Genomic DNA, 72,089 nt, shown 5'->3' with positions numbered 1-72,089 from the left:
TGTGTCTGTGTGTGTTTGTGTGTGCAATCATTCAGCTGTCACCAAGCAGAAATGTTGATGCTAAACTGCATCTGTGTGGAGAGAGCTTCAAACTTACTGAGTGATCACCACCATGTGATCACCTGTTCTGGCATCAGAAAGAGACAGACACACAAAAACACACACACAGAGACAGACACAGGCAGGCGGGCAGGCAGGCAGGCAGGCAGGCAGGCAGGCAGGCAGGCAGGCAGGCAGGCAGGCAGGCAGGCAGGCAGGCAGGCAGGCAGGCAGGCAGGCAGGCAGGCAGGCAGGCAAGCAGGCAGGCAGGCGGGCAGGCAGGCAGGCAGGCAGGCAGGCAGGCAGGCAGGCAGGCAGGCAGGCAGGCAGGCAGGCAGGCAGGCAGGCAGGCAGGCAACAAGACAGACCAGCGTCCTTGGGCCAATCATCAATTAGCTTGTTGAAGAAATCCTTGCCCCCCCTCCACCCCCCAACTGTGTGCAATTGCAAGCATTCAGCCAGCACATAGCTTAATTCTCCCTTTCCATGGGAGAGATTGCAATTAGAAAAGAAGTATGTGAGAATGTGAATGTGAATGCATGAAGAGCATGACAGAGTATGGAGGACAGATGGAGAGTCTAATTGCAAAGCGAGGCGGAGAAGCCTGTCTGTCTGTTTGTCTGTCAGTCTCTGGAAGAGAAGGGGGGCTGGATAAGGGGGATGGGTGTGTGACTGGGTGGGGGTGGGGGGGTAATGTATGGAAGGAGTGGATGGAGAGGTTGAAGTAGGGGTAGGCAGTTGGAAGGGTTGTGGAGGTTTTTGTTTCCCCTGCTAGGTGGTGCCCACATCCTGTGGCCGGGTGGGCCTAAGAGGCTTTGAGGGAAGAAGGGCCTGATGGGTACCCAGTGTGCAACAGTGGGGCTTTGGCAAGTGCAGGCATATCGCGCTTCCTGTGGCGCAGCGTAAAAACACCACCCGCTGAACACTCCTCTCAATAATGACTTCTCCCCCACCAAAATATTTAGTCAAGCGCAGGGACGAGGAGTTCAGCCTCTAAATCAACACGTCTCTCTCTCCCTCTCTCTTCCTCTCCCTCTCTCTTCCTCTCCCTCTCTCTTTCTCTCCGTCTCTCTTCCTCTCTCTCTCTCTCTCTCTCTCTCTCTCTCTCTCTCTCTCTCTCTCTCTCTCTCTCCATCTCCCTCTCTCCATCTCCCTTTCTCCATCTCCCTCTCTCCTTCCTTCTCTCCTTCCCTCTCTCCCTCTCCCTATTTCTCCTTTTCTTTCCCTATCTCCCTCAGTCAATTTATTTGGCTCTCTGGCTGTCTCCACAAGACAGAAAGAAGATAACGCTTCCCCTTTTGTCTCTGTTTCATTCACACACACACACACACACATACACATGCACACACACGCACGCACACGCACACACACACACACACACACACACAAGCAGCAGTAGAGGTAGGAGATGGAGACCGAGGGTGAGAATGCTGTTCAGTAACCCTCAGCTTGTCCTTGTGGTGACACAGACGATTGATGTCTGATACACCACAAATGGATTCTCCTGTTGAAACAAACACACACTCTTCATCCCTTACTTCTCTCTCTCTCTGTTTTGGAAAAACTGACAATATGTTCTTACACGTGATTCCACTCAGTTAACCACTAAAGGTTCTCAGATGAATTAGCAAGGATGGATGTGTCTTAGCACTCAGGCATGTCTACAGATTGACTCTGACTGGTGGCAGATCATATGCAAATGTCATATTCTAAGTATAAATCATGTCTTCGGATCCACAGACATGTAATGGATTGGGGTTTGTGTTTGTAATGTCTATAATTTATGGGCTGTATTTAGAAAATATATTTGCTATATTTGTTAGAAGAATAAGTGAAATATACACAGACTAAACATATATTACTAAACTATGTGAATGAGATTCTTGCACACCAAATTTACTGTAAGCAAGTGCAGCACAGTTGTGACTGCAAGCACACCATCTAATGGTGAAAATGATGCACAGCATAGCAGAGGTTAGACCCCCCTCTCTCTCTCTCTCTCCCTCTTCTCTCCCCCTGCACCCCTGTGCGCCCCTCCCTGCCCTTGCCCCCACGACCCAAACTAATATAATACCCGTTCAATCCCCCCCCTCCCACCCTGAAGCCTCTGCTCCAACCCTCCTTTTCACCATCCCCTCTCCGGGCTTACCCTTGCCCTTCACTCCTCCCTCCTTCCCCCTCTGAATCTGCATGTGCTTGTCGACTGACTGACTGACATTTGTTTATGTTATTGTTTACTCTCATAAATTAATATTTGTGTTGCCGTGGGCGACAGCGTGAGCGGCAACAAGCGTCTGGGGACTCCTGGGAGGACGGCTGACAGCGGCCAGCGTTGCTAAGGCATTGCCGAGGCGAAGTTCCAATCACGAACATGCCTGTCTTGGTGACGTACCCCCACGGCACTCAGGTAATCATACTGCTCTGGTGGAATCCAAACAAGGTAACCCCCCCCCCCCCCCCCCACAGCAGTCCCACATCATCCCCACCCTACGTCCTCTTTGTAATGTTTGCCTAGTGGTTAGCGTCTGCTAGCTTGAGTCCTTGAATGGCACTGAGATATGCGGCTCCACTATCAGGCTGTGGCTTTCAGAGATTTCAAGAGGAGGAGGAGGAGGAGAAGAAAGAGGAGGAGGAGGAAGGAAAGAAGGAGAAGTACTCATTATGGAAACAGAGAAAGTGAAGGTGTGTGTCAGAGGAGATGAGCAGACCTCAGAGTGGCAATGGAGAGGAGGAGGAGGAACACCACTTATCTCAGCCCTCCCCTGAGTGCAGGGTCTGATGGGAGATCAGAGAGGCAGGCTGGGAGTCGTAGTGTTAGCGATGGTGGTGGTGTGGGCTGTTGTAATCATAGTGTCATTTCACAGCCAACTAATTCCTGGCTTCTCTCGCCCTCAAATGGACTAAATACCATAGGTAAACCCAACAACAAACAAAAGGGAATGGAATTACGTGGCTGGCATGCAGCCACTTAGAGACTCCATTCAGAGCACGAACAACCCTGACTGAAAAACATGCTTTCACTCTGTTTGACTGGAAACTGACTTATAGTGGAGACTCACACAATATACCATCCCAACTGTATTCAAGTTTTTACACAAATTTAAAAATCCACAGCTGTCGACAAAATATCACAATCAGTAAGATGAACATTATCTTGACTTGATTGTATTGACTGTGTTCTTCTCGAGTCCGACCCACCAAGGTAGACGTATATGTCTGACAGTAATAGAATAGGTTGTGTAAGCAGTGAACCCTTGGACCAGTGTTGTTGAAAGTGGATGGGAAGCCCAGACTAGCTGTTGACACAGACTCATCCAGCTGTTCTAGAAACAGGGAGTCGGAGAGCCAGGGAAAGAGAGAGAGAGAGAGAGAGAGAGAGAGAAAGAGAGAGAAATAGAGAGAGCGAAGGGGAGAGAGAGGGAGAGGAGAGAGAGAAATAGAGAGAGAGGGAGAGAGGGAGAGAGAGGAGAAAGGTAGAAAGAGAGAGAGAGAGAGAGAGAGAGAGAGAAGGAGAGCTAGAAAGAGAGCGAGAAAGAGAGAGAAATAGAGAGCGAGAGGCAGAGAGAGAGGGAGAAATAGAGGGAGAGAGAGACAAACAGGCCTGGGAGCTCCACTCATACCTCACTGTCAGGGCCCTCAACCCAGTGTGACAGCCCTATACTGCCTGGGTGAAAACAAAGCATGTTGACACTTAACTGAAGCAGCAACACATGCCTGAACGCTAACAAGTAGTGCAAAATGGACATTGAGTATACACTAGCTAAGTGCTGTGCAATCAGCAGAGAGTCAAGCCCAGGTGTTCAGGTTGGCACGGCAAGGTGTCTGTCGTTAGTCCAAGAGGACATTATTTTTGTGTAAAATAACCATCTGGCCTTACCAGAAGTCAGAAGTCAAACCACCCCACACAAGAAGCCACCGTCACAGGATGAAGTCACAAACTAAATAGTGTCAATTGACTGGACAACAAACTGTTGTAAAATCAATAATCTATTGAATTCCACTATAGTAATATCCCGGGAAGACATTTATTAAGATAATACACAGAGAGGGATCGATATCAGCAGAACCAGCAGCAGTAGAAACATAATGAGATCAGGACGGCAAAGTGGTGAGACCAGCTTCAGAACAGGGTTACGTCATGACACTAGGCAGAAGCCTGACATACAGAAACTCATTAAACATGCCGTGTTCCTGCCACTCAACCTCTGGCTGCTGTGGACAGGAAGAGAGGTGTGTGTGTGTGTGTGTGTGGACATTTCTGTCTGCATTTGCCATGTGTGCGTGCAGAAATGCATTCATGTGTGCTTCTATTTTCATGCAGGTTCCAAGTTGTGCCAAGCTGGGACTTGAGCTCATAGGTCTCTAATGTATAACAGGCATGTTGAGACTCGCTTCACTTTGCTTTGCGTGCATCTATCACAAGTATCAGCCAGGGATAGCTCTCACTCACCGAACCAGCTCTGTTACATAGACAGACCGGTGTGGTCTTCACTTCCCCTATAGCAGAGAGAGGTCAGCCATGACTAACATGTCTGACTTCGTGTGGACAGGTAGACTCTTGGAGGGCCAACATAAACACTCATCATTTATTCACCAAGCACATCTCTTAAACATGAACGAGCCGATGTTGTGAATACCAGTCCTTAGTGAGCCGTCAGCCAAGGCCAACTGTTTTAACTCTGTGACCTCACAGAGACAAACGGACACACACACACACACAGACACACACAGACACGTACACACACAGACACATACACACACAGACACACACAGACACACACACACACAGACACACACACACACACACCTCTCGGGTGTCTCTCATCACTGGTGGTTAATTTCGAGTGAGAAATTGCCATTGTGACACTGCCCTGTGTAAGGAGCCATCACTCTGCAGCAGAAATATAAACACATTAAAATGTCTGAGAGACCAGAGAGAACTAGGCCGTGCCAGACCAGGCCAGAGATTGGGCTAGGCTGGGGAAAACGGAGCTGGGCCGGGCTGTGAGCTGGGCTAGCTCATGCTGGGGCTGTGCTGAAACTAGGGCTAGGTGTGGGCGTCTGGGGCTGAGGCAGGGGCAGGGGCACGGTTGTGTGCTGGGCCTGGGTGTTTGTCTATGTATGTTTACAACAACTGTCATTAAAGGCACAAGAAACAAGAGGGCCTAATGTAAGATGATCCCTCCCCTTTTGTTGAATATTTAATGTGGACTGCGAGGAAGAAAGGCACGCAGATTCTTCCTGGCTCGCCGTTCGTCTCTCCTGCCCTCTTCTAAACGTCTCTAGGGGGAGATGGGTTTCCTCAGGGTCACCACCAGGAGCCCATTTATCGCCTCGTATCCCCTCTCCGCACCCACTCTCTTCCTCTCCACTCTCCCTCTCTAACACCCCCTCCCCCCCACTCCTCCTCCCAAACCAGATTTGCCTCATTTTTAGTCACCTCAAAGCAGACGTGTATGTATATATTTTCAAGGGGAAATTTGATTGCCAATATGGTTTTCGAAATCAGTTTTTCTGCATCGGGTTTTAGAAATAACAGTAAACTGTTGTGTTATTTCATCAAGCCTTTCTAGTGGAACACACACCTCAGACACTGCAACATCCAATCCGCAGAAGCGATCTTTACACAAGACAACTGCCACGTTAAGTGGATTAAAGAAACCATAATGGGAAAACAAGTGGCAATTTCAAGTGCAGTCGGCGGAAATTTAAGACTAGGAAAGTCGCATTATAAATTTTTTATCAAATTGAGGATATTTTCACACTCAGCGAAGGCTGAAACATGAGTCTATATTTTCTGTCTTTGGTTTCCTTCCTTGAAGTACCCTTAATGTGCCAAAGATGTGATCCTTCAGCTCTGGTTACTGTTGGCGGTTTGTACGTTAATGTCTAAAAAGTTCTGATTGGATTTGGATCGACCAATGTGCATTAAAACCACTGTTCTTTAATCAGAATCTTGTGTGATGTGAAAGTGAATGTAACAAAACCTTCCAGTTCAGCCAACATCCTGCCTTCTCTGGCCAGGGTAATCCACTTGTGGACAGAATGCTGCCTTTCTACAGTTACACATGGAGAAGGTTGCAGTACTTTGCAAGATGGATGAATTAGCTTACGTCTCATTTCTCTCTCTTTCTCGCTCTCGCTCTCTCTTTCCCTCTCCCCGTCTCTTTCTTTCTCTCTCTATCTTTGTCATGTTTGAGATCAGTCTTGATAAACAGAGGGCGTGCAAGATTAGGTTCAACAAAACATCATGTCTGTTAAACAAACTTAAACCCACATTATGGATAAAACCTATTTTAATCATACACATCTAGCAAGAGCAAGTATGGCATTTTAATACAGTTGTATTATAATTTGTGTTACATTTCTTTATGAAAAGCTATATTTCTAAAAGCAATTCTATCATCTTGTCAAGATGTTTTGTTTATTCTATAATTGATCATGTCACAAAAACATTATATTAAAATTATATATTAATAATGATCAAAACTGCTCAATCTGAGCTGTTAAAAACAATCCAAAATAAAGCCAAACTTTCATTAAAATGACCCAAATAATTGATTTATTTTTCCAATGAACAGTAAAAACAGACGCTTATGTTACTTGTGTTAAACAGATCTCAAATCTATTGACTTGTCACCCTATTCCCTCCTCTCCTTAGCCCACGGCTGCTAAGAATCAATACAAAGAAATAAACTTTCCACAGCAATCAATTATGACGCCTCCCAACAGTACTTCATTTTCATAACTGGCGCAGCCTGTCCGGATCTGTAGTCAATGTTTTGGTCGGGTCTCAGATGGTATGCTTGTGTTTCTTCCCCAACAGAAGCGACTAGGGAGCGTATCACAAATGCTGGCTGCATTAGGGCCTCTGAATTGTAAATGACCACGACCCCACCTACAGAACCAACTCCCCCCAGCACACACACTTAAAAACTGACACAGAAAACCCCCAAGAAAATTACTTAACGGATCGGTTACATCTAAAATGATGGAATCAATAACAATATTTTCCCTTGGACCCTTGGCTCACTGATAAGCTAAATCTTCCCCTTAAAAGCCTGCATTAATGTTTAATGTGGAACAGTTTGCTGCAGCGATTGGTAATATCTGGACAGCTGTCCCCTGCCCTGTTGCAGTCTTGTTTCCTTGGACGTTTCAGTGTCAGAGACTAATTGCTCTTTCTTTGCGACACTTGATCCCAAAGAACTGAATGAGAGGAGAATGAGGAAGAAGTCACTGGAGCTCGGACGTAAACACAGCGCTCATTGTGAGCGAAGGAGCACTCTCTCTCTCTTTACTCTCTCTCTCTCTCTCTTTACTCTCTCTCTCTCTCTTTACTCTCTCTCTCTCTCTCTCTCTCTTTACTCTCTCTCTCTCTCTTTACTCTCTCTCTCTCTCTCTCTCTCTCTTTACTCTCTCTCTCTCTCTCTCTCTCTTTACTCTCTCTCTCTCTCTCTCTCTCTCTCTCTCTCTCTCTCTCTTTACTCTCTCTCTCTCTCTCTCTCTCTCTCTTACTCTCTCTCTCTCTCTCTCTCTCTTTACTCTCTCTCTCTCTCTTTACTCTCTCTCTCTCTCTCTCTCTCTCTTTACTCTCTCTCTCTCTCTCTCTCTCTCTCTCTACCCTCTACTCTATATATCTCTCTCTTTACTCTCTCTCTCTCTCTTTCTCTCTTTCTACCCTCTACTCTATCTCTCTCTCTCTCTCTCTCTCTCTCTCTCTCTCTCTCTCTCTCTCTCTCTCTCTCTCTCTACTCCCTCTCCACTCTCTCTCTATCTCTCTCTCTCTCTCTCTCTCTCTATCTCTCTACTCTCTCTCTATCTCTCTCTCTATCTCTCTTTCTCTCTCTATCTCACTATCTCTCTCTCTCACTCTCTGCTTTCTTTCTCTCTTACTACTCTCTCTCTATCTCTCTCTCTCTACTCTCTCTTCTCTCTTTACTTCATCTCTCTCTATCTCTCTACTCTCTCTCTTTCTTATGCGTGATCACTGTCGATGGCTGCTCATGTAATGTAAGTATGTGGTATCCTACAAAACAGACCAGCATCCATGTGTAGCAGAGGTGGTTCAGACTGGGACTCAGTCCCTACCTGGCATGATCAGCGATTGGTTTACCTGGAGTGGTCAGGGTTAGAGTCAGGATTAGTACAAGAATACAAAAAACTAAAAATAAGTCTGAAATCTGCAATAAATCAAAAACTGTAAATTGCACATACAGCAGTGAGTCGATGAGCTGTGAGTCGACCATAACAGATGCACCAAATCTCCTGGGAAATAGATGGATCTAAATAGCTGGTTTCTGGTTTACATTGTAAATGTTGTTAAATCGCCCATTTTGTTGAATAGTTTGGTGATTTGTGTGGATTTCAGCCTGTCAATGAATGTGTTGTAGTGTAATAGCCAGAGTGTCAGCCTGCATGAACCAGCCTCCACAGACTCACAGACCCAATCAGTACTGCGTCTGGCAGGCAGCAGACCCAGAGGAGCAGAGAGGTTTCTCCATCTCCTTCAGGCCGGGCCGTGCACTGAGCAGAGCGCGCCATGCCGAGGCCTGATTTCACAAGTGCAGCCCGAGCAATCACACACACACACATACACACACATACCGCTCTTCATCACAATCACACACACATCTCCTCATCACCCACCCTACCCCCCCCCCCCCCACACACACACACACACATGCACGCAGAGAAAGTCTGCTCTCCATTTCTGTCTGATTGCCTGGCCCCTGCACTGGATCTGCCAAGGATGCAAAGAGCCAAAGATTATCTCCTCTCGCTCCCGAACTCTCTCTGATTACACTCCTGCAGAGGCCTGCCCTCGTCAGCTGGTGAGACAAGCCTAGACCTCTGCTCCCAGCAGCTCCTGATGCTGTGTTTATCAACGGCAGGGCTGTTCGCACCGATCAATACACCCAATCTCTCTGTCGCTGTGATGTCGGGCGGTGAAGGTAAGGAAAGCTGACAGAGAGGACACACTATAGCAGGCTTGTGGTTAAACATCCTTTGCCTGGCGTTTTAATGTGCTTCATTGGAGCCAAATACGGATCCATGTATCGGCTGGTGCAACCGGTTAGAGACACATCCTGCCAGAAAGTTGTCTCTCTGGATGGTCAATAAAGGTATTATCTGTCTGTCGGCCATTGGGACAGTGCCACTACTAGTGCTCACAGAGAACCAAATGAACAGAATCCATTCATCACAGCATCCGTTTCCTGTTTTCTTTCCACCCAGTAACCTATCTCAGACTGCAATGAGACTGCACGCTTTCCTCTGGGGTCATGCCTAAGTTTTTGACTAAAGTCATGGTTCTAATCCTCCACTGGAACACTTTGCTTCATGAGTATGTGATAGTCCCACATAGGCCTTTCCATACTTTTGTACTTATTGGTGTTAAGTTCTTATCTGTTCTGTTTGGTTGTAGCAGGGAGTATTATATTTCTCCCTAGTATGAAACCCCTCGGCCGGTACAAAGACTGCCACAGTGAAACCTCATAGCCAGGAACAAACAGACCTAATTGGCCTTAATATTTCCTCCCTGCTCAAGCCTTGTTCTGAACATGGGTGGAGGAAGAGGATGGGGGGGAGGGAAGGAGGGGGAGGGAGAGAAGAGGAGGGGAGAGGGTGTAATGGGGCCTTGATGGATAGGTCGACCTGTCTGCTCTTGACTGGCCCCTCCAGCTCCAGCAAGGTATGAAGATGTTATCAAGCCACTTCAGCCACAGCTAGCCCTGGGCCCCTCTCCTCTTTCCAGCTCCTCTCCCAAGCCCCTCTCCTCTAATCTGCCCCTCTCCCTCCTCTCCCCACCCATCCCCTCTCCCCACCCATCTCTACCCTGCCCCACTACTCTCCCTTGCCCTTCTCCACAGCCCCAGCCACTCCATGCAGACCCCAGTCCTGTCCCAACCACAGCCATGTTCCCCAGCTCCAGTAAACTTTAAGTCCGTAGAGTAGCAGGACTCTGTGATACTGATATCCTGGCTGACTGTCCACTCGATAAACAGGACGACTGCTCCAGAAGCCTGTTTTTAAATGATCGAAAAGTAAAACGCTAGATACAGAACTACAACCCAATTATTATTTTTTACATTCGTGCAACTGCTCCAAAGTCATCATAAAAAACATATCTAGAGAACAGCCTCCCACATACTTCTCCTAATAGAGATTACGATTGGAGGACAGCGATGGAAGCCATGTGTTAGACCTCAGTTGACGTCCTGGCTCAGGTCTCTCAGGTTACAGCGTGTTGACAGGACGACTGGGAGGGCTGAGAGGGAACCCTCCACAGCCTCATCATCATCATCATCATCACCAGACACTTTGTGAAAGTCCCTGTTCAAGTGCACTGTGACGAGTCAGAGAGGCCTGGCACTCCAAGTCTCTGAGTACGGTCATCAGTGTCCTAATGGCCTGACAAACGTCTGGATTACCGTCTCCACCCGGAGACAAATAGCTGCTACAAAGAGGCCGGCCTCTAAGCCTCTTGAAGATCCGCCACCAAAACAAGATGATTCCAACAGGCCATTATCCTGTGTCTTTGTTAGCGGGCTAGGGAGTTCAGTCCTCTCAATGGGGGCATTACCCCTTCTTAAGCCCGAATGAGAGAGATTAATTGATCAGTTCCTGTTGAGGTCTAAACCAGGTGGGCTCAGCTATGCAGGGGTCTTGGGGTGGGGGGGTGGGGGGTGGGGGGGACCACAATCTCAGTTAGTTGGTTTTCCATGGTCTACCAGACTCCCTTACGTTAAAATTTAATTAGATTGTGAATGAGGAATGACTCCGATTTCAGTGACTAGAAGTGGATCGTTTTAAGGTTATCCTTCCTTCAATCTGTCCTCACGCCTGTTTATTTAGTCCCTAGTCAGATCTGACGACATCGATGGTAAGAAATGCCGGTAGTTGTGTAGGAACAGCAGGCCGCGCGCTGTCTGATGCATCAACAACATCACTGACTCGACAGATTGAGCCTTACCCTTCAAAGAGTCGCGACACACAGAGTTCATTGTCAGCAATTAGCCTAGAGTTTAACACTTTTTTTTTGTCTTATCGCAAATTAGTAGTCACAGTGGTATCAATTTACTTATTTCTGCTGTCTTGGTGGTGTGTGACTCTAATAGTAAATGAAGTATAGAAATCCTGAAGAAGCCCTGAGCCCTCCAGCTGTGGTCTTTAGGAGACATTCAATACATCCAGCCTGCCAACACTCCACTAGGCTAGGCTGAGAGGCAATAAAGTCATTAAACCACCGGGGGTTCAAATATTCAATTTCATTTTCCAAAACGTGTTTAATTAAAATTAATAATCGGCTGCATTATATCGCTACCTGCGGTGAAAAGTGCTACACTGCTTCATTTTTTCATTGAGCAGCCTCTTTGAAATGAGTAGAGTGAGTGAGTGAGCTAGCATGGAGGTGAAAAGACCATCAAGTCAAAAGATTTTACTTATACATGTAACTATCGTCACATGTGCTCAACATTTTAAAGCATTTAAAGCAGGCCATGTACTGATTGAAATAGTCCAGAGTAAAACAGACACACACACAGAAACATGCATACAGAAACGCACACACGTGTTCCAACTCCAATCACAACACCCGGATCATCTCTTGATGGAAGCTTCATCCGTATCCTGCTACTCTGCGCTGGTTTACGTAATCTTACACTCTCCCTTTTTTACACACAGCTAAAAGTCAGCACATACATTTGAAGAAACAAATACTCTCTCTGTCTCTCTCTCTGTCTCTCTCTGTCTCTCTCTGTCTCACTCTCTCTCTCTCTCTCTCTCTCTCTCTCTCTCTCTCTCTCTCTCTCTCTCTCTCTCTCTCTCTCTCTGTCTCTCTGTCACTTTCCAACTCAAACAAACAATTCCCCCCAACAACCGCTGCATCGGTCCTCTTTGACCTGGCTGCCGTTACCTCTGGTGCTGGTGGTTGACCTCCCAGGGTCATCTCCCTAAAGCTGCTTCCTGTCTGCCAGAGGAAGTCCATTGTGTGCAGCAGTGTCCTGTGGTCTCCCAGGCTCTGACCTGGCCCGCACTAATTAGGCCTTTTGTTGATCTGCCAAGGAGCTTTATGAGCGTGTGAGGACCGGGTGTAAAACAAACGGGCATGTGTTTGCAACAAACAAATTGTTTTTAGAGCAGGTGCACATGTGTGTTTTTGGCCTGTGTGTGTTTATCCATGTGTATGTATCTGTGGGGACGTTTCTGGCCCGTACAGGAATGTTTTACAATGTTGTGCCTATCAAACTTAGACTGTGAAAGCAAACACACACACACACACACATGCACTTGACCTCTCTTGCTCAGTCACCGGTGCTATGCCAGTGCACATCTCTGCTGGGCAGATATCATAGCATCTCTCTATCATGTCTGGACACTTGCTGTCACTCCAAATCAGCACAGCTGGTCTGAGGCCAGCTACTAGGGCCCTCCAGGCCAGCACACCTGTCGACACAATGCCATCCAGGCTGTCTCTGTACTCCAGCCTGCTGCAGTCAGACTCCCTCAACGGTCCCATACAACACCATGCTTTTGTGTACTAGCCCCTGACTCTGAAAGACAGACACACTGACAGGTACAGACACACAGACATATACACACACATGCATGCATACAGACACACACACGCACACACACACATATACATGCAGACACACACAACTTTGTGGGAAGTTAGCTGACAGTGGTTTGACCACAATCCCCAACAGTTCAGTTGTTAAATATTAGTCCATGTTTGAAGGGATTATCAGGGGACCTGGCAACCTTTCACAGCTGCGACTCCAACATTGCTGCTGTGTTCTGATCGTAAAACATGCCATCGAGTTGAAGAGGCTTCTGCTGCCTCTGCACTATTTTTATCCATCTATCTATATATATCTATATCTATATATATTTATATATATATATATATATATATATATATATATATATATATATATATATATATATATATATATATATATATATATATATATAAATATAAAAACAATCAGATTGAAAGGACTAATCAGTCTTTTACTATGACATGTCTTTACAATACATCTCCTTCCCTGTCTTCTCCCTCCTCCTTCTCCTCTCCTCCTTCCCCTTCTTTCCCCGCAGGCCTCATTCACAGTCATGAGCTTGTTGTCTTAGCCCTACTGTGCTAGCACACAGAGCTGGAACAAGAGGAAGAATAGGTCCATCATTGATTTCATCTCTTCCACCTCCTTTTCCTTGGGTCATTAATGAGGTAGAGTGGAGGTGTGTGTGTGTGACCTGTGTTTGTGTGTGTGTGTGTGTGTGTGTGCGTAGGTGAGTGTGTGTTTGTGTATGTGTGTGTGACCTGTGTGTGTATCGGACACACAGCAGATGGTGGAGACAGAGGATAACCATTATCTGGTGTCCAGGAGCCTAGTGTCTGCTGAGAGCTTCCCACAGTGCTTCTTCTTCTCCTGTCTACATGCTGTCTGGAGGACGTCACACATGACCTCCCTTGTAAGCACAAGTGGACTCGCAGGCATAGATTAAACCTAATCCTAGAGTACGAAAAAAAAAGCCTATACGACCATAGGGATTTTTGTCCTGGATCAGGCTCCTTCACTTTCACCGAGTGAACGGAGTACAGGACGGCTCCTGGACCCGAGTCTTGGGTCAGCAGTAGAATCACTTCAGCTGATCCCAGACCCGCCCAGAAAAGCTTGTTCACACCAGATCTGTTACACCATCACATTTCAAACATTCAGTTCCAAATGGTATGTTGAACGTGACCTGTATATCATCTCTGTCCTATTTTTAAAGGGATGGGATCCTGTGTTACTGGAGAGGAAATGTCTTTAGTGTCATGACTCATTGGAAGGGGGGCTTTTGAGGACACGTCCTGGTCATTCAGGTGTGCAGGACATTTGCCCCATTGGGGGCCTATTGTAGCAGATCCTATGGAGTGTTTAGGGCACAGGAATGCTCCCAACAGGCAGAGAGAATACAGGGTCAGAACGGAGCTGTAGGGGACAGCAGGGGGGCATGGGGGAGGGGCAGAAGGGATGTGGAGAGGTAGGGGGGGCTCTTACTTGCTCACTGAGGTGTGAGGCCTTTAGTAAGACGTGGGCTGTGTCTCAACTCAAAAGTTGCTTCATGTTGATCTCTCACATCCTCTCCTCATGCCCCTTGGACTGTCTAAATCCTCTCTCTGTGCCCTTTATCTGTGTTAAAGGTCAGGTGAGGGGAGGTGAGGTGAGGTGAGGGGAGGGGAGGGGAGGGGAGGGGAGGGGAGGTGAGGTGAGGGGAGGGGAGGGGAGGGGAGGTGAGGGGAGGTGAGGTGAGGGGAGGTGAGGTGAGGGGAGGGGGGGATGAGTAGAAGAGAAGGAGTGGGAGAGGAGTGCTCTCAGAGATGCTGAGAAGAGAGCATGTTGCTTTGATGCTGATATTAAAGTGTTTGCATGCAAACCAAACATATGGGACATATATGACTTTTTGGGGTTAGGGCAAGTACTTTTAGACAGGCTATGTAAGGTTAGGTTACTGTAATGCTAGTGGAAACCAACCACTGTCCTGTTATGGTTCTCACTGTGCATTGCTGATTTCTTGATACAATCCAGAATTCAGCGCTTTAGTTGTCTAATGGTGGAGCTTTTGCCTGTAGAACATTCCGGCACACCAAGGCCACATTTCTGCTGCATGGGTTTAAAATTCCAACCCCCGACACTGCCAAATGTTCCTCTGTCTTCTTGTCCTCCTTGTCTGGCTTTCTCCTTTCATTTCTCCTTTCTTGTCTTATAATCATTCTCTTTTCTGCTGAAATACCAGAGCCGTGATGAGGGGCTTTATAGTGTCACGCCCATGTACAGCTACATCCAAGATAAGAAACTCCATGTTCTACAGACGGTTACATAACAATCCAATTCAATTTTGAAACTGCTTACAGTCAAATCAGTCTTGGCAGTTGTACCTTAACCCTGCTTGAAGATATAGAACCACACAGTCTGTACAATCTAAACAAGCACAGAAAGTTATGCTCCTGAATCAACTTGATTGATGGATTTCAAATCTTCAAGTGCAACAAAAAGTTTGGCAGACGCTGTCCCTGAAATGATCAATGGTAATTCCTGTTGCCCAGTTTTTCCTTGTCTGTGTGTGAATCTGCAACAAAGAAAGATTTGATCCCCATGCCTCACAGCCTAGCTCCACTAACCCATCAATGCTTTCATGTTAGAAGAGTTCCCCATGGTCGTAATCAAAACATTACCACAATTATGTTTTTTGCCTCTCAGCTCGCAGCGAGAGGCCTAGACTGTCAATAGCAGTTTCTGTCTCCTTTATTTAAACCAACAGTGGGCGGTGTACTAATTACTTTGACTAGCGTCTCATCTGAAATCGTTTCACAGTTCTAACTTCCTGAGGTAAATGTGAACGTGTGGATGGCCAAACAAAAAACATCTACAGGAGGATTATCAAAAATGTCTGTGAGAAATGTGTGACGAATCGTGTTTAGTCTGTAGGAATTCATTAACGTATGAGCTTTATATATAGTTAAGCATACAAGAGAGAAAATGAATTTATCAGGCAAGCCCGAACACTTACTTCAAGCAACATTGTGACTTTGAGTGGTTAAACAGATTTTCTCTGCAAAGTCTGTGGGCTAATTTGATTTGACAGCAGGGAAACAAAGAACAGGTGATGTATGGTTACATAGTGACCTGGAGAAATAAACTGTTCTAAAACACATCCATTTATTAGGATAATATATCCCACACTTCTACTTCAACAAGTGATGTGTGTGTGTGAAGGGAGGGAGTCTTGGGTAGAGGAAAGTGTGGTTCTGTGGACGTGTGTGTGTGTGTGTGTGTGTGTGTGTGTGAGAGAGAGAGAGAGAGAGAGAGAGAGAGAGAGAGAGAGAGAGAGAGAGAGAGAGAAAAAGAGAGAGAATCCTCCAGATTTCTCTCAGGTTTCTCCAGTTGGAGCATGTCTATCAGCAAGCTCCAATTATCCCGCTCCTGTCCCCTCTCTATTAAAACACAACCTTGTTGATCCTGCTCTAATACACTGTTTACCCACCAGCATTGACGACCAAACACAACACAGCCTTCCGTTTGTTTACTGTACCAGTTCCACCTTAAGAAAACCAAACCTCTGGATCAGCGGGGCAATTCATACAATATCGTTTAACTGTATATTCTGCTATATCTCGTGCCAAAAGCACTCTCAAAAGCTAAACTGTGCTAATTCTCTTCTTTCTCAAGTGGGTCAGATTGGTCCCTGGAGACCATGCTCAAGGTAACATTGACAGACGGAACAGGATTAGAAAGGGGAACATAGTAACACACACACGGCAACAGAAGTCACTCAATACACACAGAGACACACAGATTCACACACACACAGCCACCAAAACAGACCTAAGAGTCATGGTCTGAATGTGAGAAAGACAGGACAAAGCCAAATAAAGTTTTAAATACTCAATACAAGTGATACTTTAAATTTCCATATATTTTATAGCATGAATGATTAGCACCTCTCCACAGGGAACAAAATAATAAAATGTACAGTGTTCTGTATATACTTTGTCTAAAATCATTACATAAATAGTATTCTTGGTGAGAAAACTCTGGAAAAATGAAATGGCACTCGGATATTGATGTGTCTTTGTCTGTGACTGAACAGAGTGGGACTGGTCACCAGGCCTGCAGAGAGGCCAGTCAAACACTGGGATTCCCTGCGATCATGGAAGACTGAGAAAGGGTTTGAGTGTGTGTGCGCATTCCGTGTATGTTTTTCTACGTGCTTTGCATGCGTTCCTCCGTGTGTTTGTGTGAGTACGTATTTTCATGTGCGCGCGCGTGTTTACTCAGTAAGTGTGCATTCCGACAGCGACTGTTTCTCCGGCCTTGCAGGCTTATGCCGTGTGATTGTGCTTGTCCATGCATTTGTGTGCGTGTGTGTAAGTGTGTGTGCGTTCGTGTGACAGTGTGCGTGTGCTCAGGACTGATAATTGTGACCATTGATGTGCGTTTCCCGATAACGATGGATCGTAGCAACGATCGAGCAAAAAACGAAACCATCGATATTTCTTATGTGCGTTTCCCAAATATGCTCGTAAGGAGTAGGGTAACCTATGCGCTTTAAAGAGTTACACATTTTCAAGAGACACTTTAGCTACGATGTCTTTGGGAACGGCCCGTAAAACTAAGATTCGTCCGACGATGGATTCTACGATCAACTTAGGCTTACGACGCTTTCGGGAAACGCAGCCCAAGAAAGGTCCATCTGCTTGGCAGAGGGGTGAATGCACAACCATCTGTGCTGTCGCATGTGCTGGAGGACTGACATGGATAGGTATTGTCTGGCTAGGATCACCTCAGGGCTGCGGGCTGGTTCCAGCATCCCACCTCGGGCCCCACGCGCTCACACGTACACACACGGACACCACATCATTAGCCAGCTCAAAGACAACACTGTAGGAGTAAACTGTGGTGAAATATGCCGGACAAAGGTGGCTGTCACCGAGTTCTCACCTCCCCTGAACAGACAGACTGGGTTAGTCATCGTTGTCAGACACAGACAGTGTGTGTGTGTGTCTGTGTGTGTGTGTGTTTGTGTGTGTGTGCTGTATGCGTACGTACTGTGTGTGTGCGTGTGTGTATGTGTGAGAAAGAGAGAGACAGACAGACAGAAAGAAAGAAAGAATGAGAGCAAACAACATTAACGAACACAGTATAAAAAATTTTCATCCAATTCTACTATCTCTATCAAAAGGGACGATTAACATGGTTTGGCAGTTTAACGCGTGGCTTGGTTTGACTCCAGCCCTGACTGACCCAGTCTGGTGAATATACTCTCCCGAGTGGGCAGTGTGTGTGCATGTGTGTGCGTGTGCGTGTGTGTGCGTGTGTGTGTGCGTGTGTGTGCGTGCGTGTGCGTGCGTGCGCGCGTGGCTTGGTTAGCATCCAGCTCTGACTGACCCACTGTGCCCTGAGTGGGCAGTGGCCCCCCTGGAGGGCTGAGATAGTAACACATGCGGTAACACAGGCCATCCACATCGTGGTGATTAGCATTGGGACTGGTCCTAATAAATGCTTGGAGGATTTATTTTCTTAGGGATATGTGAGCTGGTGTGAGGTTGGGAGTGTTTGGAGAAGAGTGTTAGACCAGGCCAGCTGTCTCCCGGGGAAACCTGTGTAGCGTGGTTTGTTTATACACACAGACTCAACCATTAAGCAACAGTCTTTCACGTTCTCCTCTCCTCAAACAGCCATGTCTGGAAACCCATCGTTTTCTTAACCTCCCGGTACACTCCTGCTCTCTCTCTGCTCTCTCTCTTTCCTCTTTCCTCCTCTCTCTTTCTCACTCCCCTCCTCTCTCCCTCTCTCTCTCCTCTTTCCCCCTCTGTCTTTGTCTCTTTCTCTTTCTTCTCTCTCCAACTCTCTCTTTCTCACTCCCCTCCTTCTCTCCCTATCTCTCCCTCTCGCTATCTCTCTCTCTCTCCCTCTCCATCCCTTAACTGCTCGTAGTTTTGACATGATGGTGAGGCTCACTACAGGGAACATTTCAGGGAACATCTGTAAACAGGGAGTGTGTGTGGATATGTGTTTGTGTGTGCACACATGCGTTTAGTGTGAGTGTGTGTTAGTGCACACTTGCGTTTGGTGTGTGTGTAGATGTTGACAGTGTAACGGGGGGGGGGGGGCAGCATCTCAGATTGAACAAACACCCTCCTCGACCTCCTACCCCCTGGCCCCCTCCCTTCATCCAGCCATTTTTACCAAGGACTAAAGACATCCAATGGGTGTGCTAACATCCCTGCTGTGTCCGGTCCTTTAGCAGGGGGGACAAAGCCTCACACCTCCCGGTCTGCCTCGATGCGGCTGGGCTCCGAGGAGACCCAGAGAGGCCCATCTCTGGCAGCCATCTCTGCCTCTTCGCTGACATCTGCTCGGGGGTGAGGTTTCCTCTGAGAGGGGGGCGCGGGGAGTCAATCTGCTCTTTTCAAACACAGTGGCTCGCAGACAGACAGACAGACAGATAGACAGACAGAGATGGGGGTGATGGAGGATGGTAAAATCTGCAGCACCACATTGCCTTCTTGTTCTTTAGCTGGCAGTCATGGGGTGCAAGGCCCCCCCTCCTCCCTCTTCCTCCTCCTCGCCCCCCCCCCCCCTCGCTAGCTGTCTCTCAGGGCTTCCCACTGCAGTCAGATTGACAGGCCTCAGACAGCTCAGGTGATGAAGAGGAGAGAGTGAGAATAGAGACCGGGAGAGGAGAGAGAAAGAGGTGCCGTGTTTGAACACTTTTCCTAAAGAGGAAAGAACAAACGAGGAAAGGAGAGAGGAAGGAGGTGGCTGAGGAGGCGGTGTGATACCTATACAACAGCTATCAGTCTGTCAGTGGGTCCGTCAGTTGGTCTTTGGGCTTCGCTGGCACACGAGGCAGATCTAGAAACACAGACTGGGACAGGGAGAAGAGAGCAGGATTATTTGAGGATTTGACAGATTGTGTTATTGTTTCTTACATGCCACTTATCAAATTTGAGTATTATTTTTGCGAGGGGTTAACACGTTTATTGATAGACAAGGAGAGAAGAGAGTAGATGAGAGGATATGGGAGGAGAGGTGAGGAAGTGGTGAGGAGAGGAGAGACGAAAAGAGGAAAGGAGGGGAGTCCAACCTGGTGCATGCAAGTGTGTGTGTGCTTGTGTGTGCATGTGTGTGTATGTGTGTTTGTGGAAAGACAAGCACTATAAACCATGTTCCTGTCATATGCCAGATGAATCATATCTGGAGAGATAAAGCTGTACCATAGCATCTCCAGGAATAGTTCTGTTGGCTGGAGATCAGACGGTTCATAGACGTTTGGAGGATCATTGATCAACTTCTTGCTAGACTATTTTTTTTTTACAATGTTGAAATATTATTTTGAAACCATCGTTTTTGAAACCACCTTCCATTTCTCATCATTTGCACATTTACATCTCTGCCAGAACTATGGTTTTAAGAAACCTTGTGCACCTTTAAAAACAACAGAAAAATTGCTCCATACAGTATTTCCTCCAATTAAAGTTAGCTCTCACATGCATCCTACCCCCACTGGGTAAGCAGGAGTAATAGCAGCTGAGATCAGGTCTAATAAGGGAGACAGAGTTCTCCTTGTTCTGGACAAAATATCACTTCTCTTCCTCAATAAAAGTATCTTTTTGATGCCATCATTAAGCCTTGGTAAGTCGTTAAGAAGCTTCTGTACGCTTACGGGGCAGGAGTGGAGGAAGGGATGGAGGGAGAGAGAGAGAGCTATCCGGCCAGGACCCAGAAGCAGGGGATTGTTCCAGGCTTGTAACCCCTGTCCTGGTCACTGGCTCCACTGTGAACACAAGTGTCTTTATTCTCCCTGGGAGAAATGGCTGTGAAACATTTGTCGGGCATGTAGCAGATTACACACATTGAGAGATTAGCCTTCGGAGCAGAGTGACTTCCACACCAGGCCTTTCTCATTCTCAACTCACTAGTGGATCAGGTTTAAATCATACGCCCCTTTGATGGTTTAACAGAAAATAACTTGCTGCTTTAAACGTTATGTAACATAATGAACATTTAGTTATAGTCTTTCATCCAAACATCCACACAAATACATTTTTTTATACATATATAAAATTATAGAAATGCACTGGTGTGGTATTATTTATATTGTATTTAAGCAAATTATAATTTCTGTGTAATGTATTATGTTTATGTGTGTTGATAAAAACTGACAAACATGTTTATCAATAATTACACTTATGCAACAATTATAAACAGGCAAGTTTGTCATGCATAATTAGTTCAATTTTCATCCTGATGATGAACTGGATTTCTATGCACTTTGTACAAGAAGTTTGTTTTGATATATTAAAAACATCACTATGGTAACATGGTTTCTGTGCACTGCGGTCTGTCATTTTTTAAGCAATTTCAACATGGTGTTCAGCAGTTACTGCATTCAAGGATTTAATAAAACATCATACATTCCATACCACTGTGGTACGGGAGTAGTTAAAACACAAGAATAATTCCGTTAGATGAAGAGTTTAGCTGCTAATTATTCTCAAGATAGATTTTTCTTAGCTGAATGTGTTGATTGCAAATGAATGTGAAAAAACAACTGCATTCATCTCTAATTCTGTTATTAATACTAATTGGGTTAATAGGGCACATCACACACCAACTAAGATACCTTGTTTACTAAATGTGTTTCCTTTCTTGAATTCACATCTTTGTTACTGTGCAGTACATTATGCACAGTGGGGGTTGTGGGGGACAATTGTTAGTTGCGTAGTTATAAATGTTTGTTAGTAATGAAATAATGAAATCACAGAAAGCTTTTAAACGACTATGTTATTATGAGGCTGGAATTAAATGCGCTTTGCAAGTTGCAACACTGAGCTGTATTTACACTATACATTTCACCCTATTGAAAACATTTCAGGCTGGTTTCATTGGTTTGTGTACTCTAGCATAGCCTACCATTTTATGCAGTTTCATTCCACATATTTTTGCTGAATCAATTTATTACATCAATTTTTTTTTTAAATCTAATCTGGTCTCATGGGTTGTTTCTCCTTCACTTCTTGTAGATGTTGTTGACTGTGTGTCAGCTTGTTTTAATAGGTTGAGTCAACACTGTGTTGTCATATCCAGGTGACCCTCCAGCCTGTGATGTCACCTCCTGTACAAGATTAGTAGCAGATCTATTTGGACTACAGACCACTAATGATCTTTATTACACGAACACATACACGCACACACGCACACACACAGAGATGGGAAACGTGTTGCATGAGCACTAGACAAAAAAAAACTGTGTTCATAGGTCCATGTACCTGCTACGCTTTCATACTCTGCTAACTGCAAGGTTCTGGGCTAAACATCAGATATTAGACTAACCATCAGATAATAGATTAATGATCAGATACTAACCATCAGATACAAGATTAATCATCAGATAGTAGATTAATCATCAGGCACCATACTAACCATCAGGTACTAGGCTAACCATTAGCCACTGAGCTAACCATTAGCCACTGAGTTAAATAGGCTACTGTATAATGTACTGGGCTGACAGCCACAACTAGGTTAGCAATGTAGCATGCTAGCAGTAGAGTTTGGCTGTGCTGTGTGATGCAGTAAGACCACATTTTGTCCAGGGGAGGTCTCTACCAGGGTCCTGTACAGCTACTGCCCCCTAGAGGACAACCTCAGAAGCACAGACAGGCCTGCTGGTCCGACATTGCCAGTATATCACAAAGTCGAATTTAACAGATGAGCAACTCATCAAATAAAACATTATAAAAAGAAGAAAAATCTAAATATGACGGCATCCTTTTAGGAGTGTGGACCATGTTTTATCCTTACAAAAACATCTTTACAAATGCAATTCATTATTGTTCAGTTAAACCTTCTGTCAACAGACCAAACAAAGAGGATCAAAACCTGCAATGAAAACCATTGAAATGTTTTCACATTAAGTTTAGAACAGGGATGCCTATGTTGGGCCCTAAGCCCCTGGCCTGAGGGGAAAGGGGGCCATGGTGCCGATGCCAGGGGTTAGAGGGTGAGGTGGGCCAGAGTGTGAGGAAGGTGAGGGAGATGAGGGGGTGAGGGGGCTGAGGGGGGAGCTGGGCTACAGAGTATATTCCGGAGTTTGAGGTGTCAGGACAGAAGCTGAGAGAATGTACTCAGGTTGTGTTTAATTAGGGAGGGTTCCTTTACAAGGTGCCCAGGCCATGTCTGTGTTGCAGCCCAGCGCATGTTCCTCTCACTCTGCCGCTTTTGTCTGCCGGACAGAGAGCGGATCTGGCTCCTTTTAGGACACTAAATAGAAGGCTAATTCAGTTGGAGGGCTCTCTCTCCCTCTCTTTATATCTTGCATCCCCTCATTCTCTCTCTCTCTCTCTCTCTCTCTCTCTCTCTCTCTCTCTCTCTCTCTCTCTCTCTCTCTCTCTCTCTCTCTCTCTCTCTTTCTCTATACTACCCCCTCACTCGCTTTCCTCTCTCTGTGTCCCTCCCTCCCTCCCTCCCTCCCTCCCTCCCTCCCTCCCTCCCTCCCTCCCTCCCTCCCTCCCTCCCTCCCTCCCTCCCTGCTCTCTCTCCCTCAGCCGTCCTTCTCTCCCTACCTCTCTCTCTCCGTTTGTATGTCCAGGCTGCCCCAGGCCTCTCCAGGTCCATTGTACCCTGGCCTCCCGGCATGGGTCTCCTCTCCCCAGGCTGTCCAGAGGGAATCTGCAGCCTGTAAGGACAATCAGCCTGTCAGGCAGCCAGCCCTGGTGGTGGGAACAGAGGCAGACCAGGACTCCTCTCTTCAAGGTGTTTGTTGTTAAATACAACAATGCAGCTGTCTCTTCAGAAAGTTTGACAAAAGCAAATACTCCCCGCTGAACATTTTCTTAGCCCCTCTTACAAAGGCTCAAGTTTGTTTAAGAAATTGCGGCTAAAGAAAGCGTCAACCCATTAAGGTAATTATATGGAACCTGTGTCGTATAAAGGCTTAATTGATGTTAATGTTTGTCTAATTGGGGATTCAGGGAGAGTAAAGGACTAAAGGTCTTCATAGCACTTTCAGGCAAGCTTCTGAAAAGGGTCCTTCTGGTTTTCACACTTCCTACAATGGCTGCCCGTCTTTCTCACATTACGGCCCAGTCTCTGCTCCCTGCAGCATTCTGCCGCTCTGCTTAAAGGACAGAATATGGGTGAAGAGCCATTGTCTAGTGCAAGCACTTCTCAAAGAGTCTTCCTGACAAGGATTGTGTGAGTGCTGATGGCAGTGGTGGGGGGGAGTGAGGGTGAAAGCCACTGTCATCTAGACCTGCCATGTCCTCAGCGCAGGCAGACACCAATAGGACCCTAATTACTACAGCGTTTTTTTTCCATTTCTCTCCATTCTCTTTAAACAAATACTTCCCCCCAGGCTGCTTGTGTTCCTCACACTCTACGGCCTACACAAGTTATCTATTGTGACTGTCAATGAATTTGCTTTTTTTTTTTTTGCGTGTTTTTGTGCGAGTGCATGTGTGAGTGAGCATTTTCTTTAAAAGGTGCATTTTTATCTCCAGATTTACGTCTTTTTACATCTATCTCTCTCTGTTTCTTTCTGTCTCTCTCTCTCCCTTTTATCTGCGTCTCTCTCCTTTTCTCTCTCGCCTGTTCCCTCTCTCTCTTTCACTGTATAACCCTAATAAGGGAATTGTTGAGCTGTAAAACAATACTACACAATTCGTCTGTCATGATCCATTTCTAAGTTTTTGTTTATTTGTGGAAGCCACTGAGGTTTCATGCCATGATGTTTGTGACACGCCTGTTAAAGTATGTTCATCAACAGTTATTCCACAAGGCTAGGGATAAATCTCGGTCAATCAATTATTAATCTCACATCTCAGAAATTCTTCCTGTTGGATACAAAAGAAACCGCTGGCAAGAGAGAGCACTGCTTTAGAGAGCTCATTCTACTTTTACTCTTGACTGTGAAACACTCGACTCAACACTCTTTCTTGTCGACAAATTAACCAGACCCCCACCCCCCCACCCCCCCCACATCACCACCACCTCCTCACACCCCTGTGGGCTTAACAGACCCATGATGGACAGACGGAGTCAGGAGACAACACAGAAATAACGTCAGTCCCACATATCTCACCCCCAAACCTGTCCCTCTAAAAACACCTGTAAAAACCAATAGACTCTTTGTCTCTTTCAAATATTTCCCCTGGGCCTAATTGCACTGGGCGGTGCAGCGGAGCGGGCTCTCTATGCAGAGCTCCAATAGGCCCTGGCGCTCAATGGAGATGTGATTGTGTGGCTGTCAAGGCTTCGGTGTGAGCCCCCTTTTCTGAGGAGAGGAAGTGTGAAGGGGACGAAGAGGGAGAAGTACTTCATCTAACATCCACCAAGCTGATTGGAGTGGAGAAGGCAATTCACATCTTAAGTGGAGTTCCCATCACAAACCTGCCCCCCCCTGCACCCCCCCTGCACCCCCCTCTGCTTCCTCCCCCTTTCCAACCACCACCACCACCTCTCCTCCTCCACCCTCCCCACTGTTCTTCCCCCTCTTCTGCCAGCCCCAGCTGTCAATCAGAGCACAAGGCAACGCTGACAGAGTTCTAGACTTGATAAGGGGCCGTAATGGAACGAGAGGAGAGGCCCTGGCTACCACCGAGACCTGGTGAAGTCCAGGCACTGAGACCTCACTAATGAAAACCCCATCCTAAAGAGAGACTTGACAAGAAGCTCTTCTGACCCTTCACCTCTCTCTCAATTCTCTCCCTGGTCTCTCCCCCGGTGTCTGTCTCTTTCCCTCTCTTTCCCTCTCTCTCCCTCTCTTTCCCTCTTTTTCCCTCTCTCTCTCTCTCCCTCTCTTTCCCTCTCTCTCCCTCTCTTTCCCTCTTTTTCCCTCTCTCTCTCTCTCTCTCTCTCTCTCTCTCTCTCTCTCTCTATCTCTCTCTCTCTCTCTCTCTCTCTCTCTCTCTCTCTCTCTCTCTCTCTCTCTCTCTCTCTCTTTCTCTCTCTCTCTCTCTCTCTCTCTCTCTCTCTCTCTAGTCCAAAACAATGATGTCAGAACGTGTGTCCTTCGCCATGTCAGCTCTTAGCAGAATGAGGGTCTCTATGTTTCCACTTCCTTGTTCACCTTTTCCATAGCCTCCGTTCACCTCCTCCTCTGCACTCATCTTTTCTCCCCTCCCCGCCCTACTCTTACCCTCACCTGCAACCCCCCCCAACCCAACTTTCAAGTGTCATTCGTCACCTCCCTCACGCAGTCACAATGACCAAATAACCAAGTACATTCAGCCTGGAGGATAATACAGCCGACCATGTGTGATTACACGCAGACATTTTCAATTTCCAAGACAGAAAAGCAAGCCTGTGGCTCCTGTGCCGAATGCAGGTTTATAATCACCCCGGTCATTAGCTGACTGCTATTCAAACACCACTTCCTCGTGTGTGACCAAGCCGGCGTCTTTCTGCCTCCTCGCGTCCAGGCCACCTCCCAGACTCAGACTCCAGCAGCCTCTGCCATTATTACCAGTAGGCCCCAGCCTTCAAACACAATGGCGCATGTTGGAGCGGAGGGAGGAGTGGTCTGACATGTTCATAAAGCCTGATTGGTGGACAGATGGGGTCAGTGTGGACTACTTCTCAGTGTAAAGTGCTCCTATCAAAAATGTAATCCCTGCAAGGCGGTAACACAATCAGCGTTTTCCAGAGAAACAATTATCTGAGAACCGCCGACCACCAGGGGTCACGTTACCCATCAAAGTATCTCCGGGGCTGAGTAATGACCGGGGGCCGTGACCCCTGACCTTTGATGCTGACCTCTGAGAGTCTCCGAGTCCATTTCTACCTTCCCCTCTCCGTGGCAGTGCCGAGTTCCCTTCTCCCCTCTCTTCTCCTCCCTCACCTCTCCTTTTCCTCCCCCCACCCTGCCGTCCTCTCTTCTCCTCCCTGATGGAAACTTGACTCCGCTGCTGTAATCACTTTACCACTGTTTTTGTTCATGGTAAGTGGACAAAATATTTAGATGATCTTAAGCAAGCACAATAATTGAATATGTGATTTGCTGGTAGCAGGTGTTTGCAACCTTGTGAGCTCGTCTACACATAATGAAGCAGGCGATAAACAAAAGCAAGTTGTTATGTTTCCTCCTTCGCTCCCTCCCCCATGCCGAGGGGATATGAGACGAAGAAACAACTAATTTTCTTGATAGCATACTGTAATCATGGCGTTGTGGCGCCGCGCGCTGAGCTGAGTACCGTCAGCCTTATTAATCCCTTCTCCTCCTGCCTCTCCAGTGAGAGAGGGAGAGGGCCCTCCTTCCCACGCTAAGCTGCTATTACCCCTCACACCTCCGGGAGGCTCAACAATCAACAGCCGTGTTATTATTATTGCTATTATTATTATTATCATTTATTTATTTATATGCAAACTCGATATGTTAGAGTTTTTTTTTTCCTCTTCCAGGGCACTTCTGAGGGCAGTTCCTACAGACTCCGCTGGTTAGGCCCTGTGTTGTAGAGCTTGAGTTTCTGGGTTGATGTACTGTATATTGTAATTGCAACATTCACATACTATATTTTACATCAATCTTGAATGTGATAAAAAAAAAGTTCAGAAACACTATTTTACTTTTAAAATTCTGACAGATTTTTCTATTTATATTTTTTTGTTTGTTTTTGTGTGTTTGTATGTTTGTGGGACTATATAAGTGTTTGTATGTGTGTGTGTCTGTGTGTGTGTGTCTGCATGTGTGTCTGTGTGTGTGTCTGCGTGTCTACGTGTGTGTGTCTGCGTGTGTGTTTGTGTGTCTCACAGTCTTCGTGCCCCACAACCTCTGATCTCCAGAGGACGTCCACAGCCCAGCCTCTCCACCTCTCTTCAGATAGTCCCGGTTTAGACTGCAGTCCTTCAGAACAATACATCACTGGCCACTTATCTTGACCCCTGACCCCTGACCCCTGCTCCCTCTTTGTCCTGCACCTGTGGACAACAGCCTGAGAGGGACAAGAGTTGGGCAGGAGGTCAGAGGTCACAGCACTGTCATGAGGAAGTAGTTTCACCCAATAGAGAGCCACTTATCACTCTCATCTAATGTGACAGCCATCTGTCAATCATGGAATTACAGCCACCACAGACCAGCCACTCAGACTAGTCTCCTCACAGCGGAGGCCTTTCTGCATGGTGCTAATGCCCTCAATACATTACTTCCTGGAAGCAAAGGATTCAGGGCAGAGGATTTCCTGTTTGGATCTTGGCCTAAGAAGCCATAAACGAGCTCATGAAAGGTCCTGCTGGATTGGCTTGTTGTCGCTGGACTGAGGATGTCCTTTTGTGTGAGCTATACACTTGGGCTTGACGGGTGGGCTATTGGGTTCAATCCCCAATAGATGGGAATATAGAACATTAGTGGAAATACAGAACCCTGTTCTGGTTGAGGGGCACTTCTATGGGCGTATGTGAAGCCCTCTGTGACATGCTTGCGTGTAAAAAGGGCTATACAAATACATTTGATTTGATTTGTTCTGGTTGGGTTGACTCTTATCTGGTCTATTCTTGTCTTGGTCTAGATTGGTCTGGTCTGTTGTGGTCTGGTCTGTTATGGTGTGGTGTGGTCTGGGATAATAGCTTAGTTAAGCTTCTCACCCTCCTGGAGGTTGGGCCCCCAGGTCTACCTGAAGCCCAGCCCTAGATGGCCAGTCAAGACAGCTCCTCCCAGGGGCAACATGCCCATAAGGGACTTGGGGACAAGGGGAGGCCCTGGAAGAAATTGAAAAACCACCTATTCTTCAGACAGGTAGGTAGGTAAACAGCCAGGTAGTGAGACTGGTAGATATACACGTATGGGAACCAGCCAACCCTGTAAGTAGACAGGTGTGTCCCCAGGTGGACAGATAGACAGGTGAGCAGCTGGGCTTGTTCTGTGTGTTGACTCAGGTGTTGTGCTGGTGTCGGGTATCATCTTGACAAAAGCTGGTGTTTGGAAACAAACAGGGCTCTCCTGCAGTTCAGGTGAACGCTCAGACAATGGTGTTAGAGATCCAACCAACAATACACACGCATAATGATAGGGTCCATGAACACACATCTGGCCTCAACTTAAAACCACACACACACAAACACCTACTCCTTGATAATCTCATGGATCAAAAACAGAACTACTTTCTACACACTCACCTGTCCCTTTTTTCTGTTTACAGTAAAAGCTACTGTAGTGTTTTATTGCTGATAATTAATTTATTTTGTTTTGATCGGTCGTTCCTACCTCATTTTCTTATCTCCATCCCTGAATAGATGATTAAAATAGACGTGACTGTAATTATTTTTGAGGGCCTCCATTGTTTGAAATTTATATCATCTACATGTATGTGTGTGTGACTGCATGCGCATGTCTAGAACTGTGTGTGAAGATTTACGGTAAGAGTGACCATAACAAACAGATGTGTGGTGAGAGAGTCAGAGAGAGAGAGAGAGAGAGAGAGAGAGAGAGAGAGAGAAAGAGATAGAGAGAGGGAGAGAGAGAGAGAGAGAGAGAGAGAGAGAGAGAGGGAGAGGAGAGAGAGAGAGAGAGAGAGAGAGAGAGAGAGAGAGAGAGAGAGAGAGAGTCAGAGAGAGAGAGAGAGAGAGAGAGAGAGAGAGGGAGAGGGAGAGAGAAGCAAGAACAAGCGAGAACACTAAGGCATTATTTCATTAGATTGGTTTCCATGCAGGAAACGTTTGTTTCAGTTATGCGCCAGGCAACTCAAAATGGTTCACCCAATGTTCCACCCCAGTGTTTCATGAAGGAACCAATCAGAATGTGGCGTGTGGTGAGGACCAGAGCCCAGGGAGGGCCCTAATTGGGGAACCAGAACTGAGGGTTGGTTCCTAATTGGGGCAAATGCAGTTTCAGTTGCCTCTCTCCCACTGGCCTCACGCACCTCAGATTAGACATCATGGATGAAATATCGTGGAAAGAGGAAAACACTCACTTTCCTCACTCCCTCTCTCCCCAGCTCACTGTGTGTGTGTGTGTTTCTGTGGGTGTGTAAGAGAGACAGTTGGACAATGAGTGTGTGTGTGTGTGTGTCAGTTGTTAGAGTGGGTGGAGTAAGGGTCTCTAACACCTGCAGCTCCCTATGAAAAGCATGCCGTTCCTGTAGACTGAGAAGGAGAGCAGCACTCCACACATTGTGGTAGGAGGAGGGAGGAGGAGGAGGAAAAAGGAAGAGAAGGGAGGAGGAGGAGTGAATAGGAGGAAAAAGGAAGAGGAGGGAGGAGGAGGAGGGAAGACTTTACCTGAATAAGTTGATGAACTGAATTCACACTGGAACTTCCCTGATTTGTAATAAGCACACAAACACACACACTTAAACAAACACACACACTTACATACACAGGCAGGCTCCTGTATCTGTCCATTAACATTCACAGGTTACACTCCCCCCTCCCCCTCCACCAGCCCCCCCAATGAGAGACACGGAGGGGGGATAATGAGAGGCCTTGGGACCCTCAGTGAGGCCATGATTCACACAGAACCACCCGTCCGCGGTACCTTTCTCACCACACATACAATGCTGCACCAGGATTCCCAGGGTCTGGAACAACACTGGCAGATTGGCCAGGCTCACCCCCAAGGGAGAGGGCTTTCCCCTGGGTAAAAACACTAGCGGCTGCCCCACCAGCTAACCACCTAACCACATAGAGAACCATAAATACCTGTTGGTCACTAGAATAGAGGGGTGGGCAAGCTCAGGTTGGAGGTTGGAACACAAACACTGAGAGAAGGAAACACACACAAACAGTCACACATGCTCAACACACACACCCAAACACACACACACACCTGCCTAAATGAGAGGGGAAAGAACAATGCATTGGAACTGATTCCCACAATGTGGGTCGACAGGTGGCAAGAATGAATTGTTCTAAAGTTAGCAAGTTTAGTTTATCAAACTGAAAGAAAACTTATGTTGGTGACAAAAATGTGGATTCTTGGTCGGTTTCCTTTTTCAGACCATCTGTCATAAAATATATGAATCTCAATACCTTACAGTGGATGTTGCAGTATTATCTAAGACATCAGGCAGTGCAATATGTGCTAACTAGGGAGTTGAAAGGAGTTGAAAAATATGTTTCTCACAATCAGCTTAAAAACACATTATTAATGCTTAAGATCTCACATATAAGAATATTATATTATTATATCATTTTAATTTTTTTATCAAGGCTTTGTATATGTATTTAAAATATTTTATATTTTTAAACCCACTTTACACTTATTAAGGTGTTTAAATATAATTTGATACGATTTTCATTGATGTTCAAAACACAATTAGCTTCTTTCAAGCTAACAACAGCTCTTTAAAACATGCCAATCATAAGACCACTCTGTACCTTAGGGAAGAAAGGAATGTAATATAAAATAAAACTGTCAATAAGCTGTAAACTCCACCAATCCTTGGTTAGAACACACTCCCTTGGTAGTTCTGAAAGTGTCATAATTTTAAGATGACTTTTGTTTATGAAATTTACTTTTTTTGATTTTACATTGTAAAGTGCAACCAACTCATTATTAATGAATAGAAACTGTTCTGTTGTATTATAAGCATTAACATATTGTTATATTTTAACTATTTTAACATTTATTATAAATATCTGATATTTACAACCTTTTATTAAAATCATTCAGTCTTTGAACTGTACATTTCATGCAAAAATACTGTACCTCATTTCTGCCAGACACTATCAATCTTCCTTTTATTGCATAATTAAAAGGAAAAACAGTGAATATTTTTTGTAAACCTTAAAAACCAGCCTGATTGCATGACTGCCTCCATCTGTCTTTAGTGCCACTCATTTGATGAATGTATGATAATTTATCCACCGCTCTCTCTCTCTCTCTCTCTCTCTCTCTCTCTCTCTCTCTCTCTCTCTCTCTCTCTCTCTCTCTCTCTCTCTCTCTCTCTCGCTCCAGGACTAAATGGATTCTCTGATTAGCTCTGATTGGCTCAGAGAGCCATAGAGAAAGGGACAGTGAAATATTATGATATGCAGGCTTCGTTCCTAAATCTCCTAATAGCCTGTTATCAGACTAAGAGCTCTAGTTTAGAGTGTCCCTAAGCTCACAGACAAACTTTGCTCACTGACGATACCTGTTTAGATCACAACACTGGACACAGCAATCATTACACCTTGGATAAACTCTCCAACACAACACTCAACCTCTCCTTCCCTGCACAGCCCATCTTCACTGATGAAGCAATTGAAGCCATGTTTTTAATCACAACACCCCTTTACTCTGTGAAAAGTCTGGCAAATGTTTCTAAAGGTGTACTGTACTGTTATTTAAGTTACGGCCTTTGCTGCTGCTGTGTGTGAGAGGAGAGAAGCCGGGGGGGGGGGGTGGGGGTGGAGGGGGGGGGATTGTAGGGTGGGCTGTGAGCAGATTGGGGAAGTGTCTAGAGAAGGTAAACAATCTGGCAATGGTGATGGTGATGGGTTCCCTGTGAAACTGTGATGAAACTGTCTCAAGCTCACTGATAACATGGAGGGAGGCCGGCTGGCTGGCTCAAAGGCCAATAGCAAGGTTCTGAGGACCTCATCACCTCTGTGGCCCTGCTTTAAACCACCCAGACCCCAACACAGCTGGCTCCAATATTTAGAAGAGATAGCTGGACATACACATATCATACAGAATAGTATCAACAATAGCTCACATGGCATCAATACATTAATGTAGTGACATACAGTAGCATAGATATGTTAGGGGCTCAGAGGTTGAAAGCTGTACTGTTATGACTGTGAGGGTTTTAGATGACCGATGTAGCTACAACCAGGGTTTGAATTACGGGGGGGCTTGGGGTTTGCCCCCCCCTAATTAAGACTTGAATCCCAATGAACATGGGACACGGCACTGCACAAAGAAAAGCACACAGTGAGTATCCCAGTCTTCTACGGACACAACTCCTCCTCTACTCTGGACGCAGCCTTTACTCTGGACGCAGCCTCTAGTCTGGGCGCAGCCTCTAGTCAGGACGCAGCCTCTAGTCTGGACGCAGCCTTTACTCTGGATACAGCCTCTACTCTGGGCGCAGCCTCTAGTCAGGACGCAGCCTCTAGTCTGGGCGCAGCCTCTAGTCTGGGCGCAGCCTCTAGTCAGGACGCAGCCTCTAGTCTGGACGCAACCTCTAGTCTGGTCGCAGCCTCTAGTCTGGACGCAGCCTCTAGTCTGGGCGCAGCCTCTAGTCTGGGCGCAGCCTCTAGTCTGGACGCAGCCTCTAGTCTGGTCGGCCATGGCAGGCAGACCTGCTGGCGGATGGCTGTCAAAGCAGTGGTTTGAGAAGGTGTTAGAAGTGTTGAAACATCAGGTAAAGACATTCAGCCTCTTCCTACACACAGCCAGCCCCCTGGTCTGCCCTGGCCATGTGATTTTGCTTAGCACGGTCAAAGAGAAGCTCTCACACCCATGTGACCTCCTCATTACTTATCTTCTTGGCAAGGAAGCCATGTCAGCTGGGATAACTATTTGCGAAGCATGGTCGAAATAGAATGTGATTTGTTTAAACAGACTACTAGTTGTGTCAATTACTTTTTGTTTTTAAATGTCGATCTGCGTTACTATCCATGGTAACATTTTATGTATACCCCTTTTACAAACCACCCATTCACAACCACAATCCACCCTGGTTTAGCACAACTATGGTTTACCCACCCACACAGACCTTGTGTTTGGTGTAAAAGTAGCATTAAAGTAGCGATAATGTGTTCATGAAGCTTTTATAAAGCCTTTTAATTAGCATGTTAGCTAGTTCTTGATTGTTAATCATCTACATTTGTTCATAATTATCTTATGCCTGTGTTTATGGAAAAATCTGCAACAGTGTACATGTTTGACATTAAGATTTATGTTACTTTGTTTATAAAAGAATGAAAAACTCAGTAGTCTGTCTTTACCTTGTTTGTACCACATGTCCTTTATAAATCCATTTGTCCATTTGATGAAAAAATAACAAATAAGAAAATAATATAATTGAGGTTTATCAATTACTCTGTGAATGCGAAAATAAATATGGACACATCACAAAGGATGAACTTATATTTTACATACAGTTTTGTGAAGCAACTCAAGCACATCACAACTGTATCTAATTAAAACATGTAAAGTAATTTACATTTAATAAAATGTGTAAAGTTTTTCCAAACAAATCGAGGATATTTGGCAAACAAGGACATCTGTTCAGTGTATTAACTAATTCCAACTGCTTACTGTTAAGAAAAGTGTAGCATGATATTGGCAACACATTGAAAACTTAATATTAACTAATCTGAAAGGGATATTGGAATACATTGCATTAAATTCATAACATATCTCAGCAAGTTTCTACACAACCTGGGTTAGGGTACCTAATTTGTCAGATACAAGATATATTGAACCAATTTATATCATAATAACAAACTCAACACAAACAAAGCTGAATCACAAAGGAATACGTTTGAAGTTTCTTTGCAAAAATCAGCTTTTATGCTTTTATAAATGTGTAAAAGTGGAACGGCTGGTAGACAGTTATATGGGAGCCTTTTAAAGAGAGACATTTTGCATTATAAAAGGTGACAGAATCAAAGATAAAACCTCTAGTTTTCAACGCTTCTAATGTCATGAAGGTTTCTCTCAGCGCTTAGATTCTCTCTCTCCCTCTCTTTCCCTCTTTCTCTTTCTTTCTCTCTCTCTCTCTCTCTCTCTCTCTCTCTCTCTCTCTCTCTCTATCCCCTCTTTCTTTCTCTCTGTTAAGTCACTCTACTGACATCACACGTAAAAAAACAGACTGGAAAAAGGCATATATATCAAATGCATCAGAGTAGGTTGCATGAGAATTTAGACTACAAATGTGTGCATAACAGTTATTTCACCCTATAGGAGAGCAGGTCTTTGTCCATGCTGGAACTTATCAACAGATTTTATTATCTTTCCCCAGGCAAATTGGAGCCATCTGAGTGTGTGTTTAATGGATTAAGCTACCCCCCTCTCTCTCTCTCTCTCTCTCTCTCTCTCTCTCTCTCTCTCTCTCTCACTCTCTCTCTCTCTCTCTCTCTCTCTCTCTCTCTCTCTCTCTCTCTCTCTCTCACTCTCTCTCTCTCTCTCTCTCTCTCTCTCCCTCACTTCCCCCCTGATTGAGACATAGCTGAATGATATGAAAGACACTCTTATTCTCAACCAAAGAACATTGGTTTATCAGGAGGCTTCTATTAAAGCTGGACTCTCATTTTCTCTCGCTCACTTAGGGGGCTCCCATGATTGCGGTTGCCAAGGTGATGTTAGGCACGGCTTTGGCAAACAGCGTCTCGTGTCACGGGAGCGAGTCACCAGGAGCGAGGCGAGTCCGACACAAGGAAATTGCATACCATTACTGGTAATATTTACTCATTAAAAGCCTGCCTACGAGGGGAGTGATGATCGTGCTTCTCCTAATTTTCCAAATCAGCCATTGCTCATACTCCTTGTCTCGACCCTAACACTCCGGGACACATCAGGGACATTAAAAGTGTGACTACTGGACAAAATCAAGAAATGACTTGTCCTTTCTTTACTTAGACAGTAGACAAACTCCTCCTCCTTAACATAAAATATTTACCTGGGTGAATGACACAGTTTAAAACTATGCTTAGATTAAGAGGTGTTTTTTTTATATACTTAGTTGACTGAAAAGTTAACTGTGTAGTTAACAATGAATCGCCAAACTAGACAACAAATGATAAATTCAAATTATGAATATATACCTGATGTTGTGTACAACATTTTTAGATGTTTGCTCTGTGGAAAGTACAGTAGTTTCTCTCAGAGTTTGTTCCTTAAAGAATAAATGATACCTTTATAGCAGGTGACTGTCCTCTAATGAGTGATCAGCTCTGAGTGACAGATTCCTGCAGCATCTGATCTACAAAGAGGTTTGCTTAGTAGCCTTTTAAATAAACCACAGTACTGTTGTTGGCTAAGCAATGACAGTGACATATCTGCCAATAGCAAGGCTGCATGTTTATTATATATTGTGATACAGTGAGATACATGTACTGTAGCTGTCACAATTGTCACGTTTTCCTCCCCAAATCACCAATTAATTCAGACTCTAGGTGACCTAGATTTACACAACACAAAAACCAACGCACAACATTTCAGTCGTACAAAAAAACATGTACACCCATGTTATAGCTCACTCCTCAAGACAATCACAGTACTGGAGCAGAAAGACGCAAACACAAAGACGCAGTCCTGATCCTCCTTCTCTTCTCTTCCAGATCCTTCTCTGTAATCCTCATAATTTCTGTCGCATTGCCCATCCATAAGACGGAAAATCACAATCTAAAGATATCTTTGTATTTGATCACTGAATCTGTGATTGCAGCTTATACTGTAGCTCTAATAATGGCGGAAAATGCCTTTGTTGCTCTGTACAATACCAACAACCACCACAGCAGCAGTGGAAAAGTGTGGGTTTGTAGGATTGACAACTTCCACCACTAACTGTGTTATATTGCGTGCAAGGTGGGCAGAGCTGTGCTCACCGATGCCAACTATTGAATTTTAGACTCAGAGGGGCTCCCACTGCATGTGATTCAGAAAAAAAGAGAGAAAGAAAGAGAGGGAGAGGGAGATGGAGAACGGGGAAGAGAGGGTGGACAGAGTGAGAGAGAAAGGTTGAAGAAGTGACCCAAAATAACTTAATCTAGCAAGACAAGGAGAAATAGGAGGGAGTTACAGACCTTCCCTCTTTCTCTCTCTCTATTTCTCTCTCTCTCTCTGTCTCTCTGTTTTTATCTCTCTCTCTGTGTCTTTCTCTCTCTCTCTCTCTGACCAGGCACTTCTGCTAGTGTTATCATGGCATTTTGCACATAAATGTTCTGTGATCCTCTTAGCTGCACTGTTGCCCAAACAACCAGTACCAAGATAACAAACACACACATTCAACATGGACATTACTAGGTGTGAAATCATAAGAAAACACACAAGTGCAATGTCTCTTCCTCTCTCCAACTCTCTTTCTCTCTCACACTCTCTCTCACTCTAGCGATTTAACTTTCTGTCTCCTTCTCTTTCTTTCTCTCTGGGACTTGAGAGGCAAATTGACACATCACTTTTCTGATCTTCTCATCCCCACTAGACAAAGAAGTGTGTGGGTCTGGTCAGAGGATTCACACACAGAGACAACAGCATGTAACAAGTACCCATGATGCTTTCTGGCACAGCCCCCATCCCAGGACCCCACATTCCCCTCCACTGGCTCCCTGGCATTTCCCTGAACTGTGCTCTGGAAATGTTGCACAGTAATTGATGTTGATCCTTGCATGTGTTCAGGCTACACTACAAATTAGGATGGAAAAGGTTATCAAAATATTTAGCTAGCCCAATTTGTGGACTTGAACTGCACACGTTGAGGGCAAAAATAACATATTACATCAAAAAAGTTACAAGTTGTGACTGATGGGAGAAATGTTACTTGAATATTAAATAGATATGAAGACTCCTACAGTTCTTTAGAGTTGAGGAATGGTGTGAAGTTTTAAGGAAGCTTTGAGGAGAGGAGGTGAGGGAAGAAGAGAGGAGAAGAAAGGAGGGGAGGGCTTGAAGTATGAGGGGCAAGGAGAGGAGCTTCAGATTGCACAGTCTTCACCCAAAGTGTGGAGCACAGTTTAAGGTTTGAACACAAAAATGTGGGCTGTATTTCCCACCATTACCATCAACACATACACACCCACACACACACATAAATGCATACATACATACATACACATTGTGTACACTGACAAACACACACAAACTCCACACACTTTTGAATAGTACCTGTATCTGTGTTTACAATTACCAGTGCGAACCACATTTATCTTTAAGCATATCGCAACACTTAAACTACAGCTGGAAAAGTTTTCAATTTAAACCTGTATTGTAACCCAGCCTATGTAAATTTAAAATGTTGTTGAAAAAACTACCAAACTACCGTTTTATAATGGCTTATTAAAAACGCAACTAGTGAGTGGCACAATTAGGGCTATAGGTCAATTGAAACCCCGAGATTATGTTAAATAATTGGAATGAATGCTAATTGATGTGATATATTTTAATTGACAATGCTCCATATGGAGTGTCGGATTTTGAGGGTTATTATTTAAATTTGTATGAATGTGATGTTTCACTTTATTGGAAGTACTCGGATTTTATTCAACGTGTCTAGACTTTTTTTTTCTTAGCCTATAGTTTACCGCCTGATTGACCTCCAGCGCTTTGATTGTTGAACATGTTTACACTGTAATGTTCATATTTTCTTAACTAGTACATTCCCTACACTAATTGCATATACTCCATGTACTTTACAATGATTAAAAAAAAAATTTTTTTGACAAATGTGTGTTTAAAAATATATATATTTAACTGTTGTAGGCAATAGCTTGCTGGCAAGGTTTAATCTCCACAATTTCTTAGTGAAATATATCACTGAGGGTCTGGACATTATTCCAATAATATTCTAACATTTTATATGTGTGTGTTTGTTTGTTTGTTTTTGTCGACCAAAAAGGCCAAACAACAAACAATGTGGTCAATTAAAACGTTGGTGAATCCTAAGACATTACCGTTTGTGTTACTTAAGACCTAGGCTATTTATAAAAGTGGTGTTTGAAAAGTTGTCTCTTTCGTCGCTGTTCAAGCGGTGTTTGTTGTAAGGAATGCCGTTTGTAGTTGAGTGACCGGGGGCAGCAAGCAGCCGCAGGTGTACATTCTTCACACGGCGACCTGCCAGCCTCTCAACACTCTGCTATTTCCACCCCCAGTAATGGACACAGTCTGTTCACATGCATTGCTGTGATAGGCCTACTCTATAGCCCCGCTCTTCCACCCTGGAGAAAAAAAGCTGATCTATACATTTACCGTGTTGTTGGACCCAAACAAACAGCCACCCAACGCATTGATGAACACCGTTCCATTTTCGAAGTTGAGAAACTCTTTTCAAATGATCCTCTGGGAGCGGCACGCGAAGGGAAACAGACGTGACACAAAATCAATATCAGAGGATGAATATAGCCGCCACGGGTAACTGCAGGGCAGAGGGACCACATGCAGGAGTGTAGATGAAGTGTCTTTTGCGCGCGTGTTCTCCTATCAGCCTTGACTAAATTGACGTTGGCTTGGACAGAGTTTTACTTGGATTAATGAACATTCATGAAGAAATGCCACGTTTAAACAGATTCAAACATAGACACTCATGGAACGTCTGTTTTGTTGTTTGCTGTGTGTAAACAAAAAATACGGGTGGAATATACAATTTGTCATGTTGCTTTTCTTGTTGTCTAACAAAAAGAACTAAATAATTTAGACGTGGGAAACTGTTATCTCTGTTTTCCTCCTGGTGAAATGATTTGTGCCAACTGTGACAGGGTGAATAAAAGAGTTTCTAAGGCAACAGTCCCCGCATATCTTTTTGCCTGGAAACAGACAGGCCATATGGCTTGTCACGGAAAGATCTGTGATTTCTCATTTGCATAGTCCTATACTTCGAACCCATCCACACAACCGCTGGAGATGTGTGTGACAGCTGGACTCTATTTTGAATAAAACACACACAGCTACCACAAACCTGATGTTGGGGCGATATTAGCCAAGGCTATTAATTATGATTAAACACACAAGTCTGAACATTGTTATGTTTTTGCAATTATTTTAGATTAGGCCTACATGTTATAGCCTTTAGTATTTGGTGAACATATAGCCCATTGGATAGTAAAGTTTATATAGGCCTATATAAATATGTTTAAAATGTTAAAGTCTTGCCTATAGTAACCAGTTTTGTTTATTTAGCTCAAACATTATGGTTATTTTACTTATTTTACAGAATGATGTGAATGAATAAAATAAAATAGACTAAATAAACAAAGGGAAATAAATGTTTTATTTAATTCAAATGTAGGCTCATTTTAATTTTAAGAAACACAGTAGGACTATTTGTCATTTTATTTTAATAATCATAATAATTGCACGCTGCTGTTGTTATAATGATGTTGTTGTTGTTGTTGTTGTTGTTGTTGTAATAGCCTACTAGTTATTCTTACTGTTATCAGACGATCATAATCTTTGTTATAATTGTTGTAGCTATCAGTACATAATAGCTATATAACGCTGTGAAAAAGAATTTTCATTATCATTATTGATTTAAAACAATTGTTAATTGTGACTGTTTGCTTAGTAGGCTATAGGCTAACTCAAATAAAATCGTTTATTCTATCTGAAAATGATTGACCCCTCTAAGTAACATCCCCTCTTGTGCATAATTCCTAAAATAATGTTTTAAAATATAAAAGTATACCTTCAGAATTACCCGATTTTAGTGATTTAACAGTCCACAATAAAAAATATATTCGATACCAGTGGAGCAATTGATGAAGATGTTTTGCTTTGTTTTGTTACTAGTTATTGGCATGGTTTGAAAAGGCGCTGGTCTTGGACTTTTTCTATAGGCAATACAGTTAGGCCTATTTAATCAAATACATTTTAAGATTTACAGAACTGCAAGACGAGAAGCATAGCCTACTATTTTCGACAGGTGTGGTTTATGACTTTTTGTCTACCACAAACTGACAAAATGACTAAACAAAAGATGCCCATGAGACGTATTTTAACTCACGGACATTAGGCTAGTCGAGGGGAGTATATATTTTTTTTAAACCTTTATTATTGTAATTCTTGAGTATAATAATCTTTATGCATGGACATGTATTAATGTGTGACACTTTTTAAACTTTCAAATATGGATCTTAAATATTTAATAGTAACAACATAAAAGTCTATAGACTATGAAATTTGATTTGACATATCCATCGAGTGTGTAGTCAATTAGTATAGTAAGTATTTGGACCCATGAGAAAATCCGTAAAAATCATGAATCTGGTTCTTCTGTGGCTATACGCCTATTCATTATTGTGTCTTGGCTAGGTATGAATGTGGTTAATTCCATCGTACAAGCGTATTTGTTTTCATTTACTAGCATTTCTTAATCTGTGTGTGTTTTCATGTGCCCTTGGAGTCCAAATAAGCACCGAAGTAGGTAGACTCTGTTTCGCTTTGATGTCATTGACTGTCACGGGAAACAACTTGTATAGAGCGCCCTCTTTTGGTCAAGCCCTCCTTTGGTCAAATAATCTATCAAGGCCACAGTTTACTGTGTCAGCTAAAGGAAACGACGACAGACGGCCAGGATGGCGAACATGTGTAAATCGAATAACATGCATTGAATCTGAAATAACAGCTAGTGTAAAAATGTGGTGTGGTGTGGACAAGCATTTCATATTTACAACACCTAACGTTCGACACAATTCCGTTTAATAACCCGGACTAGAGGCCTATTGTTGATTGCTTTTCTGCAATATTCTTTGATACCTTTGGGAACGATAAAAAACAATCTATGTAGGCTTAAACAAAACATTTTTCATTATGATTCAGTATGATCATATTGTAAAGGTTGACCACAAAAAACTCAAGTTCTTAAAACATATTTATTTAAAACAATAGAAGAACAGGTCTGATTCTTTGCAGGCAGCAGCGTACTTGGTCGCAGTTGAGCAGAAACATCATAGGCCACCACAAGAGTACAATCCACCGTTCAACAGCATAACGTCAGCACATCTACACACACCATAGCGGAGAAGCAACGGCTGTAGCTCTTAATGCGGTCAGACTTCTTACAAGACAGAACATTTATTGTTGTCTGCGTCAATGACCTGAGTCTGTATTTCTTACTACTATAGCCCTGTCACGATGTACTTTTGGGTCACAACGCAATAACTTATTATTTATATCAAACTAAATAATTTCGTTTATGTCAATAAATAACATTTATTCAACTTTTTTTCCCCTCTCATGTCAATCACTCTAACTCTGGCCAGATACATAGGCCTCGACTTATGCAACAACTTGGTTTGGCCGTAAAGTGTTTGAAAATGAAAATAATGAAACTGTGTCGTTTAGCAGGCACATTCAATCTCTGAAGTTAACATACCTCTTCTTTGAGAGTTACACCCCACGTGATCCCTGAGCTGCTTGTCTCGCGGGATCTTTCAGGCACAGTGAAGAACAGTTTTGGTTTCATCAATTATTCAGCATCATTTGGTGTTTGACTGAGGGTAGGTAGGAGGGCAGGTGAGGTGACGAGAGGGTGATAGGCTGTAGCAGAATGAACTTACACCTTCATGACATGCATACACTTAAACGTCTAAATGAGACAGTTACTCACAGAATTGTCTCGCAACATTTTATCTGAGGTTTAGGTCGGGTCTTGGCTGTCAGTGGCTATTGTCTCTTGTAAAGCTTTTTTTTCTTTCTCTCAAGCAAGTTAAAACAAGTTACATGAAAACGAAATAGCTTTTGATGATGATGTGATTTGAGAGAGAAAGCTTTCAAAAACGGGTAGAGGAACACACTGGCATCCTAATTCACACCCTACACAAATTTATAAGGCATAGGACTGGCGTCAGAATAGATGTTTGTATCCATTCTATTGTTCTGTGTCTGGTATATCATGTATGAAGCTGAACAACTTGACACCCAGGGGCAAAACATTTCAGGTCTAGCCCTAGAGGGGTAAAGTGTTGTGCATCATCCAATAAGAAACTCTTCTTACCAACCCAGTTGATTATGTCTGAGTCACACCTTAATTGAACAACCTAGCTGTAAATTAACTTCTTACTAATACATCAATAATTTCTGACTGGTCACTGCCCTGAAATAAATTCCCTTAAAACTGTCCCTGCCAGGGAATAACAGCTAGTGGACAAGGACAAACAACAGACAGTGACTATGTATATTCCACCCAGAACCTGCTCATTAGGAGAGACGGTAGAGGAATTAGAATGCAGGTAGCGACTGTGTTTACATTCCACACTTGGGGTCAAATACTATTTTCAGAGACTGTCGGAGTGCTCTTTGATCTCTCGTAGGTCTGTTACATTTCGCTGACTCGGTCACTGAGGGTGACAATCTCCTCCTCCTCCCCTTCCTCAGGCTCCGCACCCTCGCTGACGTCAGCATGCGGGTTGACCAGATGGACGGGGTACAGGAGGCCGTTCTGCTCGGCGTGGTGCTGCCAGCGAGGGTCGTCACTCTCGTGGGTCAGGTACCGCTCCGACATCTTGCCCTCCAGAGCACGCAGGTCCAGCCACATTTGGTAGTCCTGGAGACAAGTCAAACAGAGGTGGAGTCAGGTGGCTGAGCGGTTAGGGAATTGGGCTAGTATCTCCGAAGGTTGCTGGTTAAAATCCCGGCCATGCCAAATGACGTTGTGTCCTTGGGAAAGGCACTTCACCCTACTTGCCTCGGGGGGGAATGTCCCTGTACTTATTGTAAGTCGCTCTGGATAAGAGAGTCTGCTAAATGACTAAATGTAAATGTGTTCAACAGTGCCGCGACATAACATGACATAACATGATTAGATAGACAGAAACAACCACTACAAAAATATGACAAAATAAAACAAAAATAGCACCAACAACAACGAAAACAACAGCTTGAAGTTCAGTATTAGATATTATATATTGATGACTCTACTAACTGTGGTGAATATCAAATATTGTAGTTGCATCTCACCTGCAGCCAGGGGTGGCTGAGAGTCTTGTCAACGCTGTAGCGCTTCCTCATCTTGACTTGCAGCAAGTTATTAATGAGGTCAATTGCTGCAACAACAAAGCGGATGGGTCAGGTTTGGGCCCCCTGCTGGGGGTCTGGGCAGGGGTCTAGCTGGGTCTGTCCAGGGGCCTGGGATGAGGTCTAGGTAACTGGGTTTGCAGAAGGCCAGGGAAGGGGGGCCTCATAAGGAGCCAGCAGGGGCTAATGAGCAAAGCTAACATCATGTTAGCGTTACTTAAGGGGTCACAGTTTTCTGAGCCTCAGCTGGGATCCGTGACCTTGAGGCCCCATCTTCTATAGAAGCCTGACGGCTTGGTGTTATTCACATGAATGGGTTGACACAAGAACTGGTTTGGTCCTGGCCCCTTTTATCCCCCTTTTCCTTTCCCTCTCTCAACTTTTCACACACGGACCCTTGCTTCTCAGGCACATTCTCTCTCTCTCTCTCTCTCTCTCTCTCTCTCTCTCTCTCTCTCTCTCTCTCTCTCTCTCTCTCTCTCACACACACACACTTTAATTGAGTCTGTTCTCTCCCTCCTCTCATTTAATGATGTCTCTCTCTCCATCTCTCTCTCTCCCGCTCTCTCATATGAGGACATGATACATGTGACACATGCCAGCTTTGTTTCCATGTGGCGGCGCAGCCAAGGTCGGTGTTGTAGACTGTGTCCTGTCTTCACCCCCAGTGTAGTTGGAACAGCGTGTACAGTTAGCCATCTATGCAGCTCCTTCATACAAACATAATAGTGACTCATCCTGGTAAGTACTTGCTTGTCTAGCTTACAACCACACAAACACCGTGGGGTTGTCTATAAAAAGACCACCGAGTCACCATAGTCAACAGAGCGTTCAGAAGGTTAATTAAGGAGCCTGGTTAGATAGATCTACTAGGTAGGACAATTATCTTTTTAATACATTGTACATTTTCTGTCATGTCCATGCTACAATTAAGTAGAAACAGGGAGAAAGATTTTATAGAATTGGGAGTTGTTTTGTGGGTTTGATTTTGTCTTTACTTTATTTGTGTTTAATTAGGTTAGTAACAGATTACACGCAAAATAATTATCATTCTATTTGCTGGAGCTGCAATTAACTTTGAATTAATTTTATCTGTAAATATAGGCTTTTTGACCACAAACACAACCGACCACAAATTACGGCCGACCAAACACCATTTGATGAAAGAGGATATTTTCTTGTTGCTCCAATGTACTTGTACATGTGATGTACTTCAAGGTAACTTCTCTGGACCTCCTTGCCTTCTCCTTCCGGTCACCCACCTTCCTGGGAAGCCTTCTTCCAGGGGTTGGGGGGGTACATGAAGGCAGCGTTGTGGATCTGGTCATGGATGTCCTCGTCTTCGTTGAAGGGGAAGGTTCCGCTGAGGCTGACGTACACGATGACGCCCACCGACCACATGTCCAGCGACCGGTTGTAGCCTTTGTTCCTGAGTACCTCTGGTGCCAGGTAGGCTGGCGTCCCCACCACAGACCGCCTGAACGACTTCTCCCCGATGATGCGGGCAAAGCCAAAGTCACACAGCTTCACCTGAGGAAGATTACACGAGGAGGAGGAGAGGATGCAGAGCAGGGGAGGAGAGGAGAGGATGGGAGGATAATAGGAGGTGATTAGGAGAAGAAGAGGAGGACAAGATGTGGAGAAGAGGAAGGAAGAAGAGGATAGGAGGTGGATAATAGGAGGAGGATAGGAGGAGAGAGGAGGATAGGAGGAAGAGAATAGAAGGCAAAGGGTTAGAGGATAGAAGGAGAAGGAGAAGAGGTGTGGACCAGAGAGAGAAATTACAGTACATTGTTTAATGATTCTCCAAGTGCTTTCTCCACTCACTGGACAAAATACTTTGGTCAGGGGTACAGTCAGACTGGACTACATCCAATATAGTTGCTCTCTTTCCAGCCTGCCAGGACTACACCCAAAATGACTACTCTCTGCAGTCAGTAATCCCTGCAGAGAGATTACTCATATAAGAAGAGCAAGGAGAAATGAAGGAAATAAAGTATTGTTAGAGGATTCCTCCTGGGCTTTTTAGTCGGATCCGTTAAAAAGCCAGACAGTCTGGCAGTTATGTTACAGCAAATAGAAAAGGGAAAGTCAGACTATTCTTGGTAAACTGTTTATATTCAGGATGAACGTACAAAACATTCTGAAGCACCCTATCATTTTTACATAGCACACAGATGGAAATGTCTGTTTCAGAACAGGAGCAGAGGACCAGAGGCATATAAGGAGTGAAACACTGAACATAGACTGGAATGGAATATTTAGAATCTGGAATATAGCTCATTCTGCTTAACTGTAGCTGAATAGGAAAAACAAATTAAAGACACATTTTCAGTTTGTTGTTGGTAATTCTGTGAGAGTCTGTGTTAATTCTACCATACACAACTCCAGTAATTCCCCAGTGTAAATTATTCTAACTATGCAAAGGACCAAGGACACTGCAACAGTCTGGGGGAGGTTAGTGGGGGAGTATAGTAAAAGGACAGGAGGATAATTAGGAGTATATCATTAAAATCAAGACGCATAGAAAACTAGAAAAGGAATAGCAGCTTTGCCGCCTTCAACCCTTCTCCACAGGACCACAACATTGACAGATATACAAGTGCATGTTTATATAGATGAAATAACTGTTTCTGTTTCCGCCCGCTCGGGTGTGATCCTCTGAAGTGTGTGTACAATATGGGTGTACTTGTGTTTACTTGAGGATAGGAGTCAGCAGAAGCCAGCAGGACATTCTCTGGTTTCAGGTCACAGTGCACTATGTTCTTGAAATGAAGGTGACGGAGGGCTACAAGAATCTGTAAAAACAAACAAACAAAACAGAAAGAAAAACACAGATTCATTTTTTTTTTTTTTTGTTCAACACAGTTTAAGACAAGTGTAGTGGACTCATTATGCACCGGTTGTAAAGGTTTAGACATTGACGATGTTTGTAGAGCAGAGTGTGTATGGAACTGTACTGTAGAGTCTAACGCGGGAGGTCCATCACACACACACAAACACTTAACAACAAACATGAGCCATTGTGACATGTAACTGACCATGTTAAACAAACACAAACAAGAGTGTGAGCATATATGTCTGTAGGTGTGGGTGTGTTTGTGTGTAGGTGTGGGTGTGTGTGTACGTACGCGTGCATTTGTGCATGTCTATGTGTGTGTGTGTGTGTCGCCTGCGAGGCAGCCAGCCTGTCATCCAGGCTTACCTGTGTGACGAGGAACTTGGTGATGCGTTCAGGCAGCCTTCCCTTCTCACTCGACAGTATCATCTCCAGCATGTCGCCATGGAGCTTCTCCATGACAACAAACACCCGTTCCGGAGTCTCAAACATGCACTCCAGATTGACAACGCCAGGATGGTGGAGGTTCTAGAACACAGGACAGAGCACGCAAGTTCTAAAAAACGAATGGGAGAAAACCAATGAGGACAGAACTATTCTAGAACACAGGACAAAGAACTCCAATCTTAGGACAAAAGGCAGAATGTTTAGTCTAAGGCCAAGTTGTAAAATAACTCGTAATGAATAATGTTATAGTCATTAATTTTGTAATTTAATTAAATGTAATGAGATGAGATGTTCAACCACCGCAATGGTACTTTTTTTGCTTTCTTGTAAACCCACGAGAGTTAGGCCCTTTTTGTGCACGCCACAAAAATAAAAGAATCAATCCATCCATGAGCAGAGTACTAACATGTTCTGGAAGGCAGGTGAGATATCTGAGATTGTTTCCAGCTGTCGAGTGAATGAACTAAAAAGGTTCTAGAACACTGGAGACAACCTGGGTGAGGCGGCAGGATCAGACTTGACAGGTGATCACACCCCCACAGTGCTGTCATCATAATCACCTCATTATCGCATTCATGTTCCGGGGGCTCCGCTCTCTCCGTTCTCCCTGTTGCGGAGGGCTTTACACGGTAGGGGGCCTGTGTACGTTTACATGTGTGTTTACCTGGAGGATGGCCACCTCGTTTCGGAGTTGGCTCTCCTGCTTGGTTGGGAAACGTAGCTTGTCGATGATTTTGATCGCAACGTCTCGGCCTGTTATCCTATGCTTCCCTGCAGAGTAGAAACATGGAAGCAGTCAAGTGCATGTTACAGTGCACCTGCTGTAAGTTACCTGCCTGTATTCTTAGGGAAGCATCTACACAGTGTGACCACAGAAGAGAGAATTTGACCACTGTCGACAACAAGACTCCAGCATGAAGAATCTAGCGATCTAGAGTTAACCCCTTACCTCCGTAAACTATCCCGAACTGTCCAGAACCAAGAACCTCGTCAGGGAATATCTGATACACAGAGCTGATATCCTGTGAGGGGTAACAAAACAAACAAAACACAGCATCAGGACGTAGAATGACACATCACATCACAAATATTATCTCTTTTATCTTATCTGGTTCCTCCCATGACAGCTTCCTGCCCAGAGTCCTGTTCTGACTTTCAGAGAGACACCCAAGAAAAGATCACTGTTATCCATTTTGCCATCAGAAACCATGGTAACGGGTTGCCTGAACGGGCAATCAAGATCATCTGTATCTGTGGCTCTTAGTGATGAGCTCACCTCTGGGAGCTACACAGCTACAGTGCAGCTCTGTTTGGGGACGACTACAGAAACAGCTAGCTAGAAGACACACATCCCCCAACACCAACGCCTCACAGAGAGGAACTTCAACCACTGTGAAACGATACATATAGCAGAGACTGTGTAAGGATATTTACATTCAAATCCCATTTATATGGTATGGATACTGCCTGTGTTGGATGGTCTTTCCCTCATCTGACCACTAGATCTACCTCCAGACATTGTGGATGTTGTAGAGACAAATGACATTGACTGCAGCAGACTATTGTCTACTCACCACATTCTCCTGGATCTGACAGTTGGACACAGATATACTGACAGACACATCCTCTGTTGGAACAAGACACACAGTCAGCAAGTTTTTGTCTCTTTGTGCCTGTGCGTATGTATGTGTGTGTGTGTCTATTCAGTATGTGCTTTTGTGCATGTGTAGTCTATTGTACTGTACTCCACTTAGGTTAGAATAGGTTATAGGTTTGAAATCGGTTTTATGTGCATTTTGGGTTAGTATAGTGTATTATTTATTGTTATCTGTAATTTAGGACGTTTTAGTATTAGGGTTAGTATGGTCAATTATTTATTGCTATCTGTATATTTAGGAAGTTTCACTTATTTAAGCTCAGCATAGATGTACATTATGTTCTGTGTACCTATATGTTATGTCATGCCAGGTGCTTGCGTTGTTTTGTCTTAAGAATTTCAGTGCCTAGTCTGACCTTGTGTTGTTCTGTGTAACTGACGAATAAAAGACTTGAACTTGAACTTGAACTAGTCTATATTTCATGTGTTTTGGGGGGTCACATACTGTGTCCGGCGTGACGTGACCCATGGGACATGCCCTTGGAGATGACGGGCATGAGGGCGTGCTGGATGGCCATCTCCCACATCCTAGCCACATCCTGCCCCACCCCACTGACCAGCATGCTGCCATGGCGACCCATCCCACCCCCACCGCACTCGCCAGACCTGAGGGGGGGGGGGGGTTGATACACACAAATGATGTCACAAACGAGGTTGTTTCCATGCATACTTACTGGACATGCGGACTCGTAGGATGATGAATTGACCTCTGGAGGTTCTCTCCTACATAGTAGACCAGAGAGGCAGTGACGATCTCAAAGCATTGGGGGTTGGCGCCTTCCGGGAGCAGGTTCACTGTCCGGGCTGGGTCCAGAGACAGCACCTCAGAGAGGGGGATTTCCTGTCCAAACAGGAAATTGATTTTTACGGTTGATTTGCTATTTAACCAATCACATCATGTCACAGAGGAGGGGGAGCCCATACCTTGTAATATTTACTTCCTGTGTCGTTTTGGAACAGGGTGATGCATTTGCTGTCCAGCCGCCAGTAGTGTCTCTTCCTCTGCAGAGACAAACAGACAGGGAAGGGAAAACATTTGTATTCATTTATTATTAAGTGCCATTATAAATAACTGATTTTCTTTTAAATCAGACCACTGTCAAACACTTTTTTACAGAAATTTCCGAGAGAACTAGGCAAATCGATGTGGATGGACTGGTGGATTTATGAACAGATATAAGGGTTAGGTAAGTGGACGGGATCTCTCCAGACTGACCAGGGTGTCCTTGCTGGTGAAGTGGACAAGCCATCCTTCCTTCATGGAGTTGCTGCTTTTCCTCTTGGCGTGTTTGACCGACTGGACCACGCGCATCAGGGGGATGTTGTTGCTGGTGGACGGGCTGCACAGGAAGTGAGGGTTCAAGATGCTTTGGCAGTTTTTCGAACCCTAACCCTAACATTTCCTTTGGAGTATTCATCTCTAACAGACACAGTAAAGCCGCTTGTCCTGTCACGGTCATCAGCGGAGATGATGCGATGCGTGAGACAGGTCACCTGATTGCCCTGTTGGAGTCGTCCAGGTCCTGGTCCCCGAAGTCAGCCAGGTCACCTTGCCCCGCCTCGAGTAGCGCGGCGTTGGACGCCATGTTGTCTTCCAGATCCTCCATCAGACCTCCGCCTCGCTCGCTATCTCCGTCACTGCAACAGCCCTCCTCCATCACCACGTCCGACTCCACCCCTGGACTCAGCAGGTCTGCAAGATGGACGGACAGACGGACAGAAGAGGGACAGCGAGATGGATTACAAGGATTATTATTAGGCATGTGTCTGTCCATGGATCATAGGGAGTCAAATGGCTGAGTGGTTAGGGAGTCGGGCAAGTAATCTGAAGGTTGCCAGTTCGATTCCTTGGGCAAGGCACTTCACCCTAATTGCCTCGAGGGAATGTCCCTGTACTTACTGTAAGTCGCTCTGGATAAGCACGTCTGGTAAATGACTAAATGTAAATGTATGTAAATCATAGAAAGATATGTGTGGACGGTAGGACAGAGAAAACATTTCTGCTGGGTTCGGTTTAGACAGCCAAAATCCTCAGTGTCTGTTTACCAACAACCATGTCAGCTGCGCACAGAAAGACTTGCCTCCATTCTTAGACACCTCTCCAAGGCAGTTGTTTGGCACTTTTGGAGCACATCGCTTATGACAGTTGAATCTGCAGTCTGAGGAAGAAGAAAGGAAAGAAAGAAAGAAAGAAAGAAAGAAGAAGAAAGAGAATTGTGTTTGTATGTTTGAGTGAGAAAGCGTGAGGAGGACAGAGTGATAGAGGCCTGCTGTCAGAATGTCTAACCAGGCCTCCTGTAGTGAATACCGTCTACAGATAGCGTCCTGTAGAAGTTAGGATATTCTCATATCGGAGTTCTGTACAGCGTCATACAGATGAGTCATCTTGGTGGAGCTCCAGGTATGACTCACTAATACAACATCCTGTATGCAGCATGATCTCTGACTCCACCCCCACCTCTCTCTCTCCCTCTCTCTCTCTCTCTCTCTCTCTCTCTCTCTCTCTCTCTCTCTCTCTCTCTCTCTCATCCCCCTTCTCCCTGTCTAATTGCCTCCTCTCTTCCACTCCCCATCTCATATCCTCTCACTCTCACATCCTCCTCCTCTCCCTATCTCCCCATCCTCTCTCCATCTCATCCTCCTCTCTCTTTTTACACCCATCACCCTTTCTCCAGCTCCTGCTATCACTGCCTTTATTCAAAATATTAACCATATACAATACATATAAGGACAATCATCTCTTAAAAATGTCTAAACTGCTTCTCACTCTATTCTCCATCTGGTGTTACCTTTGCACTGCAGGCCCTGTCTGAAGAGGCCCTTGAGCAGCTTCTTGCAGTGCTGGCAGACGGTGGGGCGCGTGTAGGAGTGGATCAAGAAGGTGTGGGGCACCTTGACCTTGGACAGAAAGATCTTATCCAGCTCGATGGGACGGCCGATGTAGGAGGAGAGCCTCCGCTCTCTTCCTGGAAAGATGTCTGACTGGGTCTTCTGCTGAGGACAGGTCGAGAGGAGAATAGGATCGAGTCAGGCAGTGGTCTTCAACCCTGGTCCTCAGGCCCCGCTGGCCTGTGTGTTCTAGATGTTTCCCAGCTCCAAAACACTTGATTCTAATGAATGGATTGGTATCAAGCTCTGCAGAACCCTAATAACTACCGTACATTTAAATCTGGGTATGTAGAAGCAGGGAAAAAACGTGCAGGATAGTGGGAAATGAATACCAGGGTTGACGACCACAGATCTAGAGTTTATTCCCTGATAGTTCTCTGGTAGCACGCAGGCTGCCCCAGTATGGGGCTGGCACACACGTTCACTGGCAGGAGTGCTGTAGGGATAGAAAGTGTTGCCTACCTCTATGCCGGGACTGACAGGAGACTGGAAATGCAGGCGGGATGGAAGAACCCAGGGGAGGAGAGGGAGGAAAGGGAGCAGAGGGAGGAGAGGGAGGAGAGGGAGGAGCGGGAGAAAGTCAAATAGAGGAGGCATCAGAGGCTTCAAAAGAAAATGCAACCATCACCAGACACCTTCTAGAATAACATCAGCAGATTCCAAAAGGCAGAAACATGCTCTGCAAGGTTATTAGACTATTTGGCTTGAGTGTACGTGTGTGTGTTTGTGTGTCTGTCTGTTTGTGTGTGTGTGTGTGTGTGTGTGTGTGTGTATGTATGTGTGTGTGTGCATGTGTTGTGTGTGGGTGTGTGGCTCACCAGTAAGGCCTCGTCTGAGGGGCTGGGGGAGGGTTCGTTGGAGCGAGTGATGGTCAGCCCTGTCATGCCGGTCAGCGACACATTGGACAGACGGCGTTTACGGACACCGCTGCAGTTGTTAGGAATTTTAAAGGCACAGCGCTTGTGATAGTTCAGACCACAGCCTTAAGAGAAGAGAGACAGACGGGGAAGGAAACATGGGCTGGCATCAAATCTGGTTATTTTGAGACAGGGGGTTGGGGAATCAGAGAGAGAGAGATGGAGAAAGAGAGAGAGACACATGAACAGAGACACAAAGAGACAGATTTAGAGAGAGGAAGAGAGAGACTGAGAAAGAGAATGATTTGAGGGAGAGAATGAGCAACAGAGAGAGAGAGAGAGAGAGAGAGAGAGAGAGAGAGAGAGAGAGAGAGAGAGAGAGAGAGAGAGAGAGAGAGAGAGAGAGAGATGGGACAGAGATTAAGAGAGAGGGAGAGAGATTGAGAGAAAGAGGGACAGATCGTCACAGCGCAAAACAAGGCAAACAGTTCCTCCACCTTCACACTTGAGTCCCTGTCGAACCAGCCCCCAGAGCATCTCTCCGCAGTGGTCACAGAAGGCCGGGGCACGGTACGAGTGGACGAACAGGGCATGGGGGCGGATCTGGAAGTCCTCCACTGTGGCCGAGGCTGAAAAACAGCAGAACACCGTCAGGCCATGAGTAGACATAAGGTTTGGACCTCAGAACACAGTAGTTTGGACCTCAGAACACAGTGGTTTGGACCTCAGAACACAGTAGTTTGGACCTCAGAACACAGTAGTTTGGACCTCAGAACACAGTGGTTTGGACCTCAGAACACAGTGGTCACACAGCTTGATGCTACAAATAATAATGAAAATCAAGAAACACAGCCAGATCTGGAGGCCACGAGGCTTCACAGTCTGATGTGATGTCTCTCTCCTAGTGACACTGTGGTAAGAATATCAATGATGCAGGGTGGTGGGCCGTGCTGGTGTTGGGAAAACAGAGCAGGAGGACGGGCTCGGACGAGGAGACGGGCTGTTGAGTTCTTCAGCGCTTAAGTCACAGTGTTGACTGTGTCTGGAGCGGCACCCAGTCCCAGATGGCTGCATATCTGGCCAACGTTGGAGAATACTACTCCAAGATCCAACACACACACACACACACATACACACACACACACACACACACAGCTGAGACCTAAGGCTCCAGGCCCTCAGTTCATCGATGCCCTGGATAGACATTTTGATGGTCTGGCCTGCCTGGTGTCTACAGGCCTGAACAGCAGATGGAGCAGATTTGAGATCCCTTAACTCAGCCCTAGCCAGCACTACAGAGCCTTACGGAGCCTGTTTAAAGCTCTGTGTGTCTTATATAATGTGGGATGATCCCATTATATGCTAGTTTAACATCTTGAGATTGAACTGTTTCAGATATACTAATAAAAGCCAGATGTACTGCATTAGTATCTGGATTAATATTCAGATACTAAAACTAAGGCCAAGAGAATAGAAAATCATTCCCCATCCTAGTCCAAATGGGAAAACCCCCCCAGAAAAGATGATTTGTGGATAAAATAAAATGAATGGTTTGTAAACAAACAGGTATTTGTCCTTGGGGTCCTCAGAGCTTAGCGACATGCTGTCAGCCACAGATGGAGGAAGGTCCTGATTGGCTCGTGTTTGTCCATGTGTAGCAGGAGTTTCTGGGAGCGTTGAAGGGGGTTGAAGCCCAGCATGGGAACAGAGAGCCTGATGACTGGCACCGAGCCTGAGCCCTCCACCAAGCTAGTCTCTGCCTGGTTAAGCAGAATGCAGCCTGATTAGACTTTCTACAGGGAGAAATTGCCTCCATTTATTCAAATTATTGTTTTGTCTTTTGTTTAAAGGCCAAGATATGTTTAGAAGTTGAACAACCTGTAAACCGTCATTACATGCTTCAGAAAATGAGCGTGTGTGTGTGTGTGTGAGAGAGAGAGAGAGAGAGAGAGAGAGAGAGAGAGAGAGAGAGAAAGAGGGAATATGTGTGTGTTCAATGGCGTCCTAGGACACCTATGTTTATTTATGTGTTCTGAAGTGAAATTAGTAGTTGTAGTAATCCTCTAGGTCTGTGTATGTTGAGCTTTTCTGTTGCCACAACATGATAAAACAAGTCGGAATCATGCTGAGGCATTCATCTGGTTCACTCTAGCGCTACTCTGCATGATTGTATGATATTAAACATGTTTTTTCCCTTCCTGAACATAAAAAGTCACTTTCCCCCTCCTTTTTTCTCCCTCCATATATACGTGGATCAACCTTCCGCGGGCGCTCTTGTTTGCGTTCCGCAACACGGAGCTCCGTTAGCTAGTCTCCGATCTTCACACCCCGTAGCTGGTGGCAGCTAAAGTGTTGTTAGCATCGTATCCACCTTCACACTCATTAAGCTACTGTACACCAGCAGCCCAAATGATCATACTGTGAGAGGAGAGACATGAGAGGCTGACAGGAAGCCTGGTGGCAAACAACAGGCAGAGCTAACACGTACACCAAAGTGTGTATTTTACCTGCCGAATGTTAGCGAACCTTGAAATTATCAATACAGAGAGCGAATGTACCAATGCGAAACCCAAACCCATGAGTTTGGTGTTTATTTTACCCACCTCTAAAGGGGTAGCTCTTTGAATGTCTATAAAGGCATTATCGGTTCAGGTGTATTTAAGCTGCGGGTCTGTTACTGTTACGCTATACTTACTACGTGCTTTTACCTCCTCTCTTACAGTTTGCATCACAACCATCTATACTGTATCCTTATGCCAACTTTATGACAAGTAATTACACATTATCACATGTGCTCCAAGGACATTATTCTCCAAGAACACATTTGTCACATTTTCACCGATATATCCAAGCTAAGCGGTATGTGTTGAGTTACACAAAGTAGGTTGTGTGCTACACACCATCTCTGTTTTACCACTCACCACAAACATGTTCTCTACCACATACTGCTCTGTGCTGAGAAACAACCCAGGCTACAGTCAGGATCCCCAGGACCCTGCTTCAGCTGGGGGTGAAGTCACATTCAGGACCTTACACACACTTTGAGATGGAGCTTGTTTTCATGTGATACCTCTCTAACCCTCCACTATACTGCGCTACAAAGTGTCATGACAGTTTTTTTTTTTTTTTTTATCTACTGCATTAGAATGTGTGTGTGTGTGTGTGCGCACCTGCTCACTCGCGTGTGTGTACAGAGTATCACTTCCAGTCATACCTAAGTGTGGGGTGTACTTGGGGGGTATGTAAGGTGTCAGTCTCCCATGTCTACCTCATACACCGTTGCAGGAAGTTGATTACCTGCGGGAGCGCTGATAGAATAAGAGATGCCCGCAGAGCATTTGGAAAAACACTTTACTTGTGTCAAACGCAAAGCGACATCACTTCCTCCTTCTCAGTGCAGCCACATGGCGTTTGCACCAGAACTCAATTTTACAACATAGCACGAAGAAATGTGTGTTTGTGCCCGTGTGTGTCTCCATGTGTGTTTGTGTGTGCGTGAGTGAGTGAGTGAGTGTCAATGTGTGTGTGTATGTGTGTGGGTGTGTGTGTGTGAGTGAGTGTCAATGTGTGTGTGTGTGTATGTGTGTGGGTGTGTGTGTGTGTCAGCGTGTATACCTGACAGAACGACCTCCACAAGGTCTCCTTCCAGGATGTCTGAGGAGCAGCGGACCAGTTGGAGGACGTTGTCCGAGGTAGGATCGTGGCGGAACAACATGATCTTGTCGTACATCCCGTAGAAACCACATTCAGGAAACTAGAGGAGAGAGGGATGAGGGGTTGGAAACGAGGAGATAAGAAATGAAGAGACTATGTCAATGTTTATAGTAAAAAATCATGGGACTGGAGTAGAGGTATCAACAAAAAAAAGACTGTCATCTTTCATTTTTTGTTAGTCATTCCATTTGTTGAACTGCTTATTTTTTTTATGGTTCTTCCCTTTGGCACTTATTTTAGTTTTTTCACAATGTATGCTTTTTGTTTGGCTACCAGCAATGTTGGGGATATCACAATGTTATGATCAGTGACCTATGCACTTTTGTAAAGCTCTCTCATTTGAAAGTCGCTTTGGATAAAAGTGTCTGCTAAATGAATAAATGTATGTAATTGTACTTTTTCCTGTATCTTCCATTATTTATCAGTGATGGGACGATCTTCAGCTTAAAGATTCTAAAAGTCAAACCGTTTTGAAAAATTCATAACATGACAGATTTGGGCAACATCCTAAAATGAAAGAATATATAAACCTGGCCTACTACACAAGTGCTCTTCAAGGCCAGCCCTCATTCATAATTTCTCTGTTAAGACATGGAACCTGTTCTTCATCTGGTTAGGGGGACGAGTTCCAGGAAATCACCCCGGATCCGCTGCTAGGCTACTGCTCTGGAGAATGTACTAACAGACTAGACTCATCTATGCAATGGAAATATATTTTGAGTTAGGAATGTGCAACTGTCATTCCTATATTTTATTGCTTTGGATTTAAGAAAGAAGAATATCGATTCACATATACTGTACAACATCCAATCATATCATCCTTGAAAACTGTGTACGTCATCAATTAAATATAACGAATACTATGATGTCATTATGAGTTCAGATCCTGTAGGCGTTTAACCTTCCGACATTAACAGAAACCAGAGCAAGCCAGTGTGGAACCCACAAGCCCGAACACCCTCTCTGTGTAAGATTAACAGTTCCAGCAGCAACCAGATCAATCCCTTGGCAGAGAGAAGAGCAACATATTGACTGACCTGTGAGCAGGCCCAGGAAACCGCCACAGCCAATCACACGCTATTGATCTCCCCAGAGCCCGGTCACAACAGCACATGGCCAATCCGAGAACCTCATCAGCCGGTTAAGTAGCTAACATTATGGTAATCGTTTACATACTTTTTTTCTGTAGCGTGGAATTATGATTTATTACTCTGTAAAAAGTGCATGTATAAAATAAATTAAAAGTATTGTTCAATTACTGAACATTTCAGAGCAAAGGAAGACTTAACATGTTGTCCTCTGAGAGAAGCCATATGTCAGTGAGAGAAAGTGGGGGTACTGGAAGAGGTCAGGGTGATCCAGGATGTAGACCACATCCTCCATCAGTGATGGAGCAGCCATACGTTGGTCCAGTTCCTCTATAGCCATAACCAGCCAGACATTGATCATTGATCAGTGAACAAGTCACATGTCCTTAAACTCCCAGAATTCTTTTATTTCTCTAGTAAATAGCACCCACACCACCAAACACACACACAAAGGTTAGCCAGTCTATTATTTCTTTTTTTTGTCAGTCCAGATGTCTGAGTTCAAGACCTATTGTTACTGATTTGTGAAGCAGTAATTCATGAAGAGCAGGTAACAAAAATACGTTTGTAATATTAAATTAACCTGATCCTGAGGGTAACTGACATTTGAAAAGTAATAGTTTAGTCAATAGGAATAACATGCTGCCAATTCAAAACAGCTGGAGGAAGAACAGCAAGCTCCAGATCTGTTTTTCGTCTTTCTCACTAATAGCATTGATTTTCCCTGCTCTCTGCCTACCTCAGGCTAAATCAGGTTGGACACAAAAAGATCCACAGACGTAAGTGTGTGGCTCTCAGGTCGCCATGACAGCAACGCCACTGTAACAGTAGTGTTGTCATGGCAGCGGAAACCAAGGTTCTCTTGCCGTCGACCACTATTCATTTATCTGACAAGCTTACAGACGCATTTACACATGCACTCACAAAGCCTTTTGAGACATGTATAATATGCTATTACTATCCAAAAGGCACTGGATTCTCTGATGGTGCTACAAGTTGCTAATATTGCTGCAGATGAACTGACAGACACCAGCCTAGAGAGATGGTTGACAGCAATTTAGTTGTGTTCTGCTGTTGTGTTGTACTTTGTTGTAGGCTTTAGTTTGTGTGTGTGTGTGTGTGTGTGTGGTGTTGAGAGGGGAATAAGTGGGATGAGTGTTCCCTCTTAACAAAAGGACTGGGTCAGAAGAGGAGAGGAAAGGAGAGATGAGAGAGAGGGGGAGAGGAGAGGAAGGGGGATGGGAGAGAGAGAGAGAGAGAGAGAGAGAGGGAGAGGAGAGGAAGGGGGATGGGAGAGAGAGAGAGAGAGAGAGAGAGAGGGAGAGGAGAGGAAGGGGGATGGGAGAGAGAGAGAGGGAGAGAGAGAGAGAGAGAGAGGGAGGGAGAGAGAGAGAGGGAGGGGGAGAGAGAGAGAGAGAGAGAGAGAGAGAGAGAGAGAGGGAGGGGGGGGGGAGGCAGCTCACATAGTGGAATGAATCATCAGCAGGTCTCTCTAACTGCCAACACCCAGCTCCACCCACACTGTAACTATCTACTCAGAGAGAAAAAACATCAAACAAATATACAAAAGTATTTCTCCATCTCTTCTTCCACTGAGTATGGCAGGGTAGAATAGAACAGAATATGATAGGGCAGAGCATGACAGGTTGTGATGGACTAAAAAGAGAAACACTGATAGGCAGGTCAGATTTGTGGGAATTAAATATACCCAAGAGCATCTGGGATGCCGGAAGTGCACCTCGTGATTTCCACTTCCTGTTCAGGGCACTCAAGCCAGACATGAAACAGAAAAACAAAGAACTAAAAATGAACTTGAAAATGTTGTAATTTAAGTACATTTTAAATGTTTTTTTTTTTTTATCTCATCAATTGTCATGTTGGCCATGCTCACATGGATGATCAAATAACATCCATACCTTTTTGGAAGCATAGTCACAGAGGGCTTCATGGATGCTCCTAAAACCCTCAAGGAATACATAGAAAACCACCCAGGAAAACTGAAATTCCATATATCTCTGTTATACAACATACTCCATGTTACTTGGTATGACAATGATAAAAATGACCTTTCCTTTATAGAGAGATGACATTCACATTCACATCCTGATCCTTAGCCTCACATTCCACCTACATAGTGTGTCCCCAGTGAATGTATCCGTTCCCATCAACAACAGGTTACATAAACGCTTATACAACATTCCCTGCTACCCTGTTAATGCAGCAGGAATCATGTGTTAGTTCAGCCATCTCAGAAGTTGTTTAGACTCAGAGCCACGTATTAATAAGACCTCAACCAGCTGCATGTCTGGTGTGGGTTTTAATATTGTCAAGTACTGTCTAAATGTGTCGGAGTGCTTGACACCAGATGAGATACACAACCAGATCATCATAGCTTCCTTCCAGACAGCCTGCCTATATGCCTGCCTATCTGCCTGCCTAACTGCCTGCCTGCCTGTGTCTCTAACTGCCTGCCTGTCTAACTGCCTGCCTGCCTGTCTCTCTAACTGCCTGTCTATCTGCCTGCCTGCCGGTCTAACTGCCTGCCTGTCTCTCTAACTGCCTGCCTGTCTAACTGCCTGCCTGCCTGTCTCTCTAACTGCCTGCCTGCCTGTCTAACTGCCTGCCTGCCTGTCTCTCTAACTGCCTGTCTATCTGCCTGCCTGCCTGCCTGTCTAACTGCCTGCCTGTCTCTCTAACTGCCTGCCTGTCTAACTGCCTGCCTGCTTGTCTCTCTAACTGCCTGTCTATCTGCCTGCCTGCCTGTCTAACTGCCTGCCTGCCTGTCTCTGTAACTGCCTGTCTATCTGCCTGCCTGCCTGTCTAACTGCCTGCCTGCCAACATGCCTACCAGCCATATGTATATGGATCAGCATATCCTTTCCAAGGCTAATGTCTCCAAACCATGGCACAATACGGAGCCTTTCCACACAGGGTTATTAGAAGGGATCATGCAGGGAGAAGAGTTCATTATCAAAGGTCAGCCTTAAGATCCCAGTTCAGTTGCTCTGAGTGTGTCGCCAGTAGCCTGTGTAAAGCAGGGAGGGTCGCAGACGGTGGCCATGGGGAGGTGATGGGTCCCCAGAGAGAGCGATGACACTACACTGAAGGTCACATTACTGTTCAAACAATCAAAGTCCCTGTGGCTCAATTGTTCTATGCTACAGAAATGAAGTAGTGGAAACCTTTCCTGGTGTCCAAGGGTGTCACGCTGCCACATGCTACAGACACAGAAACAGTGCTTTTTCCCCAATGGTTTATTCTGGCTTGGTCTATGAAGGCTCACTGTATGGCTGGGGCATTTGCCTAGTTGAGTTGGCAATGGAGATTTGTGAGAAGAAACAAAATGGTCATAGATGTTGATCCATTTGGAAAATACATAACTTCTACTCTGATTTTGTTGTTTTATTGTTCATTATTTTATTCATCTGCTTGTTTGATTGCTTATTGTCAGTCTATTTTAGTCTATTCCCTTCCATTTTATTCTATTCTACTGCATTATCCCAGTGTGGTAGGACCAGCGGTATGAGCAACAGTCCCCCTCCCCGCCCTCTGGCCCATTCTATCTGCTTCCAGCTGGTTCACACACAGACTGCTGTCGCCTGTCATTCTCTAGCTGTAACTGTGGTGTGACCACCACGGGTCAATACTGTTACACCACTGGGCCCCTTTGTTTCCCTGCCTCCCTCTGGTATACACACACACACACATCAACCAATACACACTTATCACACACACACACTGTGCCTACCCCTGCCCATGTTCATACAGTGGACAGGTGGAGAAAGGGGGAAGGCTCAAGCAAAGGTTCATTAATACTGAGTCAGAGAGCTATATTTCTCCTGGGCGTACAGAGACTGGAGCCTATACAGCATTTACTGTACACCAGTATAGAGACTGAAGCCTATACAGCATTTACTGTACACCAGTATAGAGACTGAAGCCTATACAGCATTTACTGTACACCAGTATAGAGACTGAAGCCTATATGTCACATACTGTACACCAGTATAGAGACAGAAACCTATATGTCACATACTGTACACCAGTATAGAGACAGAAACCTATATGTCACATACTGTACACCAGTATAGAGACAGAAACCTTTATGTCACATACTGTACACCAGTATAGAGACAGAAACCTTTATGTCACATACTGTACACCAGTATATCACGCATTATATTAATTAATTAATATCAGGGCAGCGTTAGATTTATATGTATATATCTGTCTCTACCAAATACACTTGAAAAAGATACAAATTCTACCTTCAATAGTTTGACTTGTGGAGTCTATCTAATTATAGATCACTTTAAAGCACTTTTAAAAAACTAATTGTCACCTTAATAGCCAAATGTTCACACGTTATTAGAGAGTATTTTACAGTTATGGGGGCACTGCTAGCATGGCATGCCCCCCTCCTCTGCCATAGTCACACTGCACTGTGTGAGTCTGTATGTGTGAGTGAGTGTGTGTGTGTGTGTGTGTGTGTGTGTGTGTGTGTGGGTGTGTGTGTGTGTGAGTCTGTGTGTGTGAGTGTGTGTGTGAGTGAGTGTGTGTACAGTATGTATGTGTGTCTGACTGTGTGTGGTAGGGCTCTCTACTGCTCTCATTAACACACACCACAGTACAGACTTCAGGGTGAGGGGAGGTGTGTGTGTGTGTGTGTGGGGGGGGGGGTGATAAATTGTGTGAAGCTGGTTTGCAGAATAATATACTGTAGCCTAATAACATCTGAGTTTTGTCAAACTACTTTAAACAGGTTATGGAAATTAGCCCATTCTCTTGAAATTACATTCTAGACTACATATTAGTAGCAATCACTGATATTATTGAAACGGTTCAACTAGCAGAATAACTATCTGACATATAATTCTCTTGTGCTCAATCTAATTCAACTTCCTAACTCAGTTCAGTGAACCTGCACAGACTGTATAAGCAATGGAGGGAACACTTCAAGGAGATCAGCGATGCTGTGCCGGTGACACAGGAAGAGAGATCTCTACTTCCTGTCAGACTAAAGAGTTGTGGTTAGGTTCAAATGGTTAAACATTGATATGATATTTAACACATTTTAGAGAAAAGAACAGGTGACTGTGTCCCTGGGACGACAATCAAAACAACCTCAGAGAAACCAGGAAGACAAAGTAGCTAGCCGCTCTGTAGACAGTAAGCTGTGTTTGTTTCTTTCAACACCAGAGACACTCTTTAGAAAAACACGCAGAGAGAAGAAGAGACGAGGGAGAAAGTGGTGTTCTCTGAAAGTAGCTTTTTCCTTTCGGTGTAGCCAGAGTAAAAATAACAGATGCGGTGGTAACAGAGACCTTCACGCTAGCTAGCATCGCTCAGCCACTAGGGAGGTAATTGTGTTTTCCAGTGCCTGCCACCACAGTAAGCTAACCTTTCAGCACCGCACATTAATACGAACCATTTCTTATTTTTAGTCATTTTAATTATTGAGTCATGCTGTCTTTACCTAGCTAATCACGGCAGTAATTAAACACATTTAAACGGAGAAAGATTGAGCGGGAGAGTGAACAAGAGAGGCGCGGATATTAGAGAAAAAAAGACAGTGCAACAGGTAGGTTGGTGAGAGCAGTCGGGGGGGGGGGGAAACAAACAAGAGGAAAATACCCCAACATTACCTCTACTTGGGTTGAAATCGAACTAACTAATCTAAGTATCCAAGTACAATGGCAGTCTAATGACCAGAGCTTTGCCTATCCTCTCCTCTTGAAGAGAAGACCTCTGTCTCTAATGAATATTCACTGTGGAAAAATACAATGGTCCTCAATGTAGTCTTATACATTTCTCAGGCTGATTAGCAGGAGAGGGCCAGAGAAGGGCTTTCATGCTACCGCCAGACAGAGGAAAAGAGAGCTCTCGTTGCTGTCGGGTGGATGGAGAGGGGCCATGAGCCTCAAAGCCTCTCAGCTCTTACACAGCATCTCCTCCATGATGCTAATAATGCTACATGGCACAGCTTTGAATGCTTTTCCAAACAGCTGCACCACAATAGACGCTGCATACAACCTTCATCTTCTGTCTTTGTGTATGTGTGTGTGTGAGTTAGTACTTTGTTTGTATGAGCTTGTGTGCTTGCACTAGCTACTGTCAGTGACCCCCCTCCTAGCATCGGGCCCCCACCCCCCCACCCCCACCCCGACACAAGCACAAGCACACTCCCAGCCTATATCCCTTGTCAGATGATGACACTCAAATGGATACTTCACAAGCAATCATAATCAGTTGCCAAGCAACTGGGGACGATTCTGTAAGCAGGGTAGCAATGTGGCAAAGCTGACCACAGAATCTAATAGAGCTAATTCATTCCTATTACCTTGGGGAGAGAGGTGCGGTAAGCTTTAACCAGATAACATCTGACTAATGTTTCGCATTTACGAAACACAAGAGATTAATTTAAGTTTATTACCCAAATGTGTGTAATGTGAGGGTTTCTAATGAAAAGTGTTTCAGTGCTAGCACAGTTGCGGTGACACAAAGACATATTACGGTCAGATGTAGTACAAAAACGTTATTCCTGTCTCGCCATTTACTGCTATTAATCTCTATTGATCAGACAGCCGATGTCAAGATTTGTAGTGTGAACCATAACTGAAGTTTGTGTGAGCCAGGACTGAGAAGCAGCTTCCACGGCTAATCTCAAATCGTTTTTTTTGTTTCTTTGGTTGACACGCCCCTGTGAGTGAGAAGATAAAGAACTGCATAGAAATCAGGGGTTTTTAAGGGAATCAAGGTTTGAAAAATCATTGCTAACGGCTTTGTTTGAATAATAAATGTAAGAATTAAGCCATACTGTATTTCAAGGACTTGACTGTAGTTTATGGAAGTTAATCACTGTGGGAATTGCAGTTGGGCCTACCTGTAAGACGGTTAAAAGTCCTTTAGAACCAGACTCATCGGTTGAAAAGGGTTTGCAGGGTCCAGCCCTGTGCACTGCACTGCTCACCTCCCTGGCTGAGAACTGGGAGGAGAGCACTGACACCAGCAAGGTCACCCCCCCCCCCCCCCCCCGTAGCTCAGAGACCGCTGAAGAGGTGGGAAGGTGAAAAGGTGCAAACCTGAGGGAGCAGAGCTCTCTTTAATTAGAGCTGATAGTGTTGAGCTTTAAAGGTCTGATGGATCGGCCTGTTAGACTGCCCACTGAGGGGGAGAGAAAGAGAAGAAGAAGAAGAACAAGAAGAACAAGAACAAGAGAGAGCAGGAGGAGCAGAGGAGGAGGGAAAGTTGGAGGGAAAGTCAGACGAAAAAGAAAGGAATATCTGGTTGGGGGGTATTTTGGAACAGCATCTTAGGCTACCTACTGAGGGGACTGGAGAAAGGAAGGAGGGGGATTAGAAGTGGTGCGAGGTGTGATTTTGAGGTTTCTTTTGGGACAGTGTAAAGGGAGGATCACAGTGGGTTGTACACAAACAGCCAGCCCACTCTCAGGATTACACATGGTACACATGGCACACCCTCGGCTCTGGTTGTTTACATGCCTGCATCCTTGACGGCCATCATGCGGCGCGTATCCATTTCAGCATGCAGCAATCACTAGAAATAATTGAGCGGAATCTAAATGTTGTAATTTCGACTCCTTGATATTTTCCACACGCACTTGAAAATCACACTGTTTGAGATGCATGTGAAAACAGAATATAATAACAGCTTCATCAGTGTTTGCGTCACGTTCTCCTTGCTGTGGTTCTCTGGTCGTGTTCTCAAGAGCAATTATGAAAATGATTTGGGGTGCTTTGTGCATTCACTGAAGTGCCAAAGACGGCCCACAATCCAGTACAACCAAAAACATGACTGTACCTGAGGATAAGGGTTTACTATACTGGCTGTCCGGTGTAAGCAAACCCCTGGTCACCAGCTAAGAACTACCATTAGACAAAGAGGACCATCTTGTGTACACCATTCAGCCCCATTGATTCTGAGGTAAAGAATACTAACTGCCTGCAGATCCAGACTCCTTTGGCTACATGCAGCATGTTCTTGTCAGTCCAACAGCACAGTAGTACTGTAAAGAGAAGCTGTCATCCGATTTGTCAAAAGTGGCCAAACCAGTCATTCAATCTTAACAGAGGTTGGTGATTGGTTGAATTCCAGGAAGGAGTTGAGTTCCAGTCTCTCCCTGACACAACAATTGAACACCAGCCTCCCCTCACTGCTTAGAATTGTCATATGCATCACACATAAACACACACAAACACACACATGTACACATTAACCATTTCACCTTGTACTATTTAAAGTGTTAAGTGTTCTAAGAGTTCTGACGAGAAAACACAAGAGGGATCCTCAGTGAAACACATACCATATCTGGGAGGTGTTGAGGTGGCCTGTTGAAACTCCTAGTAGACCTGTTGTTTTAATTAAGAACATAGCTAATCCCGTCACCTCGCATACAACACATACTGTACAATCGCACACACAGACACACAGACACACACACACACCTCTGGAAAGCACTGACAACCCAGGGACAGGATGAGGTGTTTTTACTGCAATGCCATGCCACATCTGATTACTAAAAAAACAAAGAATGTTAACACCCATAGTACAGCATATGACATAGGTGCAACCTTGATAGTTTCAGTAGAAATCACAGGCAACTTTTTCGAGCTGATAATAATTTCACAGCGTGTTTGTAGAAAGCTGTTACTGTTACTGCAGTTCACTGGTAAACTGATGGCCTGACCAGTGCCATTACAAGTCAGATCATTGGTGGGTAACATTCATGTCAGACAAATGCATTAACATTAAAATACATTGTGCTCTCCCCCTTTGACTGCCTAGTAACACTGTGACTGTTGTTGTAGTTCTACAAAGATGCCATGACAGCCACAGACACATGATCTACTATTACAACTGTGGATGACAACCAATTTAGGCTACAGCCCAGTATGGGTCAGGTCCAGTGATCTAATAGTTATGGATCCTAGTAGGGGACTGGCCACTGTAGGACTAGTAGTTAGCTTAAAATTAGCCTGTGTGTTTCCAATGCAGGCCTTGTTTGAAGTTGTGGATATTTCTTCAATACAGCTGGATATTAATTCAGATAAAAAGCATAGAGGATTTATTAAATAATCTGTGTAAGTTTTAACACAGTTGTTGATATGGCTGGGAATTATTTATCTGTTTACTAAATGCTGTCTGCGACGCGCATCATAAATAGCCTATAGGTCTGACTCTTTAGGTCTGTTGACCACCTACGTAGAAAGAAAAGTCACATAAACGTCTGTATGCCAGTTCACTGCATATGTTGAATAACTTTTTGGTTTTTTCCAAGCAAACTAGAGTACTTGTAAAGTTAATAGATTGTATAGTCCACTGTGAAGCATGTGAACAAAGTTAACCGTAACCAAAGTGACGACTGTAACGGTACCTTCTGGTCGACTATGGAGCATGCCATCTCCCGGACTTGCGCGAGGCTGAAGTCGCATGAGTCCAGCAGGACAGGCTCGCGACTCAGTCCTATCTGGATCTGGAACGAGATGCCGTTTGCCCCCGGGGGGGGACTCGGCGGCCGGATCACCGGAGGCACACTCATATGAATTTCCCTTGAGACAAAATAATAACTTGTCAGATATTAAGAAATAAAATATCTGTAACTGCTAAATGATCGATAACGGAGTCGAACCCAAACTTCAATTCTTCAAGCGAATCATGAATTCAAATGGTGAGAAAAATGAAAAAAAATTAAAATAAAGACGTGTGAAAAAGCTTATCGGTTGGAGAGATAATAAGTAATTTTCGAGCGGTGAGAGGCGATGATGGAGCCATAGACGTCAGTTATGTTAGAATGTTGAGTTGTGATCAGACTGAGCCCGCCTCTTGGCTGATAGCTTCTCGAGTTCTCATCATTGAATAGGCAGAGTGATGCGCGAGGGCGCAGCGGGGAAGGACGGGGCGCGCGGAGGATCTGTACCCAGCGACAGAGCGCGTTTTACGGAACGTTCATCATTTATGTCATGTGGATAGAACCTTTACTTCAAAATCTGAACTGATTAATGTTAGAGACAATAGCAGATTTAGTGTTGCCTGACCTAGATATGAGAGGCTCAGAGATTCCGTGAATATTTAAACAGTGATCGGGCAAATTTTATGTAGATATACAATTTATGTTGGTTCAATGTGATATTACGAGCAATTCAATTTACAAAAAATATACGTTTACTGAAAAATACTCGATGAAAATATTTTCAAATGTGTCGAAGGATTAAAATGGACGAAATAGCCCTTTTCTGTTTGTGCTCCAGCAGTCGTAGTCTACTTCTGAAAGTATGCCCTTCTGTACTACAGAATATCTCTTTTTAAGTTACCCTATGATGTATGTGTGTTTGGGTTCGTTTTTCTGTCTGTCTGTGTGTGTTTGTGTGTGTGTGCGTGTGTGAGTGTGTGTGTGAAGCGTTGGCATGTTATCAACAAGAGAGTTTAGAGTGAGGCTGTTGCTATGAGAGACAGAGCAGCTGATGCCTCTCCTCCAACGCTTCACCCAGCAGCTACACACACACACAAACAATAGTTCTGACCCTCTCTCACATACACTCACACTCGACACCCACTCACACTTACACAGTCACACACTCCGGTAGCATTTGCACTAAAAGACCAGACCATGCTTCTGCAACATGTCAGACAGACTTATTCTGATTGTTTATTAATATAAACAAATCAGAGATATGTTGATGACGTTACATTGCCTAATTAACCTAACTTTGCTTTTAGTTGTTTACATGCTAATATGTAAACAAATGTTATTCTGACAGACTGCTGTGTTATGTGTCGCAGAGACTCAGCATAAGGTATACAGTGCCTGCTTGTAGACACTGTATACCATAAGAGAGGAATCTTATGACTCTGTTCGGGTTTGTCCACTTCTCTCATGAACACTATCCAAACTGTCAATACTGGAAGACAGCAAGTGCAGCAATGGTGTCAGTCAGTGATGTCTGATTAGGTTCATGTCAGCAACTGTTGGAATTCTGTTTAGAGGTTGGGAGGCGCGCTCAAGATACGTTTCCACTGCAGTAGTTACATTTAGTCATTTAGCAGACGCTCTTATCCCGAGCGACTTACAGGAAGTACAGGGACATTCCCCCCGAGGCAATTAGGGTGAACTCGGCCGGGAATCAAACTGGCGACCTTCAGATTACTAGTCCGATTCCCTAACGACTCAGCCACCTGACTCCTTTAGACCGTGGTGTTAAGCCACGGTATGGAAGTCAGATGGCTGAGCGGTGAGGGAGTCGGGCTAGTAATCAAAAGGTTGCCGGATCGATTCCCCGCCGTGCCAAAAGACGTTGTGTCCTTGGGCAAGCTACTAAATGTAAATATAATTTAAGCCTCGAAGGGACAAAATGGTTTCAACTAGACCCAGGTCTGTGACTTGAATGGGATCTGCTCTGAATGGGGGTAGTAGGTTTGGCAGTAGGAGTGTCTCTGTCAAGTAAAGAAGCAATGCTAAAATTAACAACGTTCAGGCTCATTGTTCTGTGCATTTGTGTTTCTCACAAGAAACCAGTGTATTGTGGGTAAGTATGTACTGTGTTTGAGATCCTGTTGTAGCATTTTCTCATGAGAGACTGCCCCACACAATAGCTTGATGTTGCATAAGATATTACAGTACACAGTTTGTTATTTTTCTGCACTGAACTAAGAAGTTAAGATGTTATTGTGTCATTGTCGTTGAAATGTTGTTTTTGCACTGTGTATCATTTCTGCAATGCAGAACACTGTCTGGTAAAACACAGAATGTCATTTGACTCTAACCACTGAAATACTGATAGAACTATGCATTTCTGATCCTTGATTTTTTTTTGCATGTTGCTTTCCTATCTGATCTGACCCCCATGTTGACTGTAGTGCAACATGAGCCGGGTCTGCAGTGTGTGGACTGAAATGATGTTTCCTTCACTGGGATCTACAAGGGAGAGTGTAGAGGTAGACTGATGAATTGTTCTCAGATGATAGAGAGAGAGAAAGAGAGAGAGAATGAGAAAGAGAGAGAAAGAGAGAGAGAGAGAGAGAGAATGAGAAGGGGCCAAGAGAGAGCGAGATAAACCATGCATATTCCCAAAGAAGGCCAAAGCCTTCAGTGGCAAATGACTGAGATTATTGCAAGCGAGTAAGGAATGATAGAAAAGACCAGATCCATTATAAATCCTTTTAGAGGATTTGTCGTGTGCATGCATGTGCAATAGTGTTTATCCTGTTACATCTTTCACCACATTTGTGGAGCTCCTAAATGTCTGTTTAGAGAATAAAAAACCTCCTCATCACAACTATGTACAAGCATCCTATTAAACTGTGTCGATCACAATCAAATTGCAAAAGACACAACCCCGTTATTGATTAAAAAAAACAAGCCATGACGTTGTCTATAAAGTTGGGTTTTGAGTTATATTTATATTTTTTTTACATCAGTTCTATTTCAGTTTATGGTAAATCACAACTAAATATGATAGGGCATTTAGTTAGCTAGTGATTAACATCAACAACATGAAGCTTGTCTCTCTTCCAGGTGGGTAACCTTCCCTTCAATGCCACATCGGTTCATGTTTGACTCCGGTAATGACAGGTAATTTCCTCACTGACAAAGGAAGCGGAAATTATTCCACTCATAAATCCGTAAAATAACCTTTTTAAAATCTGTCTAAATTACAGTAGGTTAGAGTCAAAAGATTATCTGAGCATGTCACACAAGGCGCCCAAAATTCAGTCAATCATGTTGGCTTGTCAAAGCAGGAGAGCACAGTCTCCCAGACTAGCAGGGATCACAGGTCATGACCTCCTGCTGCACGTCATCAGGACTCCTTAGTGAGTCCTAATGACTCCTAACTCCTAATTTTTATTTGAAATATTCGATGCGTAGTAATATGGAATGTTAAAGAATGTTATGAGGACAACCTGTAAGGTTATGCTGGATTTTACAACGGCATGGAACACGATATAGCCAATCACAATCAAGAATGGGAACAACCAGTTTTAGAATGCAATTTTAGCAATAAACCGAAAAATAGTTTTGGAGGCATGGAGAACCTAGAAGGAATGATTACGGTTTGTCAGGTGTGACAGTTGTCAGTGAGAAACCAACTTCTCTGTGATCTTGTGTTAGATTGTCATTTGTTTCTCTCGGTTGCACACACACACACACACACACACACACACACACACACACACACACACACACACGCACAGACAGGTAGTGATGATGCGATATGTTGTTCAGTGTGTGGATATCATTACATTTTTAAAGAGCAAATCAGCTGTTTGGGGGTATTCATTTTAATAGATGTTACTGGTATAGCATTCCTAGTAGAGTTAACCCCTAACTGCATCATACAGAGATCCTTGTGCTCCCAGTGTCAGTGACCAGAAACTGCGGGGCAGTGTGCTTAGTTCACACAAGTGTATCACACTGATAGAGAAGCGGTCCCTTTTGTGTCCTTACGCCGTTAAATGGGATTTTAAATATTCCATACCCAGCCAGGTTCAAATACAACAACCATATTTAATCTTCGAAGCACCTCAACAGGCAGTTATGGTACTATCAAATGTGAGTCTATTACTATTTCCCACTATGTCTAAAACACTGTGTGGGCTGCTGTATCAAAACCTGGCTCCTGGTTAACTGGTAAGAGTATGGGCAGGCCTTGGCTGGGCTGTGAGTCCCCTGAGAGAGGCCACACTATCTGTGATGACACGTCTCCACTAACACTACAAACACTTCCTGTTTGTCTGTGTGTAAGTGTGTGTGTGTGTCTGTCTGTATATGGGCGTGCATGTATGTGTGTCATACCACTTTGTAAGTTAGCACCGCTATTGTTCACAGGCCTATCCCTGGGTGATATTCAAATCACAATGGGACACACACACACATACAAAAATGTCACAGCACTTGATGCCGTGTTTTGTGAAAATGTTTTGGTTAAAGTTTGCAGAGTTTTTCTCAACAATATAGTGACAGAGCAAAGGACACCACAGTTGAGAGAAAGCCTCTCATCCCGTGATAGCAGGCTAACAGTGTTTCTCCTGGCTCAGAAGGAACACAACCACACTACAATAGTACTCCCACAGAAGACTGTGATACCTGATATCATTCACCAACAGTATTCTGGTTATGAATCAATTGTCTACGTGCAACTAAAATGTTTTCTACAACAGAAACTCATTTTCTATTGTACGAAATGAGACCACAATATAAACCTGCAGTTTGTACACAGTTTGTTATGGTTTCGGGGCCAGGGTCATCAGGTTGTAATATGAGTGATCCTCAGTCACACATGCTGCTTGTTTTGAAACAACGACTGTCAACCAGGGAGTCATTCTCAAAGATAAGCTTGGTAATGATGATGAGCACGCTCTCCACCCCCTCTCTTTCTCTGCCTGCATCCATGCCTTAGCTCATAGAGCCCTCCCTAGCTCAGATATGAAACTGCATCCTGACGCAAGATCTGCTTATGAGGGCCGACGCAGAGGAAAGGACAGAAGAGGCACTGGAAGAGGAGAGCGTAAGAGGGGAGAGCAGAGCAGAAGAGAGGAGAAGATGAGACAAGAAGGGAGGGGAGGGGAGGAGAGATTAAGAGAGAGGAGAGGAGCAGAGAGGAGAGGAGAAGACGGAGAACCGTTGTCAAATCCTACATTGTTTATATTGCTCAAGGCTCTAGAAAATGTCCATACACAAACCTCACTGTTTACAAAAACAAAGCAATAGTGTTCAACTGTCAAATGTGTGCATGGATATTTATAAACATGCGTTTTGTTTATCCTCCCCATAGCGGCAAGTGTGATGAAACCTGATTGGTACAAAATATAAACTCTCCGTCTTTAATTACTCATCTTCTCTCACAATAACAAACCCATGTTTGTGTCGGAGAGAGAGGGAGAGAGTGGGAGAGAGAGCGGGAGAGTGCTTATTTTTTGTCCTTAAATGGGGGGAAATTGAATAGCAAACAGCAGAAAACATATTGCAACAGTGCCAGGGGCAGCCCTCATCCGCCCGCAACAAGAAATAACAAAGTGCACCTTTAATTATTTTGCGTCTCCTACAAACAAGTTTAATTGGCTTGGAGGAGGCAGGGGAGGGCTTGCCAAGGCACCGAGTGTGGTCACTGGAGACGTTAAGGGAATGTATACTGTCCCCTAATGGATGCTCCCTCTGCCTATATTCATAGCCTACTAATGACCCATGTGATTGTCTCCGATATCTCTTTAGCAATAGCATGCTAGTTAGCTAGCTAGCTCCAGACCCAGGCCCAGCCCCAGCCCTGCTCTGCCCTCAGGCTGCTCTGGGAGCTGGGTAATTGGGGTTGGGTGTGTCTGTGTCAGGGTGTGGGCCTGGAGAACATCAGGACATGGGCCAGCTAGCAGGGTAATAGAGCCCAGGGGGACCTCCTCAATCTACA

The 72,089-nt window shown here is 44.6% G+C and overlaps 1 protein-coding gene across 1 annotated transcript; it reads right to left on the bottom strand.

The window, feature by feature from the left end:
* Nucleotides 1–41,065: 41,065 nt before the first annotated feature.
* On the bottom strand, nucleotides 41,066–66,446 carry prkd1 (protein kinase D1). Its single transcript, XM_084683280.1, has 20 exons — nucleotides 66,068–66,446; nucleotides 55,487–55,625; nucleotides 52,369–52,500; nucleotides 51,833–51,996; nucleotides 51,477–51,500; nucleotides 50,915–51,116; nucleotides 50,207–50,284; nucleotides 49,620–49,818; nucleotides 49,342–49,465; nucleotides 49,050–49,127; nucleotides 48,833–48,966; nucleotides 48,571–48,731; nucleotides 48,043–48,095; nucleotides 47,418–47,490; nucleotides 47,133–47,239; nucleotides 46,388–46,549; nucleotides 45,882–45,980; nucleotides 44,445–44,712; nucleotides 43,126–43,211; nucleotides 41,066–42,712 (listed from the first exon to the last, which is right to left on the bottom strand). The coding sequence occupies exons 1-20, from the start codon at nucleotides 66,230–66,232 to the stop codon at nucleotides 42,485–42,487; spliced, it is 2,676 nt and encodes an 891-aa protein (XP_084539406.1). The 5' UTR covers nucleotides 66,233–66,446; the 3' UTR covers nucleotides 41,066–42,484.
* Between the last annotated feature and the right edge of the window lie 5,643 nt (nucleotides 66,447–72,089).

The sequence above is a fragment of the Hypomesus nipponensis genome, chromosome 3 (genome assembly GCF_054491055.1).
Source record: "Hypomesus nipponensis isolate SF chromosome 3, ASM5449105v1, whole genome shotgun sequence".
Classification (NCBI taxonomy): Eukaryota; Metazoa; Chordata; class Actinopteri; order Osmeriformes; family Osmeridae; genus Hypomesus; species Hypomesus nipponensis.
Note: the sequence above shows the minus strand (reverse complement) of the source record. Positions and strands in the feature narration are given on the sequence as shown.

Coding starts and splice junctions, on each gene's coding strand:
- prkd1 (XM_084683280.1), bottom strand. CDS start 66,232: ATGAGTGTGCCTCCGGTGATCCGGCCGCCGAGTCCCCCCCCGGGGGCA. Junction 51,117..51,476: donor CTGTCAGTCCCGGCATAGAG/GTAGGCAACACT, acceptor TGTCCTCAGCAG/AAGACCCAGTCAGACATCTT. Junction 43,212..44,444: donor GAAGAAGGCTTCCCAGGAAG/GTGGGTGACCGG, acceptor TTGTTGTTGCAG/CAATTGACCTCATTAATAAC.